The sequence below is a fragment of the Giraffa tippelskirchi genome, chromosome 5, assembly GCF_054371585.1.
Source record: "Giraffa tippelskirchi isolate mGirTip1 chromosome 5, T2T-mGirTip1v1.2.pri, whole genome shotgun sequence".
Taxonomy (NCBI): domain Eukaryota; kingdom Metazoa; phylum Chordata; class Mammalia; order Artiodactyla; family Giraffidae; genus Giraffa; species Giraffa tippelskirchi.
The window spans coordinates 42732366-42804454 of record NC_137279.1 but is presented as its reverse complement, the minus strand read 5'-3'; the positions used below and the strand labels follow the sequence as shown (position 1 = coordinate 42804454).

General features: G+C 41.6%; 1 protein-coding gene across 1 annotated transcript; it reads right to left on the bottom strand.

Moving 5' to 3' along the window:
* Positions 1-23397: 23397 nt before the first annotated feature.
* Positions 23398-56528, bottom strand: DPT (dermatopontin). Its single transcript, XM_081485754.1, has 4 exons — positions 56199-56528; positions 40117-40242; positions 28920-29027; positions 23398-24507 (listed from the first exon to the last, which is right to left on the bottom strand). The coding sequence occupies exons 1-4, from the start codon at positions 56498-56500 to the stop codon at positions 24441-24443; spliced, it is 603 nt and encodes a 200-aa protein (XP_081341880.1). The 5' UTR covers positions 56501-56528; the 3' UTR covers positions 23398-24440.
* Between the last annotated feature and the right edge of the window lie 15561 nt (positions 56529-72089).

Genomic DNA, 72089 nt, shown 5'->3' with positions numbered 1-72089 from the left:
CTGGTTTGATCCCTGGTCTGGAAAGATTCCACATGCCATGGTACAGCTAAGCCCGTGAGCCGCAGCTATTGAGCCTATGCTCTGGAGCCAATGAATCACAGCTACTGAAGCTGGCATGCCCTAGAGTCTATGCTCTGCAACAAGAGAAGCCACCATAAAGAGAGGCTGCACACCAGAGCTAGAGAGTATCCTCCGCTCACAGGAACTAGAGAAGTCCATGAGCAGCAAAAACATCCCAGTGTAGCCAAAATAACTAAATACATATTTTTAAAAAATAGCTCTGGAGGAGCTCAAGACTCCACTTAAACAACTTTAGCAACATAGTAGGGGAAAAGAAAACTGAAAATAACTGCACTAAAAGAGAAGAAACACAGCTTCATTTTGCCTATCACCCCATCCTCCAAGCCAGCATTGCTCAGTGTCACAAGGGAACCTCAGCTAGAAAGAGGTCCGCTCACTAGGAAAGGAAGAATGGGGTGAGCGGCCACTTCCCTGACCTTTCTGGATGCCGCACAGGGGTCCTGCTTTGGTTTCACCCCGCCCAGACCAGCAGAGCTGTAGGAAGGCTGGGAACAAGGAGAAAAGCAAGTACTGCCAAAAGCAGTTACTGCAGCTCCCAGTGACCTGTTCAGTAGACAAAGCCAGCAGATTTCATGCCAAAGAAACCAATGGCAAGCAGAGCCTCTGCAGAACCCTACAGATTTTCACCATCTTTGCCCCACAGGCTTTCATGTTCGCTGACACCAGGTGCTTATGTCCTTTCCTGCTCTTTCCCTCCTGCCCCCAACATAACATGGGGTGAACGCTGGCTGCCAGCCCAGGCTCTGTAGCAGTACATGAGCTAAGAAGCCTATGGCTGGCCTGCACCACTGTGCACACACTTGGGGTGAGACCCTCCAACTATGTACCTGCATGTTCCTAAACTGATGCCCTTCTCCGGCCTCCATGGCAGTGTGCATTCCTGGGTGGAGACTATGTAACCACGAGAAAGCATGCTGAAAGAGTTTTTTGCATTCTCAACACCTGAAGAGTTTAAGGGCCTGGATCAAGCCTTGTCTTTGGTCACTGGCCTGCTCTACTGCCCTCATCTCTAGCTGGCCTCTCTAGCTATGCACCTGCATGACCCCCAGCATGACTCTTGTCAATGGCCTCCACTACCATGTACCCTTGACAAGACCCAGCAGCCATGGTAGTTGACATCCAAGGCCCCTGCAGCTACTAGTGTGTCTGCAAGTGGCTTTGGTCCACTTTGGGCCCCACCACTAAGTGTTTCTGAAACTGGCCTCTGCCACTGCACAGGCTCCCACAGCTGAGTGTGGACATGGCACCAGCTCTAGCTGGCGTCATTGCCTGTCATGATCCCTAGCCACTGGGCCTGGTTGAGGGCACCACTGAGGACCCCAACAGCCCCTGAAGCCACTGCGGACCCTCTGCTGTTTGCCAAGGAGTGCACAGTTGTCAGTGCTGCAGATCCCAAGAACCTGAGCTGAAATAACATCACATCTCTCTGAACCTGGTGCCCTGAGGGGCTCCCATACCCGGGAGGACCACTAGACCCAGGGTCACAGCACTCTCCAGTGCGCCCTATTTGTAGGTGCAAAGCTTCCCATAATAAAGTCAGTCCATAAGGTGTAGAAGAGGTGACTGCTTCTTCAAAAGTGCAGACACCTACACTGGCTACAGGCATCAGGAAAAATCAGGGAAATTTCACTCCACCAAAGTCATACAGTAAATTTCCAAGAGGTTCTCTAAAGAAATAGGGAACCAGGAATTGCCTCACAAGGAACTCAAAATAATTGTTGTAAAGATGCTTGGGGAGCTACAAAAGAATGCAAATAAACAATTTACTGATATCAGGAAAAGAAGAGAATAATATAAGAACAAAATGAGAAGTTAAAGGGTAGAAAATATAAAAAAAGAATCAAACAAAAATTCTGGAACTGAGGGACACATAACTGAACTGAAGAATTTTATAGAATGTTTCAAGAGCAGGCTAGAGAAGGCAGAAGAAAGAGCAGGTTAACTCAAAGACGGATGAATTTAAATTATCCAGTTAGAGAAGTAAAAAAAAAAAAAAGCACAAAAATGGAAAATGGAGAACAAAGCCTACATAATCAAAATAGGATACCATCAAAAGAAGATAATTTGAAAATTATCACACTTCCAGAAGGAGAAGACAGAAAGAAAAGGACAGAAATCTTGCTTAAAGAAATACTGAAAAAAATTAATCTAAAAACAAAGAGAAAGAATGGCTGAGAATGTCCCAAATCTGGGGAGAGATTTGAATATTCAAGTTCATGAATCACATAGGTCACAAACAAAATAAACTTTAAAGAGATCCTCTCCAAAGCATATTATAATAAATTTAAAAAAATTAAAGACAATCAAAGAAAGAATCTTAAAGGCAGAAAGAGAGAAAAGCAAAGACATATAATTCACAAGGGAACTCCCATAAAGCTATCAGTGGACTTCTCAGCAGAAATCTTACAAGCTGTGAGAGAGTGGGATGATGTATTCAAAGCGCTAAAAGAAAAAAAATTGCCATTAAAAATACTTTAACTTGCAAAATTGTCCTTCAGAAATGAAGGAGAGATAAGAACTCTTCCAAACAAACAAAAGTTGAGGGTTTTCATTACTAGAACTTTCTTGCAAGAAATGTTGAATGGAGTTCTTCAAGCTGGAATGAAAAGATACTACTTAGTAACATAAATCATATGAAAATATATAACACACTGGTAAAGGTAAACATATAGTTACATTCAGAATACTCTAATACTGTAATATTATGGAGTACTAATCATGCAACTCTAGTATAAAGGTTAAAGAACAAGACTATTAAAAATAACTATAGCTATGAAAGTTTGCTAATAGACATGAAAAATAAAAGAGATAAACTGTGACATCAAAAACATAAAAGCTCAGGGAGTAAAGGGGAGAGTACTTGCATGTGATCAATTTTTTAAAATCAGAATAAGATAAACTGTTATGAGATGTTTTATGTTTGTCAGGATGGAAGAAATAGGGAGTTGTTGGCCCAAGAGTTAAACTTGCAGTTATAATATAGATAAATTCTGGGAACCTAATGTACAGAATGATGATTATAGCTAATAACACTGTATTATACACTTAAATGGAGAAGGCAGGCACTCCACTCCAGTACTCTTGCCTGGAAAATCCCATGGATGGAGAAGCCTGGTAGGCTGCAGTCCATGGGGTTGCGAAGAGTCAGACACGACTGAGTGACTTCACTTTCACTTTTCACTTTCATGCATTGGAGAAGGAAATGGCAACCCACTCCAGTGTTCTTGCCTGGAGAATCCCAGGAATGGGGGAGCCTGGTGGGCTTCCGTCTATGGGGTCGCGCAGAGTCGGACACGACTGAAGCAACTTAGCAGCAGTAGCAACATACATTTAAAAGTCTCCCCTGGTAGCTCAGTGGATAAAGAATCCACCTGCCAATGCAAGAAAGACAAGTTTGATTCCTGGATTGGGAAGATCCCCTGGAGAAGGAAATGACAACCCATTCCACTATTCTTGCCTGGAAAATCCCATGGACATAGGTGCTTGGCACACTACAGTCCATGGGGTTGCAAAGAGACAGACATGACTTAGCTACTAAACCATCACTTATACTTAAAAGTAGCTAAGGATCTTAAATGTTTACACCACATGAAAGAAATGGTAATTATGTGATATGATTGATGGGTTATTCAGTGCCACTTGCTAATTGTTTTACATAATATGAATATATTCAATTAATGCCTTGTATACCTTAAATTTATACAATGTTATATGTTACCTGTATCTCAGTAAAGCTGAGAGGAAAATGGTTAATATACAAACAGGTACAAAGAGGGGACTAGTTAAATGAATTAAGGTTATTCATGTGATGCACCATTAAAAAAAAAAAAAAAGGTTTAACCCATGGAGGATTCACTTCCAAATTACTCATATGGTTGCTGTCTACCCTCAATGTCTCATTGCTTGGTCCTCTCTATATTTACCTTCAAATTCTTCTGACACAGCTTATGTCTTCCCTCTGAATGAATGATTAAAGTGAGAGAGGAAAACAGAATATTCAAGCTGAAAGCTACAATCTTTTCATAACCTACTTTTCAGAATTAACACACACTACTGCTACAATGTGTTATTCATTAGAAGTGAGTCCAGTGCACAATCAAGGGGAAGGTAATCAATCTCCACTTCTTGAAAGGAAGGGTATCAACAATTTTCTGCACTTGTTTTACTAATCTACCACAGTCACATAATCGACAGAAAGGAGATCAAACAAAGACATTAAAATATTGGACTGCCATAAAATATTTTTCTATGGCCCACAACAATAATAGCCATCTTTTAGAGACATGTCTAAGAAGGCTATCTTCTTTTATTTTCCATACAGAAAAATATCTTTAAGTGCTCTGTATACTTAGAGGAAAGAGTAAATTGACCAAAAACTTTCATTATGAAAGCCACAGTTTCACAGGTAGGAAATCATATCTGCTTTTAGCAGTGTTGTGTACAAGGTATATACATATAGTAGGAAGACCTTTCCATTTTCTTTGGTATAGACTGAATGGATTTTAGTAAAATTTCCATTTTCACTGTCTGCAAAACATGCAGGTACATGAACAAAGTCTAGTTTGTGTTTGAATAAGATATCAAGAATCTTTTTAAAAAAATGTTTTCTGTGGTTTAAAAGCGTCTTCATAAAATTCAAGAAAACACTTGGCAAATCCATTTTTTAAACTGAAGTACTGAAAACACAGAGGGATTTTTTTTTTCTTTTGTCATTGTTGCCTTGATTCAACTCATCATCTGATAAACTGTAGAAAGTATGGTTTTCAGTAAAATTTGACAGAATCAAGTCTATACTACTTCCTGTTATCCAAACTTTATATTATGCGACAACAGACATTTCAGTTGTAATCAGTGAATCAGAACAGGTAGTTTTTCTCGGTTTCATAGCAAAATCAAGGCAAAGATATGATAATGTATGGTCATTGGTGTGGTGTGCCTATGCTAATTTTCTACTGCGAATTGGTGTCTTTTTAGTAGACAAAACAAAAACAAAAAGTCCTTTAATTGAAAGAAATACTTTTCTGTCTCTTTCTGGACTAGATTCAGTCTCCAAGTTAGTGCTTTTACCAATAATGCCCCTTTGCCATGGCAGCTCCAGATTATTTTCTCAGATTGTGCATCATGTTCTATTTTGGTTACTTACACCCTCCCCCGCCCCCAATCCAGTTGTTCTCGTCCTTCCAACTATCATTAAACACAGCACAGTTAGTTAGACTTCTCTTTTGGCAATGCTTGGGTCATATTGCTATAAGTACTATCATCACTCTCATTTTCATTACCTGTTCTCTTAGGAAACATGGTCACAACAGTCACAATGTGAAAGAATTTAGCTTTGTATTGATACCACGGCTTCCCTGATGGCTCAGCGGTAAAGAATCTGCCGGCTGGGCAGGAGACAGAGGAGACGCAGATTCAATCATGGATTGGGAAGACGCCCTGGAGGTGGGTATGGCAACCCACTCCAGTATTCTTGCCAGGGAAATACCATGGACAGAGGAGCTTGACTGGCTACAGTCCAAGGGGTTGTGAAGAGTTGGACATGACTGATATGACTGAGCACACAAGCGTATATTGACACAAAGTACAAATGATCTATGAGTGTGAAGTCACATCAGTCGTATCCGACACTTTGGACACTATGGACTGTAGCTCTCAAAGCTCTTTTATCCGTGGGATTCTCCAGGCAACAGAAGAGCTTACCCTGGACTTACCCTGAGCTTACCCAGAAATGAACTTACCCTGATTTCATTACTGATGAGGTCCCAATTCCATCTCTCTATGCAGGGGCCTGAGTCAGGATGGAGTGTGCTATGTGACACTTGCTTGGCTATTTGAATTTGAGGTATGGTTTGCTTATATGACCATTATACACATCTTAATGCCTCTGCTCATCTTTTCACTCCTCTATTTCTGCTTATTTTTACTCATGGTGATTACTCACCCTTCTTCACTGCTCATCTCCTACCCAGGTGCACAATCCAAAGAGGCATTCGGAGCTCTAAAATCTTCAGAGTCATTTGAGTGAGAGGCTAAATTTTGCCCAATAGGCCCATTTTTCTACAGCTGCCTGTGACTGAGAGGCATTGCTTACATTTCAGAAAAAAAACAAACAAAAAGCCTAAATGAGGACTTCTAAGAATGCTAATTTTTTTTCGGGATTTAAAGAAAATTAGTATCTTCTCTGATTTTGTCCTGGGGGAAAAAGACTTCCCCTTAATGCCTTGCTGTCTGAATTCCCCCTATTTTTCTATGTTGTCCCTTTATAAAAGTATGTGTATGTGTGCTCAGTTGCTTAGTCATGTCTGACTCTTTGCAACCCCATGTACTGTAGCCCAGCTACATGGAATTTTCCAGGTAAGAATACTGGAGTGGGTTGCCATTTCCTCCTCCAGGGGATCTTCCCAACACAGGGATTGAACCCACGTCTCCCTTGGCTCCTGCATTGCAGGAGGATTCCTTACCACTGAGCCACCTGGGGTAGCCCCTTTATAAAGGTACTTATTTGCACAATCAAAAGGTTTATGCAAAACTTCGAACACTTTTATGAAAACCAAACAAAGTGATCTAAAACAGCAGCAAAAAAAGCACATCTAGTTCTTGAATAATATTTCAGCCACAGTCAATTATACCATGACTTATGAGCATGTTTCTGAAACACAGTAATACCTCCAGGATGACAAATGGCATCTGGGTCAAATGGAAAGAGAAGATGTTGTCTAGCAGGCCTCGAAGGCTGTGACTTCCATCATCCCCGTGACATGAGACAGCTCGACCTAACGCAGCCTGCATGCAGCTTTCACATAGAGGAAGAGCTGCTGTGGCTAGGTGGAAAGGTTTTCCTTTGTTATTGGAAGAGTTTCAGTTTAGTGGTGGGGACAGAGGTGGAAATACCCAGACTTGCCAGCTAGAACTCAGGACAATATTGAGAAAAGATGTTTGGGTTGTTAAAACTGTATTTTACCCACATGTCGTTAATAGAGACTAGATCTCACAAAACTAGCAGGGCTTTTCCTACTGCTGCCAGGTATTTTAGCCCTTGGCATTGCAAAAATGCTAAAGAAGGCCTCTTAATTGGCTTCCAGGAATGTTCATGGTGCCAGGCAAGGATCCTTGCTTCTGCCTTTCTCAGAGTTTTTAATTTGCTTACCAGTGATTTTCAAACCAAGGAACATTCCATGTCTGAAATGTTTAGTGCCCAAGTGTTCTGTCACTAAAATAGAATAATGAAGGTTACATCCCAGTTCATAGAGAAAACAAAATTACCAAGTAGCTATCCAATTTTATATGTTTCTCTCCTAAATGTTTCATGATCTTTGAACATCTGAATGAACCAGTAGCTCATGAAAAAATAAAAGAAAAAGATACATTTTTTTAAGATGATTGAAAACATGTCTCTTGAAATCCTCACTCTGCCACGAATGCAGGCAAGTTAATCCACTGCTTTAAAGCTCCAGCTGGTTTTATCATCAGTAAAAAGGGGATATAAAATTTATCTCACTGGGTGATTATATTAAGTTAGATAATATATGCTTGATAATATCTGTAAAGGTCTTAATACAGTTATCTTGCACATGTTACAGACCAGACTCAAAAAGTGTTCATCATTTTAAACCAGACAGAGAAATATCAAATGAGATCCTTTATAAGTGGAATCGCAGACTTACAGGCTTAGAGAACAAACTTATGGCTGCCAGGGGGAAGGATGGGGGGAAGGGATGGTTAGGGGGTTTGGGATGGCCATGTACACATTGCTATATTTAAAATGGATAACTAACAAGGACCTACTGTATAGCACATGGAACTCTGCTCAATGTTATTTGGCAGCTGGGTGGGAGGCCTCAGTTTGTTGTTTAGCCCTGATCTCAGCGCAGGAGTGGATCAACTAGAAGGTGAGCTTTCCCATGGTTTAATCTGTCCAGATGTCCACATATTCCTCTTTCACAAACCTTTGCCTCATCACCGTCCACCCTCCGCTTCTGCAATGTATTTATCCATCCGTGAGGTCTCACCTAATTGGCTTCAAATCTAGATTAGACTGATTTGTTCAGTATGTGTTTCTTTTGTATCCATATCTTCTTCATGACTATATCATGAGGTTCTTAAGGTTAGGATTACCATATATTTCTTCCTTCATTTATTGTTAATCCTCATAGTTCCTAGAAGAGGGGGGGACTCAAACTTGGTACTCAATGGATAATTGCTTACAAATTCTTTCCTATTCAAAGGTGAAAGCATTTAAGGGGTCTGAAAAGAAGAGTTTCCTCTGGAAATGCCGAAAGGCAGGGCAGAATGTAAAATTAATACTAATAATGAAATCAGTATGTTTTATTATATCTAAGTTGACTCTCACAACAACTCAGTGAGGCAGGGAGAGATTAATACAGTTATCTTCATTTTACAGACAAAGACTTTGACTCCTGAGGACTGAGTTACTTTCCCGAAGTTGTGCAGGCATAACATTGAGGCAGAATGAGACCCAGGTATCTTGACTCCATATCCCACACTCTCCCAATAGTGCTGAGCTGCTCCCTTCCCAACCCAGCTGATAAATTATTTCCCTACAAAACCTCCTCTATAATGTTTATATGATCCAAGGCATGAGGAGCCAAGACCTCTCATTGTAAAGAAATTATTTTCCTGCTTTTCTTTTCTTAACTAAATTTGTGTAAGACTTGTGGTCCTGGTTAAGGATGGATTGTTTTCACTTTTGGTTAAAATGATGTCCTTCAGAGAATATGTTTGTCTCAGAATGTAGCAACTACACCAAGTGTAAAAGCTTGGAAGTCAGGGAAAGATGTTTAGAATGCAGCTGACAGATACCCAGGGGGCATCTTAGTAGCTGCAATCCGATACAAAGTTGTTGAAGGCAAAGAGGCTGATACCTGAGAGGTACACTTAGGAGGTCTCTCTTATTGTGGTATTTGAAAATCATTCTAGCTGATGTTCATTATTTGAGGAAGCAGAGACACACCCTAGGGGAAAAGAAAGCTGAAACTTTGCCTTGAACATTTGACACTGTCTTCCCAAATAGAGTGGAAATAGAAGCCCCAGAAGGTTCTCTTCATGGCAATTTAGATTAATAGTTTAAGACATACTTAGAATGTCATAGAAAAGTGGAACATTCTTGTGATTATTTAGTAGTTACATAATGTTCAAGGCATAGTGATATTAATATATTCAACAATGTATCAAAAATTAAAGAAATAAATAATAGGATATTGTGTAAGAGTACAGAGATATGAAAGAAACCAGAAAAGACTATCTGAATGTTTTTGAGTAGCCAAAGTACTTTTTTTAGAACCTCTAATAGCCAAAATGCAGTTTTAATGAGGGCATGGTGCTCAAAAGGAATTCAGCATATTATTTGTCATAACACTGAAGGAATGAAGTCATATTAAGTTTGGCCAAGACTATGGTTTAGTTTCACTCTTAAATGGTGTAACCGTTGTGGTTAAAACACCCAGTTAAGAAAGTCAGATATATTGTTTATTTCTTCATTGCCCTGATTGGTTGTTTGATGGAGCAATTCAGTCATAACGGCTGCTTTATGGCAGAATTGGTGCCCATAAATACAGTCTAGAGAGGACAAGAGATTAGAAGGCATAGTATATACTTCCTTGTCCACTATCTGTAATCAACTGTGCTTTTACAGATCACGTCTATAAAATCTCATGCTGGAAGGGATTTGGAAGGACTAACGATACTTTTTGGCAAAATTTGACCTTTACTTCTTTCATGATGCTTGAAAAGAGCTTGGGCTTTGGAGTCAGAAGACAGTTCAAAGTCTTGGTCCTGTCTCAATAACTATGTAAACTCAGTCAAGTCACAATCTTTGGGTGTCTACTTCCTCATGTGTAAAATAGGGGCAATAATACCTACCACACAGGTCTATTGAACAGCTATACGGGTATGTCTCTTTTTGTTTGCATTATTTTTAGATTCCACATATAAAAATTATCATTTAGTATTTGTCTTTTTCTGTCTGATCTACTTCACTAAGTATAATATTCCTGAATATTCCATGCTGCTGAAAAAGGCAATATTTTATTCTTTTATGGCTGAATAATACACACACACACACACACACACACACACACACATCTTCTTAACCCAATTGTTTGTTGATGGACGCTTGGGTTGCTTCCATGTCTTAAATATTGTAAACAGTGCTGCTATGAACATTGGGATGCATGTACCTTTTCAAATTAGAAGTTTTGTTTTTTTTTTCTGAGTATATACATAGGAGTGGAATTGCTGGATCAAATGATAAGTCTATTTTTAGTTTTTAAATGAACCTCCATACTGTTTCCCATAGTGACTGCACCAATTTACATTCCTACTAACAGTGTAGGGGGGTTCACTTTTCTCCCCACCCTTCCCAGCATTTACTATTTGTAGACTTTTTCATAATGGCATTATGACCCATGTGAAGTAATAACTCATTGTAATTTAGATTTGGGTTTCTCTAACAATTAGTGATGTTGAGCATCTTTGTTGGTCATCTATCTTGTTTGGGAAAGTATCTATTTAGGTCTTCTGCCCCTTTTATGATTGAGTTCTTCACTTTTCTGATGCTGAGTTATATGACCTGGTTGTATATTTTGGAGATTAATCTCTTGAATCTCTTGTTGGTTGCATCATTTGCAAATATTTTCTCCCATTCCATAAGTTGTCTGTTCATTTTGTTGATGGTTTCCTTTACCGTGCAAATAAAATTTTTAAATTTTATTAGGTCCCATTTGTTTCTCTTGCTTTTGTTTCTTTTGCCTTGGGAGACTGATCTAAATAAATATTGCTACAACTTATGTCAGAGCATATTTGCCTGTGGTCTCTTCTAGGAGTTCTATGGTGTTGTGTCTTATATTCAAGTCTTTAAATAATCTTCAGTTTATTTTTGTATATGGTGTGAGAGGGTGTTATGATTTCATTGATTTACATGTAGCTTATCAGGTTGTTATGTCTGTGTTCATTAGTAATAATCATGAATAGAACACATATGACTGTGACCAAACTAGCCCTTGGAGGTGGAGATGAATTTGCACTGGACTCTTAGTTTCAATGTCTATGTGATAAATGAATAAAGAGACAAACAGATGAAGCATATATTGACTCTCAAATCCTATGAAATCTTTTTGTTTTTTCTATTTCCAACTATCCAAATCACTTCCACTTTCTCCATTCAGCTTTTAGTGACTGCCTCCTCTCATCAGATCTGCAGTGGTTAGCTTCTGAGTTTTATATTTATATATTATCTTTCATTGCACTTGGGTACCTCCTTCCACCCAAACAGATTATGAGCTGCTTGAGTGCTGTTATTTCATTATTCCCCCACTGTGACCATGTGGTGCTGTCCCCACAAGACCCTTTTAATAAATGCTTGTTGACCAATTGGCTGGAACCTTGCCTGATGATAGGGTGGCAAATAGGGAGGCAGAGCATGTAATGGAATGCAGTCAGCTGCTGTTTATAGTAACCAATAAATGCAGTGATGCTAATGTTGTGTGTTATTAGTTTTGAAACTAACAAACTAACATTTTTCTTTTCTACTTCTCTTTTATGGTATAATCAAATTTCAATTTGTACCAAAGCATAATGTCTTCAGTAGAAAACCTTTTGGTGAGAAGTACAAGTCCCCTATCATTCTGAGATACATTAAATTTAAAGACTCCTGGAAGGCTTGATCTTTGTCCAAAAGTTTGCTTTCCTTTGAAACACTTTTCTGGCCATCTAACTACTGTGTCTATTGTCAGATACTATTAATTCAGTACCCATTGATGAGTACATGCTCGAACAGAAGCTGTAGTAGCTACTAGGGATTCAGAGATAAATGTGACACAGTCCCTGTCCTAAAGAAATTTGTTCTGGGGATGGGAATATCATTTTAAGTAGTTACCATAAAGTATTAGGAGACTCAGGTTCAACCCCTAGGTTGGGAAGATCCCCTGAAGGAGGAAAATGGCAACCCACTCCAATATCCTTGCCTGAAAAATCTCATGGACAGAGGAATCTTGCAGGCTACAGTCCAAAATATCACAAAGACTCAGACATGACTGAACAACTAAGCACAACACATTGTGGCAAAGGCAGGGAGGGTGTTCTGCACAGAGTATTGTGAGATCCCCCATGGAGACCTCCTAACCAGCCTGGGAGAGAGATCAAGGAAGGCAAGGAAGACAGTGGTGCTTTATTAGGAAATGGAACTTAACCCCATGCACTCTAGGGAGCATATAAAGTAAGAGTTAAAGATCACTATGTTAGATCACTCTCCTAGCTGTGTGTAAGTGGGATTTGAAGGAGGCGAGTCAGAATAGGGATAAGGAGACCTGATAGAAAAATGTTGCAATAGTTTGGAAAATAGAGGATGAGTTCTAGTTGTAGTTATTTTCATGAAACTATAGAAACTCTGCGGTGTTGGAAAGCACTTCTTTCATTGTTTAAATATTTGTATAGCTAATAGTTAACAAATACCTACTGTAGGTGCAGCAGGAGATACAAAAAGACAGAGAACATTTAGTTTTGTCAAAACAGGAAAATGCAAAAGTATGACAAGTGATATAAAGTAGGAATTATAGCAGCACCCCAGAGGGACTTATTAACACACCTGGAGAATCAGGGCATATAGCACTGAGAGTCAGCCAGGGAAAGAAGGCCCAGGTACAGAGGCTTCCAAGTATGGAAAATAGTATATAAAGTGTGCAAAGGCAGAGAGGAACATGACAATGTCTCTTCAGGGAAATGTGAATTATTCTGCATCACTAGCACAGAATTCAGAGAAGGCAATGGCACCCCACTCCAGTACTCTTGCCTGGAAAATCCGGTGGACAGAGGAGCATGGTGGGCTGCCATCTATGGGGCCGCACAGAGTCGGACATGACTGAAGTGACTTAGCAGCAGCAGCAGCAGCAGCAGCAGCAGCACAGAATTATACCTGGTGGGCAGTGTGTGAAGGAATATATGTCACTGGAAGGAATGTGTTTAAGAATCACGTGAAGATTTTAAGCAAGGACACAACATATTAGATTTATGTTAGGAAAAATCTTCTTCCAGCTGATGGATGGGTTTCCAAAGTAAAGAATGTAGCTAAGGAGAACAGGAGGCAATGATAAGTGTTTAAAAAAGTAATATTTTGAGATTAAATAAAATAGACCAAATCCAAGAATTGCTCAGGAAGTGAAAATTATAACTACTCTGATGAGTCCATAGTACTGGGAGTATATCAGAATGTCTGGTCCCCACTGAAGAGAAATGCAGGGAAGACTAGGATTTACTTAAAGCAAGGAGGTAGGGCACGAATCCATGAAAACAATGGAAGATGTGTGGTTCTTTACTTTCTTTTTCTTTTTTTAAGCTATGGGATAGAAGTTCCAAGAGCCTAGGAAGTATGAATATGTGGGGATGTAAGAATGAAAGGAATAGCGAGAGAATATGATTGGAAGATATGAATAGAGTATGGGAGAGAAAATATAAAGGGGCTGCTACTTAGTCTTCAGCAAAGAATAATCAACAGTCATTCAATCATTCAACAAATGTATTTTCATCTCCAACAACGTACTAGGTACTCCACCAGGTGTTGGGAATACAGTAAAGGACCATGTGTACCAGGCAGAGACTGACTGCTTTTATAGTTTCACTTGTTGAGTTGATTTGGTGCTCATACTGGCTGAGGCCTCAGATGAGGTGAGAAGGATGAGATTAGCCATCCATGGCATTGCCTACAGAAGGCAGCATAGCTCAGTCTATATTGGAACACACAAGCACTGGCCTCAGCCAGATCTGAGGAACAGAGTGCGCGGTCTTGAAAAACTAACTCAATATCTATGAGTCATTTCTCTCATTTGTAAAATGAGATTAATGAGAGCCACCATGTAAGTTGACTTACTAAGAGTTTTCAAATGAAGTTCATTTAAGGGCCAAGTAAGGTACCTGGCTCAGAGAATGTATAAAAATAATTGTTATCATAATTATGATTTGATACCTATATTTAGAGACACAGATAAATCAAAGACTTGGTTACTTCAGCACATGAGTGAATTCATGGAGGCCTGTGTGGATCGAAGCTTCACATAAAGTCAAAGGCAGCAGCGTCCTTAATGATGATTGACTTCATGTGGAAGGACCTCAAAATTGCCACTACCTGTAAATTTGCTTATTTTCTATTTTTCTTTTAGAAGTGAGATCTTTATCATGTCTGAGGGAACTGGGACACACTATTTTACTTCCTTAGATTAGGTGTCCAAATTCCTTCATTGGGAATTAAAGATAATAAAGAATAATTTATATGTCTGTTGAATTGGTTGTGACTGCCAAATACCAGTGATAAATTTGGTTTATGACACAGGTAACCTTCATCCTTCAAGACAGTGTTGGAGAAGAGCCCCAGGAGATGAAGTGAGCTGGAGCTTTGATATCAGCCCAACACATTTCTGCTAACCGACTGGGTGTCCTGGGATTTAATCAACTGAAGAGAACAGTAGTGCTTATTAAGCACGATGATTCTCTAGGCAGAAATCTTCCCGGGGCATGTGCAGCAAAGAGAAAATGAGTCTGAGACTCTGTGTGGAACTGAAACAATTGTGGAAGCTGGGAACAAAGAAGAGATGAGTATGTCTCAGTTGTCAGAGTAATAATTCTGCTTACCTAGGTTAGATTGAATTTATGAAATCGAGAGTTTGTGATGTAAGAGTCATTATAGAAGGCGGAGAACAAAGAGGCGTTGTAATTCCAGGAGATGTTGAATCTGTTCCTGATTTTACTGGGATGGGTAAGGTCTATAGTAACATGAAAAAATAGAGTAGTAAGGTGATGATTTTCAGGCCACCCATCTGACTTTTTAGACCTCCAACAATGTTCTCTCACTTACCTTACAATGTACCTCTCTCTCTAAAGGTAATATGTAAAATATTGGAATAAAGCTGTAAGTCTTTTCTCTTGTACAACATTTAGCTATGGAGCAATAAGAAGCAGTTTAAAAACTTTCTCTCTTCTTATTCTCAGTGGAAACCCTGGGCTCCAGGTTGATATAGCAGAGAGAAGCTGGGCTTCACAAACAGCCAGACTTGGATTCAAAGTCCACGCTCACTAGCTGTGTGACCTTGGGCAAGTGTTCTATTTCAGAAACTTTTGAACTGAGCCATAAAATGGCAATAAGGAAGCCTATGTAGAGTAGCTGCAAGTGTTAAAGGGGAAAGCCTGTTAGAGCACAGAGTTCAAGGGCCAGAATCTCCCTTTCATGTTACCTCACTAAACCACTATGCAGGGAGCTGGGAGTGTACCTCACTGAGCTAACAGCCCAGAGCCTTGAATTCTAGATCTGACTGTGCCACTTACTCATGGGGTGTCCTTGAGCAAGTCATTGACTTCAGTGGGCTCCAGTCTTCCATTAGTAAGACGTAAGAATTGGATGCATGGTTTCCCTCAGCTCCTTGAGAAGCACCTCACTTCCATAGGTTTGCCCAGGCAGTCTCCACTACTGGCATGCCTCTTACCCTTCTTTCACTTGTCCCGATGTGTTCTGTTTCATCAGTCTGAAACTGTTTACCTCAGATAGGGACTTGAATCCACATGCCAGGACTCAAACCTGGCCAAAACTTGAGCTGGGACTTAAACCCACATCTTTTCATTAGAATGGCTCATCTGGTATCTAGATTTACTGAGGCTCAGGTTCTTCGTGTTTCAGCACAGAAGAAACTCAGCCAGAGGCAAAGTGATAGTCAAGAAGTAGATTTTTTTAATATAGGATGCTTGTAAGGGATGCAAGTGAGCAGGCGAGGGAGCTCTGCCTCAAGGATTAAGTGGGCTATGATTTTATAATCAAAGGAAAGTGGGGGAGGGAGAAAGACCCCCTTGTTCAAATGTCAGGCTTCCATCACTAGCTCCTCATCTATATCAGGCAGGAGAGTGTCTGACCCTGTGTGGTCAGCTAGGATTATCATGGTGCTTACTCAAATCAGTAGAAGGGTGGTGACATTTTTCTAGCCCCTCCTGGCCTGGGGCATATCACATGCTTTTATTTATGGCTTTATAGTTAAGTAAGACTTGTTCCTTCCATGACATTCCAAAAGATTTCCTGAGTGCTCGTTAACTCACAGGAGTCTCTCAAAGTTTCCTAGGTTTCCCTCTCTGTCTGTAGTCCCCTACCAGGACTTCTCTAACTACCTGTATAGCTAGCCTGTTGTATGTGTATCAGGCACATAGTGATCCTCCTTCACACTGTGTCACGCACTGTGCCCTTGATTGTCACTCACTGGGCCCTCGATCGTAAACGGCTTTCTTTTGATTTCTAACCTTTCTGGATTTTAGGCCTTGGCTCCCCAACTAGAACAAAATTCGTCCTGAGGAAAGAAGTATGTTTTAGGCTTTGTGACTTCCTTCAGTGTGTTCCAGGAACAAAGTGATTAATGATACCTTGTTGAAGTAACAGTTGACATTGAATGTAAAAAAGCACAGATGTGTGAGATTATGGATTTGGAACAAGCAATGGTGCCATTCTGGGAAGGGCTGAGTCTGATGCCCGCACCACCAATAATCCGCTCATCCACATATTTCCATTTTTCCTGTCCCTCTGCAAAGGTTTTTATCAAGGCTTACCTATGCATGTAGAGAATTAAGCTTGCCTTGGCTCTGAATTTCTGTGAAGTCCTTCTCCAGTTTGAGCTGTGCTGTTTTACCCTGTGAGAGGTTTTTGGCGCCTTTCTCCTGGAAGCCATGGGCAGAACTAATTTGCATGACATTGTACTGTCAGTGACATTATACTGTCTCGGTAGGGGATAGGCAGGTATGACTCAGAGCATGTTTGATTTCCAAAGACATCTTTCCAAGGGGTAATGGCTAATGAGCTCACCTTTGAGTCTGCCAACAAAAGAGACCTGGGAGACATTCAGGTCAGCTGAAATCCACCAGTCCCAGAGAGGGAAGATGAGGCACACAGGCATGGTCTATGGACGCCTGCCAGGCAACCTCATGAACGGGAAACCCTGACTCTCAGAAACTAGCTTTGCTGCTTCAGTCCAGCTAATCATGAGCTAGTCTCACAAGTCAACTCTTTGTGGGAATAACAAGGAAAAACAAGGGTCATAAAGTCTATATTTCTGAAATTTTAATCTGTGTTATTGTTTGTCTTAGGGCTCTACTTGTATTTACTTATCAAATGTTTGTTGTATAGGGGATACATCAAACAAAAATCACTGCCCTCCTATCCCCTGGAACTCATATGCTATTATAAGATTCAAAATGCATCCAAATTCATACAGAGCTACACCAGTTTACCAACCTGTGCCCCTTTGCCCTCAGCCCCTCAGCCTCTTCAAGGGTTAGTTACTTAGGCTCCACCTTATGTTTTACAAATGCCTAGTCCTGTACTTCCCTGGTGGTTCAGTGGTAAAGAACCCACCTGCCAATGCAGGAGACTTGGGTTCTATCTCTGGGTTGGAAAGATCCCCAAGAGAAGGAAATGGCAACCAACTCCCTTATTCTTGCCTGGAGAATCCCATGAACAGAGGAGCCTGGTGGGCTATAGCTCTTGGGGTCACATAGAGTTGGACATGACTTAGCAACTGAACAACAGCAGCAAGTCCTGTAATTGTTGCTCAGATGTTGATTTCAATATAGTTGAAAAGATCATAAAAACACTAAAATTCACATTCTGGTTTTTAGTATGGTGACACACTTTCTGAACATGTAAGTAACAATTGTGACTGACTGGTATGTTTTCCAACTCATTCATCATTAGTGAGTAGCTCTTAGAAGGATGAAATTAATGATTACCTAATGATACTGAGGAGAAAGCGGGAAATGGTGTTGCGTGTGTGAATACTGAGTTGATTCAGTCGTGTCTGACTCTTTACAACCCCTTGGACTGTAACCTGCCAGGTTCCTCTGTCCATGGGATCTCCCAGGCAAGAATACTGGAGTGCATTGCCACGCCCTCCTCCAGGGGGAGAGGGCATTAACTCCCTTCTAAACCACACGTTATCATAATACCATGCTTTTCAATACAACTATGCAATTTTCAAAGTGCCTTTACACATTTCCAATTATTGATTCCTTAAAGCTTTGATTTTGTTGTTGTTGTTTTAGTCACTAAGTGGCGTCTGACTCTTTTGTGACCCCCAAAGACTGTAGCCTTCCAGGCTCCTCTGTCCATGGGATTTCCCAACAAGAATACTGGAGTGGGTTGCTATTCCTTTCTCTTGGGGACCTTCCTGACTCAGGGATGAAACCCACGTCTCCTGTATTGGCAGGGGGGTTCTTTATCACTGAGCCACCAGGGAAGCCCCAGAGCTATGATAGGTCTTCCCAATAAAAACTGAAAACCAGCTGGAAATCCAGATTAATTTTAAAGCATAAGTCTTGGATGCCCACTATATATAAAAACATCCTGTCACACGCTAGAAACCTACAAACAAATAAGACAAGACCTCTTCCCTTCGGGGAATGCAAACAAAGACTGGAGTACTGAGGAGACAGGAAGGGACCCTGAACCAGTCTTAGCAACCACTGCAAATTTTCTGGGGAAGTTGAGTCCCGTGCTTGGTCCTGAAGGGCAAGCAAGAGCAAGGGCACTTCAATGAGTGGAGGAGTTTTAAATATTCGTTTCTCAATGGCCATATGACAGAATGAACATCTGTTCCATTGTCTCTGGGGATAGTGAGAGATGTTGGAAAGAGCAGGTAATTCTGCCTATTAAATTATAATCCACTAGGCGGCCTGTCAGAGGAAGGAGTCTGGTTTTATAATCTCTCTCTTTCCATGAAGTCACCATATGCTCACCTTTCAGCTGGAACAGAGTCCTAGGGCTGAACTGTTTAGCAGCTGGTGACTGTTCTTGTCCCATAAGATTAAAATTACTTTTTTAAAAATTATAAACACAAACAATGGTAATTGTTTTTTAAAGTCAGGAAAGGCAGAGAAGTATTAAAAAATATAAAGAAATAAACAGTAACGCTACCATTTAGAGAATTCAGAGGATATAATAATTTGCATTTTTTAAAAGATGTTTCTATTCAGCAATTTGCACTGATACAGATATTCATTCACGTGGATAATTGAGTTCCTTCAGGGGGCATTGGGAAGAGGAGAAGAAGGTTACAAATGATACATTTCCAGTGCTTAAGAAGGTGCAGAAGAACCTAACAAATAGGTTTTTAAATACACAGGTAGGGACCTCCCTAAGGTCCAGTGGTTAAGAATCTATCTCACAATATAGGGGAGGCAGATTTGATACCTGGTTGGAGAACAAAGATCTCACAAGCTGCAGGGCAACCAAGCCCGAGTGCATTGGTAGTGGATAAACACCCCAGTTAGATCCAGACCCCATTTTGCAAAAGATTTCACTTACCTTCATGACTCTGGCTCCCAGAATAGTAACCAGGCTCTGTCAGTACTTTTTAACACAGTGGTTTAATTTCACAAAACTAAAGAGAATGTTTAGTTAAAGTGGACTAGAGCTTTGTAAGATCTTTTTTTTTTTTTTTCTTTTCTTTGATTTTCTTTGTAAGAGTAGATGCTATTGACTCTGTGGCCTTTGCTTGTGTTGGCCACCTGATGTGCATACCTGTTTGGATGCAGCCTATACTGAGTGACAATTTCCTTCACTAATACGGGGAGAAGAACCTGGAAGGGTAAGAAGAGAACCAAATAGGTTGGACACTAGACAGGGGACTGGCTAGGAAGAGGGAAAACCCCTGACTACATGACGAACAATAAATCAACACGGAAGAAGGAAATTATTGAGTCTTGCCCCAAGGCCACAGAAGCGGAGCCCAGAACCAAGGACACTTCTGAAGCTAATTGAACCCCTTTACAACCATCGCCAAAAGCCCCCTGATCATCACTAACAAGCCTCCTGACTCCACATTAGGCAAAGATGTCCACTCCAGTAAATTCCCTATAATGCTCCAACCAATCACCTAATGCCAATCTTACAGCAGTTATTTTCTTTGTCTTGAGGCTATAAAAATTGGCTACTAATCCACGAAAACTGTCTGCTTTCCCTGGTCTGTCAGGAGGTCAGCCTACTGCATTCACAGTGTCCACATTATTTCTGCTCTTTGTTCTTAATAAATTTACTTCCTTCTGAAATGCCCTGTGTATTTGGAAATTCTTTTCCAACCTGTGTTCAGACTGCCTCAACCAAAATGTATAAATTTTTGTTTTTTGATTTTTTAGTTTGAATTTGTGCATTCATTAATGCTTTTATGAGAATACATTCCTCTGTAGGAACTAAAAAAATGCTGAGTTTCTAGTCTGGGTCAAAGCAGTTGACCCATAAAGATAATACATATGGATGAACACCCAGGATGGACAGAAAACTCCCCAGGCCATGGCATTGTGCATATGGGTACGTGGAGCAGAGAGAAGATTTGATAAATTCCCTCTCCCTAGATTTCTACAAGGCCTCAGCTGCAATCTGAGCTCCAGATAGATAGCATAATTGTAATTTTAATATGCACAAATAATGGAATGCCTTATGGTGCTGACGTGAGCCACCTGCGTATCCTTAGGGTATTTGTGACTGTGTATTGTGCCTCCCAGACACTTTGGTGGCATCAATATTTTCTGGGGAAACATTCCTAAGCCTTTACATCCTTTAATGCCTTCCATGATGCTGTTTCCATTGCCTGAAATGCCACTTTCCCTTTTCCACCCTAACCTCTCATCACTCTCTGTTGCAGTGCTACCTATTCTTGACTCACCAACCTGGACTGTAATGATTTGCTTGCTTGTTTGACTCCCTTATTTTATAATCCTCTGGAATGCAGGAGCTCCGCCTAGTGAAGTGGCTGATATATAATAAGCCTTTAATAATTTATTGGTTGAGTGACCGAATGTGAATAAATAAGTGAATGATAGCAAAACTGATCTCACCTCTTCTATGAATTTTCCTATTCTTTATCTATACTAATATCCAGTTTACACAAGGGACATTATTTCTAAAGTATGCTAATAATATTCTATTTCTCTTACTACATTTATTGGGTCCTTATTAGTGCAAGACACTATGAGATCTTATTTAATCCTCACAGCAACCCCACAATGTGGGTACTACTATTGTCTTTGTTGTTGTTTAGTTGCTAAGCCATGTCCAACTCCTTGTGACCCCATGGACTGTAGCCCTCCAGGCTGTTCTCTTCATGGGATTTTCTAGGCAAGAATACTGGAGTGGGTTGCCATTTCATTCTCCAGGGGGTCTTCTGGCCCAGGGACTGAACTCACATCTTCTGCTTGGAGGTGGATTTTAGTGACTTTAATTATAGAGTTAGGATTCCAAAGAAAAGAAGGTTTTGTTGTGTTGTTGAGATGCTAAGTAGTGTCCAACTCTTTTGTGATCCCATGGGCTGTACCCCACCAGGCTTCTCTATCCATGGGATTTTCCAGGACACTGGAGTGGGTTGCCATTTCCTTCTCCAATTATTGTCTTTACTGGTAAGGAAATAGAGTGTTAGGGAAAGCAGGTGACTGAGCCTTGGTCATGCAACTGATAAGTGATGGAACAAGGATTTGTGCTTTGGCTATTGGAATCCAGAGCCCTCTTTTGCACTCACTTCACAAGTTCTGCGGGTCCTTCAGGGCCAGCCATGGGCTTGGCTTCCTCAGGAAACTTTCCTGCACTTGTGTCTTCATTGTCTGTTTTCTCATCTCTTCCTGTCAGACTGTAGGCCCTGTGAGGCAGGAATCAGATCTCTTTTCTTCCCGTTTTTTTGTGACCACCGTCTTGTGAAGTTACTGGAAAAGGGACTCCTGCTCATACCAGGCAGATGAGAAAAGAGCGGGCTTGGGGATCTGTCTAATATTACACAGCCACTTGTTGTCAGAGCCAGGGGCAGGACCTAGGTTTTCAAATCCCATCCCAGGCTTCTTCTCTGAAAGAAAATGCCTTAGGAATCGGTAAACAATCTGGGATAGGTTGTTCAGCATTCACAGAATTTCTGGGGCTGCAAGAAACCACAATATCACCTAGATAAATTCCTCATAGAGTGGGGAGGTGGTCTGTCCAGGGTTGGGTGCAGGTTACTAGAAAGATTGGGGTAATGAGAGCACAGAGAAAGAACTCACAGTCAGAAGATCTGGGATGAACCCTCAGTCTGGCACTTAGTTCCTTCTGATTGATGTTGACACCCCCCCCCCCAAAAAAAAGTATAAATTCAGATTTGAACCAAGTTGATGATGACTTTCCTGTTATTGTCCTTGGCCTATATGCAAAAATAGCTTTTCTCTTAGTTCTTCTCTCCAGTTATTCTATTTGGCACAGACACAGACTGGATTGCTGTCTTATTTTTTTTTCCTTGACTCGTGCTGTCTGGCAGTCTCCTGGACTGCTCCTCCCAGTTGTACCTCTCCAACCCAAGCCTCTAGCTCCCGGGTGCCCTACTCCCCCACCTCCTCCCCAGCCTTTGGTTTCCATCATGGCTGCTAAGTCAGCCAGTCTGTGTTGTTTGTCTCTCTTCCAGCTACGTTCCACACACCCAGCTAAATCCACTTCCTGGCTGCCATCCTGACCCAAAGCTGCGATTGCTAAAATATTAATGGCGCCCTTTGTGAGAAAAAACACAGGGAAGGTTGGTGTAAATGAAAATTGCCAGAGAGGTGGAAACAGTGAAATGGAAGAAATAAAGCACAGACATAATGTGAAAAAGGGCCTCAGCGTTAAGTCACAGGCAGACATGCTTAGCTCTGCCTTTCTCTTCCTAATACCGAGGTCTTACTGGGAAATGCCAGCTTCACTGGCTGAGATTCACTGTCTTGGCCACCTGGATGGGTTGCCTAACAAGGCAGATGATCCCTGTGGATTTGCCTGCCTGCCTGGGTCTCCTGAGAGAAGGGAAGCACAGCACAGATCTGAAAAGAAAAGGCAAACTGTGTGGATAAAGAAAGTAGAGGCTCCCTGTGGTCAAAAATCATGTGACACATTGGCATGAGGAGGTCCGTAGGATGCTGAGGATAAATCAGGCTAGATTCAAAGGCAAAAAAATGTGATTCCATCCTTTATCCAATCCTTAATGAAAGTACTTAGCACTTTATGCTTTATTTATTGGATTTCTCACACTCTGTCATTATCACTATTGGATTCCTGGTGCCCTGCATAGTGCTTGGCACAAATCACAATGAGAAGCTATATTTTCTGAATAATCAGAAAGGGGAGGAGTACAGAACAAAATGGAGAAGGAAATGGCAATCCACTCCAGTATTCTTGCCTGGAGAATCCCATGCATGGACAGAGGAGCCTGGAGGGCTACAATCCATAGGATCGCAAAGAGTCGGACGTGATTGAAGTGGCTTAGCACAGAGAGTGAAAAATGACCCTTAACATTTGCAACATAGTGAAGAATATTTTTATTCTTTTATGATGAAGAGAGTACAAAGGGCTGGGAATGGGGACATCACAGGAGGAGGAAAGATAGTGCCACCTCTGCAAAAGACACCCCTAAACTACATGTACAAGAGAAGTAGATCCTCCAGGGCAGCCTTTCCCATCCAGAAAATGGAAACCAATTGACATGAGTTTGCCAGTAACTTGCACAGCTACAGGGCACATGCCAGTTTTTTCCAGGTGCTAGCGAGTCAAACTCCTTTTTCAGTTTTTCTCCAGGTTCCTGATTTGAGTCCCATCCTCTGACCTCTCTCATCCTCCTTGTTTTTGTCTTACTTGAGGCTGATTCTCACAGTCTCTGATTTCTCTGCTTCCTGTGTTCATTTTCATTACTGGGCATGCTAACAATCTTCTTCCAGTTTAAGAAATTCTTCCAAACAATTCCACCTCCCCATTTCACCTCCCAGTCTCCTCCCTCCTGGAGCACAGAGCTCTGCACTTGAACTTCTAGGCAAGCATGGCTTACGTGGAGCGGGAGAGTGGAAGCAGGTCGCCCTAAGGCAGAAGGTCTGTTCTCTGTGAAGATCCTAGGTTTCCTTCAAACAGACAGAGCTGCAGAGAGCATTCCTGGCCCCCTTCTTCAATTTCTGCCGCTTCATTCCACTACTGAACCTCCTCACAGGTACTGCTCAGCACCCGGCAGCTCACTGAGTAGTAAAAGCAAAAGCAAGGCTGAGATAGGTGCGCAAGCAACTAGGCTTGTTTTCAGGCTGTGCATCTGCACACAGATTATATGGTGTGCAACAGAGCCATTGTCACTCATACAAAAGGGTTTCTATGGAACATGTTGAAAGTGAGAAATTATGGATTTTATTAAAAGTGTGATACTAGTCAGAAAGCCCAGAAAACTGGCATTACAGCTACCAACCAGCTCGAGGAGAAGAAAAGAGAGCAAAAGAAGCCACTTAGGAGTCCCTGCTGATGTTAACATCTGTGGAGTCCTCAGGTCTCCCGGACCTCTTCCCTTCACCCAGAACCGTAGATTGCAGATCTAAACATTTGCAAATTCACAGTCATATTCAGTCATCCGGCACATTATGAATTTCCACTGGCGATCCCTGTAGGGAGAGAGTCAGAGAGCTAAGATCAGTGAGAAAAGACACCTTAGGAAAAATAAAGCAACGTGCAACCTTTGGAGAATTTAGGAACTTAAGGGACACCTAATTTCACTTTCCTCTCAGAAAACATCTCTATGAAGTCTCTAGAAAACCTATTGGTAATTGTCTATGAGGTCAGAACTCCTGGACATCTCCTCACCCAGTTCAAGATGCATCTTGGAGGGGACTAACTAGGTTGCCAGTGTGTTTAGGTCCTGTTTATCACGAGTGATCAGCTCATCACTGCTCAGTCTCAAAAGCACCTTCTTGGACATACAGGCTAACAGCTTGGGATAAAAGCATTTATTTAACATTTTCTCCATTTCATTGTAAAGAATCATCTCTTACATAGGCCATCCATCTGCTTATTCTTTCTTTTTCTGAAAATGTACAATGTGCTGGGCTCTGTGTTGTACCCTCCTCAGAAAACACTATTACAGGGAAATGGATGGAGAGAAAACAACTCTAAAAGCCTTAATATGAAAAGGAAAGTGCCTGTTATTTTTGCATAACAGAAATTGAATTGCATATTTGTTTAGATGGTCAGGCATAGGTATGAGAAAAGATAGGATTGTTTAGTTTAGAAAAATATAGTGTGGATGCATTTCAAGGAACATTCTTTGCTAAGGACTAGCCCAAGTTCTTTGTTCACCTATTTAACAAAAATATATTGAAAGCCTACTCTGCATAGCACTCTTCTGGCTGATATTGTTTAACAATGCTAAGAGCTATGGTAATGACAATTGTAACTACTATTTGCTGAGTCCTCCAATATGTCCAGCATTGCACTAGAAGCTTTATATATTTTCTCATTTAATCCTCACAATATGTCATTGTTTAGGTGGAGAAGTGGACTCAGAGAATCAGGAACTTTTTAAAACATAATTAGGTGACAGTTTCAAGTTCCAAGTTTGTTGAACTCAAATCTTGCTCTTTATCTGATACCACAATGACTCCGTAACTTGACACCCATAACCCCATTGAGAACACAGCTGTCACATCTTTTGCAAAGTCTTGATGAAGGGCAAAAAAGTCATTCCATACATAGCCACGCAAATGCTTCCCAAGCACAGTGGGGTCATTTAACCTTAGAATATTCTTCTTCCTCTTCAGTCTGAAAGGCCTCTTCCCAGATCAATTTTTCTTAGACACCAAAACTGATAAGATCTCCATCAAGCTGCAAATCTGGAAGGTGGGACTGACCACTCTCAAGTTCTGGGGGGTAACTCTTGCCAACAGCTATGGAACAGACTGCTCACACAGTAAGGCAGGCTTTGTAATTTGAGTCTGCTGCTCCAAGTTGTTTAGAGTAATGGGCATAGGATCCCCCAGTATAAAAAGTTTTCAAGAGCCTGGGTAACCAACTATTTATTAGTATTTATTCCTGCAGTTGTTAACAGAGGACATGGCTTGTTCTAGATGGAGGTTAGGAAATTGGTGGCATGCGAGTTTATGAAATAAATTTCATTACTGTAGACAAGTCTGATTTATCCCTATGCCAAGAGACATAGCTAAATAAGATCTTGAGCCAGGCATTCACACTACTCTTTCAAAGGGCTTTAATTGATGCTATGCAAAATGTAGACTTGGTTGTAAAAGATCCAAGTTATTCAAAACAGGCTTAGTGATTGATTTCCCTCCTGGATGGTGGTTCTCAAGAAGGGGCAGTTTTGCTCCTCAGGGATTTTTATTGTTGTTGTTGTCACAACTCTGGGGGAGGGGAGGTTGCTGTTGTTATCTAGTGTGGAGGGGTCCAGATGCTGCTGAACATCTGGAATGCACAGGAAAGGCTCCTGCAACAAAGAGCTATCTGGCCCCAGAGATCACTGTGCCCCAGCTGGGCAACTCTGTTCCAGGAGGAAACCACTATGATCTGCCTGTGGAGGAAAAGCTCCTGCCCAGTGAGTCCTACACTGAAAATATTTCTTGAAGGCGAAGACCTCAGCATCTTTCAGCAGAGCAGGAGAAATCTAAGTTATGGATCTTGACATCACTGATTGTTAGTGACTGTGGCAAAAATACATGGGTATATTAATTGTTAACAAATGCATGATATAATAGCTCAGTTTTCCAAGACTCTAGGTTAAACTACGTAACTGAAAATATTCAAGTCAATAGCCACTGGACATTTTGACTGTCAAAATATATTTATTTTGAGGAAATTTTGGATGGTGTGCTCTCTTTACTGTATTCCTTCCTGCCTCCTTAAACAGAAAATGCCGAACTAATTTCCTCGTTGACTTGGAAACATCATTAGGAACATTGAGCACCCTGCTATACTGTTGTCCAGTGTTGCCCTTCAGGGCTGCACACCCCTGATAAATGTCCACAGTCTTTGAGTTCTTAGGTCTTTCCTTTTCTTTTTCTTAAATATAGTTTGGTGTGTGTCACATCATTCAGCTGTTTTATTCTGACAGGTGAGAAGTAATATCTTCCTTATTCATTAAAAAAATTTTTTTTTAATTGAAGGATAATTGCTTTACATAATTTTGTTGTTTTCTGTCAAATATCAACATGAATCAGCCATAGGTATACATATGTCCCTTCCCTCTTCAACCTCCCTCCCATCTTCCTCCCCATCCCACCCTTCTAGATTGTTACAGAGTCCCTGTTTGAGTTTCCTGCTTCATACAGCAAATTCCCATTGGCTATCTATTTTACGTATGGTAATGTAAGTTTCCATGTTACTCACTCCACACATCTCACCCTCTCCCTCCTCTTCCTGCCCCTGTGTCCATAAGTCTATTCTCTATGTCTGTTTCTCCATTGCTACCCTGCAAATAAATTCATCAGTACCACTTTTCTAGATTCCATATACATACATTAGTATACGATATTTATCTTTCTCTTTCTTACTTCACTCTCTATAATAGGCTCTAGGTTCATCCACCTCATTAGAACTGACTCAAATGTGTTCCTTTTTATGGCTGAGTAATATTCCTTTGTATATATGTACCACAGCTTCTTTATCCATTCATCTGTCGATGGACATCTAGGTCACTTCCATGTTCTAGCTATTGTAAATAGTGCTGCTATGAACAGTGGGATACATGTGTGTTTTTCAATTTTGGTTTCCTCAGGGTATATGCCTAGGAGTGGGATTGCTGGGTCATATGATGATTTTATTCCTAGCTTTTTAAAGAATCTCCAGACCATCTTCCATAGCAGCTGTATCAATTTACATTCCCACCAACAGTGTAAGAGGGTTCCCTTTTCTCTACACCCTCTCCAGAATTTATTGTTTGTAGACTTTTTGATGATGGCCATTCTGACTGGTATGAGGTTATATCTCACTGTAGTTTATTTTTTAATTTACCCCTTCTAGAAAATAATAACTAGGCTAGATAAAAACGTACGTAAAATGCAAACAATTAATGTGTGAAAATTGAAGGGGTTTCCTACGAACAGATGTAAGGGTTTTTGTTCATGGAGCCTGAAACCTGTATTGCATCTTTTCAGATTTCCTTCATGTTTGTTTTTTTGTATAATTTTGGTTTTTTTAAATTAAAGGTCATATTAAATAAGTTAACTCCAATTAAGTATGATACCATTGCACTTAAAAACATAAATATTCACAAAAATGTCACACCCAAATTTGTCATTCTATTATTTAATGAATTAATGAGTTAGGTTTTGTTCTATTTGCTAAACAGTTATTGGTAACTTTTCAGGAATTCATTTGCTGTGTAAAGTGATGATCATATAACTATAAGTAGGTCAAATCAACATTTTAACACCTGAATTTATTCATATCTCTTTCTTTATTAGCAGGGAGACGAATTTTTATTTTCCTCTTATTGTTTTGTTTTGATGTATTTGCGATAAAATTGGGAACTGATTGTGAGAGAAAGAGGATTAAAAATATCAGTACTGTTTTGCTGTTAAGTTCTCCTTTTTTGTTTCTAAATATAGTTGGTAAGTTTTGTGTGTTTCTCCTCTCCAGTCCCCTCTCCTTCTCTTTTCTCTCCCTTCCCACAACCCAAAGTGAGGACCATATAGAGAAGTGGTATTAGAGAGGGTTCATTTTGACAGTGGGCACTCTTTTAATCGTTTTTGCCCTCTCTAACATGTTTGGTAGGAAAAAAATGCTTTTTGAAACTGAGTAAAGGGAAAAGCATAAACCATCATGGGATACCAACTTGAGCATTTCCTGCTCTGAGCAATCTAGAACCCATCCTCATCTCCAAGGGCGAGCTGCTCCATGAAGTAGGTTCAATTCCCCTTGTTTTCCATTGCCCTGTCAAACTTTTAGTTAACCTAGACCAAGTAGGAAACTAAAATAGGGAAAACCCCAGATCAAAAATCCTGCAGATATGACCCTTGCAGGGAGCTGGTCCCTGACCACTCTAACCTTGCCCATGGGGAAGGCTCACCTTTCCACTGCAGAGAAAGTGGTTGTTGCCCCTCGCATGTAATAATCGTAATTGTAGGAAATCATGTCCATCTCCTCACCATAGTGGCCCGGATATTCTGTTGTCAGCCTATGTGGGAAGAACAAAAGGTTAGAGGGAAAATATAAAACTACTACTGCTGGGGGGCCAATAGGAGACATGTTATAAAGAAGAAATACAGTTTCAACATTATGGGAGACCCAGATCAGAGCTGGATGACCTCTGCTAAACCATTCCAGGCTGCAAAAAGAAGGACAGTTTTCTCTCACGTCTCATGTTCCTTCTTGCCACTAAACTAGACACTAAAAAAGACACAGAGAACTCCTCAGGCCTTGAGGAAATATTGACTAAGATCAGTATTAGTTCATTCCAATCAAGTCAACCAGAACCATGCTTTCAAAATGTGGGTTGTGACTTACTAGCAGATCATGCAATCAATTTAATTGGTTAGGACCAGCTGAGCTTTAAAAAAGAAGAAGAGATTGAATAGAAAATATCAGAGACTGCATTGTATATACTAAAGATAAGTTCTTGTATACATACTAAAGATAAGTTATTGTGTATGTAGATAAAAACTTTGTTTCAAATATATATGTGTGCATGTATTTATATGATATTTGTATTGTCTGATAATTTAATATGCATTTTTACTGTATTTGAAAAATATTAAAATAAAATATAAGCTGTATAAAAGTAGTTTCTACCTAGTCTGCCATTGTTTCTTTGACACCTAAAACAGTTCCTGGTACATAGTAACTATTTGTTGAATAAATAAATAACCTTGAGAGAGTCATTTAATCTCAGTTTCCTGGTCTATAGAAGAATGAAAGTTACCTTATAGGTTTGTCATTTGGGCTAACACAAATAAGTGTGACACGTGTTAGGAGTTGAATTGTTAGGAGAAATTTTGTGTCTTCTTTCTCCTTCACATTTCCTTCTTTCTCCTCCAAGATTAAGTCAAGCCCTGGCCGTTCCCTGGGTAGGCTCGTTGTGGTCCAGTCTGGAATAAATCTAGAATTTCCTGGCTCTTATAATGCTTTACCATTGGGGATCTTCAGGATCAAAATAGTCCTTTTGGTATGATATGGGTTCCCCAAAGTCTTTATCTGCACCCCCAAACTGCTTGGGAAACAAATAGTGTCAGTAATTTAATATGATTCGGGGTCACAGGTCATTGTATGTTGATGATAGAAAGATCTCCCTCTATGTAGACTTAATACTGCAAGGATTGTCATGAAATCTTAAAAAGCCTGATTCATAAACTGGAAGATCTCTTAGAAGATTCTCAAGCTTCGATGCAACAAGTTAGCACAAGATAACCTGAGTTAACCAGAACCTAAAACTTCACTCTCTTTGTTCATAACCATTTGTTTTCCTACATTATGCACTTGTTCTTGTTCTCTGATTCTTCTCTTCTCAAGACATAATTATGCTCTGTCAGAATGCCAAGCCCTATCTAGACTGGGTTACATGTGTTTCTGCTTAATATTTATGGAAGGAAACAGGCTAACGCAGAACCTTATTTTGTGCTTCCAAGAAGACACAGAACAAGAACTTTCTCTTCCTAATGAAAACATTAAATGGCTCATAAATGGCCCTAATAGGTTCTCATTTGGATTCCATTGGTTTGTGGTCCCTGAGGATTCTAACAAGTGATAATTCAAGTTTATCCAAAGAAGGAGGGATTTGTTGATAATGCAAATTAGGATTAAAAGAGATGGAGTAGGAGGCATTTTTTCTTACATCAGGGAGCACAAAATATTTTCCAGAATTTTTAGAGCACTCTTTAGATACAATATATAAAAGTTAATTGCCAAATATTTTGAGATGTGCTGAGACAGAAATCTACTTCAGGCAATAGTGTATGGTAGTCGCTCAGTCGTGTCTGACTCTTTGTGACCCCGTGGACTGCAGCCCACCAGGATCCTCTGTCCATGGAATTCTCCAGGCAAGGATACTGGAGTGGGTTGCCATTCCCATCTCCAGGGGATCTTTCTGACCCAGGAATTGAAACTGAGTCTCCTGCTTTTAGGCAAATTCTTTACCATTTGAGCCACCAGGGAAGCCCCAAGGCAACACTGCATTAAGCTAAATCCAGTTCCCAAAACTATTGGAAATCATTAGGCTAGACTGTTATTTTTTTAAGCTTTTACTGATCTACTTTCAGATTATTTGGATAGTTAAATACATTTGGAATGAAATGGGAAAGAGAGGCTTGCATTAAAAAAAAAAAATAACATTTTAAGTTTCAAAGGGGGACAAAAGTTATCCATTGCTTTTTTCAACTAGCAGTTCCTATGGCTTCATTTTTGGTAGTGACCAGAACAGAAGTCTCCTGTTCAACTAACAGTTTGTCTGTGAGGTTTCTCTGTGGGGATCTGCTGTTTAGTAAATTTCTAGAATACCCTCAAGAAGGTGTCATACATGCATATTTGTGTATTTCCATCCTGGTCCCAGCCAGTTTTTTGTTTTTACTTGATATTGGGGATTTTCTTGTTGTTTTGTTTTTGTTATAAAATCATGAGGTCAAGTGTAGATTATTTTACAGAATCTTCAATTAAGAGGGTAAGGCAAGAGTTTGGGTACTGGTAAAAATTACGTCTACTTTATGAAAGTAAAAATACAGAGGAAGAAAGAACTCCAATCAATAAACCTCCCAAACACCATTCATAGAGGGAACTGCTGTTTCAATACAGTCAGGATTCTGAATTTTAGAAAAAGATAAATGTGCCTCCATTTAGTTTCTGAGGATGTCATGCACACACAAAATATTCCAATAAGTGAAAGCCCTAGTAATAACTCCTCAGAAGGAAAAAATAGAATTTAAACGTTCAGAACAAGACACTGGAACAAGGGCATAGGGGCTTGTCAGGAAATTAAAAGAGACTACAAGGAAGCACAAGATCAGGGTTTCATAAACTATGGTGATGGGCTTCCTGAGGGCAGAAGCGGAGGAGTTCAGTGTGGTTTCAGATTCCTTGTGAATTATCAGGTCACTGCAGGCAGTTTTATGGCAAAGTACACTTCATACTGAGCACTGCCATACATTTCCAGACCAATTAAAACAATCAAACAGGCCTTCCTTTGTAAGAAGAAGAGAAAGTTCTGTCAGTAACATTGCTGTTGTTCAGTCGCTAAGTTGTGTCTGACTCTTTGTGACCCATGGACTCCAGCACGCCCAGCTTCCCTGTCCTCCACTCTCTCCCCGAGTTTGCTCAAACTCATGTCCATTGAGCCGGTGATGCTATCTAACCATCTCATCCTCTGCTGCCTCCTCTTCCTTTTGCCTTCAATCTTTCCCAGCATCAGGGTCTTTTCCAAAGACTTAGCTCTTCGCATTAGGTGGCCAAAGTATTGGGGCTTCATCTTCAGCATAAGTCCTTCCAATGAATATTCAGAGTTGATTTCCTTTCAGATTGATCGGTTGATCTCCTTGCAGCCCAAGGGACTCTCAAGAGTCTTATCCAGGACCACAATTCAAAAGTATCAATCGTTCGGTGCTCAGTTTTCTTTGTGGACCAACTCTGACAATCCATACATGACTACTGGGAAAACCATAGCTTTGATTATATGGATGTTTTTATGCAGTTCACTGAAATGAGTCTACTACTGAAGCTCTTCTATCAGGATCCTTATATATCCCTTTACAAAGAGCTAATTGTCCCTCTGTGTGTGTGTTTCCCCTATCACTTTTGGATGAGTGGCTACTGGAGCATAATTTCTCACTTTAAACTACTTTTGATGCCATCTGTAGGCAAGAATATGGCATCACCGACTCGATGGACATGAGTTTGAGCAAGTTCTGGGAGTTGGTGATGGACAAGGAAGCCTGGCGTGTTGCAGTCCACGGGGTCACCAAGAGTTGGACACGACTGAGTGATGGAACTGAACTGTAGGCAAGGGGACAAGATCAGAAGGTTGTTTCAAAACTAAGTGAGAACTTGATAAGATAGAACCACTTGTACAATTTCTTGTATTAGATAAGTTTGAAGAAGGTGGAAAGAAATTAAATGTCTTGGTTATGAATTGAAGAAGGCCTCTGCAAATGGAGGGGATTTTTAAACCAGATATAAGATTTTTTCATCTAAGATTATTAAAGCTCTGAGATTATCAATGGATTCAGCTAGAATCAATAAATGATTGCTGTCCAGTGTGTTACTAAAAATTGAGCCACAGCTGACAGATGGCATTCTCCTTTTCTATGAGAATAGGACATGTCACAGAGCTTACTCAGATATATGTCATCACGTTCATTTTAAAAAAGGAGAGTAGAGATAGAATTTAAAGAGAACAATTTACTTATTGTTGGAGGTTTGTTTGAGAACTTATGTAATTTTTAATAGTTAAAGGAAAGGGTTTTGACTCTTTCTCAACAGAAAGTGACTCAGTATAAATTTTATCAAACTTCACCTTTATTATTGATTTGTTTTGTTTAGTTGCTAAGTCGTGTCTGACTCTTTTGCAACCCCATAGACTGTAGCCCACCAGGTTCTGTCCATGGGATTTCCCAGACAAGAATATTGGAGTGAGTTGCCGTTTCCTTCTCCAGAGTATATTCCCAACCCAGGGATTCACCCTCATGTCCTGCATTGCAGGCAGATTCCTTACCACTGAGCCATTCAGGAAGCCATTTATTATTGATTACTGAGACTTGAGCACAAGGTCAGAACTTGTAGCACCAGCATCTATTTGTTACATGTCTGACCTGTCAGCAAGTAGGACAACTGGATTCTTTGGGGGTCATCCTAGAGGCTCCACTTTTAGGCTATGTACCTCACTGGTGGGGACAAGAACAAATGGGGTCATGCCCTATGACCTAGCATCAGTTAGCATCACATCCTTAACTTTATCCCACTTTGTGGGATACCAGAGAAGCACACACTGCAGATGTCCTACCCTAAAAACTGGAAGAAAACCCAGCATCTACAGGTTAACAAACCAGAGGGTGGTACCTGAGGAAGCCATATCTGGCTTTTTTCAAAACCAGAGTAAACAGTGTTTCCCATCCCATTCTTTAGCGCTCACCCCATCCTCAAACAACATTTTAGAGAAGCTTCTTCTGGTCAATCCAACCTCTAATTCTGTCTTACTTCTATTCTCTATGCTTCCCAGAATTCCCTGGTGGCTCAGATGGTAAAGAGTCTGCCTGCAATGCAGAAGACCCCAGGTTCGATCCCAGGGTCAAGAAGATCCCCTGGAGAAGGAAATGGAAACCTACTCCAATATTCTTGCCTGGAGAATTCCATGGACAGAGAAGCTTGGTGGGCTATAGTCCATGGGGTCGCAAAGAGTTGGACATGACTGAGCAACTAGCATGTCATTTTTCTGCTTCCCAATTAACACCTTGTTTAAAATATCCTATTCTAATGTTCTGGGCCTTCCAGGTGGCTCAGTGGTAAAGAATCTGCCTGCAATGCAGGAGATATGGGTTCAACCCCTTGGTCAGGAGGATCCCCTGGAGAAGGAAATGGCAACCCACTCCAGTATTCTTACCTGGGAAATCCCATGGACAGAGGAGCCTCCCAGACTCTAGTTCATAGGTTCGCAAAAGAGTCTAACACAACTTAGCGACTAAACAACAACATTCTAAAGTCCTATTACTTGTCAATGCCACATATTTAGCTTTTGATTATAAAACAGAATACTGTATAGCATCTTGTTTCACAATGGTGATCAGTACAGTGAGCTCCTTGAGGGGTCATTAGTATATGACAAGCATATACACTTTTATAATCTAGTTCAGCTGTGGACTTGGAGAAATTCAACATTTATAGACTTGGGATATGTTGAGATTGGCTTACATTCTACATCTAGTCAAAAAGAGGACACCCCTTTCTGACAGGCAAATCACTGAAAAGTGTCTGAACTAAACAGAATCTGCTTGTGATCAATCCTCTTGCTTAATAAATGCTTTGCCAGGTAAGCTACAAAGAATGAGAAAATTTTAGGTGAGACTAACTTGCCAGTGGCCTGGCATCCCCAGTAGGTGCTATATCAGAACCTATTTAAATTATTTTTGGAAAAATGAGAAAAGTAAAACCCAATTGCAGTTATGCGTAAAGGAAAGCAACCTCAGAGTCAACTGGCTTCTGCAAAGAGCTGGGTGAAGGGTTCAAGTGGGACTAAATGACTCTGCAGTCACTAAAGTGCCCTTCTCTGCAGAGAGGCCCTGAACTCTGCGGACAGGAGAAAGAATGCAATATGGTCCTGTCTGTCCTCTTGTGGCATTTTGGAGCACTATATATCAAAGTGTTCAAATACGTATCACAACAAGGGGAACACAGTTCTAGAGATATCTGTGGTTTTAATTTAGAACAGGAAAGTCCCTAAGTATTTTCCAAATTGCTCTCTTGGAAATGAATTTCCAGCTCACCATTCCAAGCCCAGGGCTGGTCAGCAAGCACATTTGTTTTGACTCATGTTAGTTTTCACTGGCCACACTGTGTCATGGTTGCCCTGATCCTGCAGTTGGTGGGGACAACTCCACCTGCAGTGTCTCCCCTCCAGCTAAAATAACCACTTTCTTCTCTGTTTTCACTATGAGATGCCCACTGTATTGTTACCTAATACTCCATCTGTCCAGGTCTTATTTTCTCATCGAGATTCAGAGGACTCAGTACTGTGCAAAGCATGGGGATCTGGAGGCAGATAGACCTGTTGGAATTGAGTTCAGAACTTTGAACAAGTCACAACTTCTGCACCCTGATTCTCTCATCTGGGTCATAAATCATGATTTCTGTGCATCAGAAGTAAATGAGCTAACAGGGTAGATTAATAAATAAAATAAATAAAAATTATCATCATCATTAGGAATTGAGTCAAAGTCTATGAACTGTATTTATATCCATTTATATTCAGTCTGATTAAGTGAATTAATGAATAGAGGAATGAATGATTATTTCTAGAATACAATAAAGGAGGGCAGACAAGAAAGTATAGAGCCACAAATTTGGTCTGGAATTGAAAGTTTTATTTTGTTCTAAGCAGCAAGTAGGACCTGGTCTTATGTTACCCAATACTTACTAGACAACCAGCCACATCTCTGAAATGTCTACTCCTGAAGCTTGAGCATAGGAAGGGCAGAAGCACTGACATGCAGGCAGCAAATACATTTCTAAATTAGAAATATGACACAATGATTACGACAGCCACTCCACCCCAACTGATGACAGATATGATTGATTTTGCTGAAGCTCAAAGGGGCCATCGACCCCTAAAATGAGTGCTTTGTGCTTCATGCAGTACCAGGCGATGGTTGATCTAAGGCCCAGAAGCATCTAAACTCAATGCAAGCTGCTTAAAAATGTAACATCCAGTCTTATTTTCTCAAAACGTGGGTGTCTCCATCTCTATAATAACAGCTTCCAACCTGCTCAGAGGAAGCATCGTAGAAGCTTCCCTTCCCACCAGGCTTCTGGGAGCAGCGCTGTAGTGGGCATCTGAGCAGGGGTAAGGGGGGGACAGATGCCACATGGAGATGCCTATAAGGTCATCCTTGTCCCTGTCATGGTTTCACAGGGAAGAGGAATGCAAACATTATCTATCTTGTATTAAAATCTGGAAAATGAGAGTAGTAGTTAAAGATAAGCCTTGATGGAGTGCTTTGGCGTAGAAAGAGGAGAATATTAAGATGAGCTGATTTTGTTGTAGTTGTTAGCCAGAACTATCTAGGAATTAATAAAAAAAAATTCTCTGGCTTATGACTTGAGCATATGGAGAGGGAGACCAGATAGTGGAGAATAGAATGCAGTATCTGAGATTCATATAGAAATTCATTATAGAAACTCAAGGCTGAAGGAAAACTAATGGGTTATCTATTCTGATTCTGAGGAAGTGCTTTTTTTTTCTTTTTTTTCTGTCAAAACATATTATGCAGTGAACCTGATGAAAGGCCATGAATCTGGAAAAGAACCATTTAGGAAAGAAAACACATGCTCAATTCAAAACTGTCGGTCCCTGGGACACGGTCTACGCCTGGACAGCCTCAGCGTGCTGAAGGGGGACAGCCTGGTGCATGGCAAGCAGCCACTGGAGCTGTGTGGAGAGTGGGGAATTATTCAGTCTCTGAAAGGTTGTGGCTTCCTCAGTGACATGTGTTTGTGGTTGACAGATGAATGGACTAAGAATGCATATTCTCACACATAAACAAGTATGTGTAACAACATTTACATCTGTATCCAGTCCCAGTGGGGACTCGTGAGTGATGCCATGTCCGCTTCTATCAGGAATTTGCTTTCTTACTAGACTTCAGTGATGCTATAATATCTCATGAGAAACTGCAGAGACTAAAATGGGAGCGGCGCCTCGGTCCCCATCAAACAAATAAATCCCGCACTTACGTGGAAGTTGCTTGGATGATTTACTTTTTTTTCCTGTGCACAGGGTGCTATTCCTGAATCCCTGAAAGCTTGCAAGCTCAGAGAGGATAGATGCTCACTTCTCAGTGTCAGGCTCAGTGCTATAGAACAGCCTTCCAAGTGGGAAGAGAAAAATGTTTCCACCCACATATGCCCAGTTCCCTGGGAGGTGATTCAAGTTAGTTAAAGTGATGTGAGGGAAGGTTTCGAGGAAGAGGGTTATCAGGAGCTTTCACTGTGGGAAGGTGTGGGAAAACAATTCTCACTCCTAAGGGCTGTTAAAAGGATTGGATAAAATAATGCACTTGAAGGAAGACTTTTTTCCACTATAAAACCTCCTCATATCAATGTCAGGTTTCTCCATTGTTACTGTTCCAAGGGGCCTGTGACGTTCAACTATTCATTTGAGAAATTTATTGCCTACTTTGTGCCAGGAGATATGCTGAGATGCCAGAGAAATAAGACCTAATTCATGCCCTAGAGGTTTCATGTAATTTAGAAAAACATAGAACGTCATGACTCAGGAAACTTAAAGATGCCACTAAAATGTCTAGACGTGCTGGCGGGACAGTGAGTCATGCCCTGCATACCACAGTGCCTCCTGCAATCTCATCATGCTGTTCCAAGTGTCCTTTTGGAAAAGTACCATTTTCTTGACAACCACAGTAGTTCTCAGCTCTAACACCACACAACCAGAAAGAGGTCCAGCCAAGTGAAGCCTTCCTCAGAGGGACCACTTCAAAGTGGACTTGCTGTGTCTTTCTGAGGAATTCTCTCCTCTCTCCATTCTTCTCCTCTCTCTCTCCACAGTTTGATTCTACCAAAGATCAGTGTCACATCTGGGTGACAGAGTGGGATGAGGAATGGGGAAGGTGGGGCGATGAGGGAGGATGGGCAGACCATTGCAGACCATGGCCAAGGATAAATTTTGTTACCAGAGATTTTAATGTGCTGGGCAACTTAAGAAAAGTTGCTCATCTCTGTCAGCCTTTGATCTCAAGACTTTGTTCCCACATACACGGCTCCATGCTCATTAAATTCTTAGCCTCTTAGTAACTGGTGGGCTCCTGCTACTCTACCCCGAATGTAAGACCCTTTAGGTCTTGGATTCAGGAACTTTCACAGTTATAACCTACACCCTAGCTGTGCCTGTTCACCAACCATGGTGGAGTAAGACCAGTTTTATGGAGGCATCTGGTCCCATCACTTCATGGCAAATAGATGGGGAAAAACTGGAAGCAATGACAGATTTTACTTTCTTGGGCTCCAAAATCATGTGGGTGGTGACTGTAGCCACAAAATTTAAAAACAAACAAACAAACAAACAAAAAACACTTGTTCCTTGGAAGGAAAACTATGACAAACTTGGACAGCATATTAAAAAACAGAGACATCAGTTTGCTGACAAAGTTCTGTAAAGTCAAAGCTAAGGATTTCCCAGCAGTCATGCATGGATGTGACAGTTGGACCATAAAGAAAGTTGAATGCTGAAGAATTGATGCTTTCAAACTGAGGTGCTGGAAAAGACTCTTGAGAGTTCCTTGGACGGTAAGGAGATCAAATAAATCAGTCCTAAAGGAAATCAACACTGAATATTAATTGGGAGGACTGATGCTGAAGCTGAAGCTCCAATACTTTCACTGCCTGCTGCTAAGAACCGACTCATTGGAAAAGACCCTGGTGATGAGAAAGATTGAAGGCAGAAGGAGAAGGGGACAACAGAGAATGAGATGGTTAGATAACATCACTGACTCAACGCACATGAATTTGAGCAAACTCCGGGAGACAGTGGAGGACGGAGGAGCCTGGCGTGTTGCAGTCCATGGGGTCATAAAGAGTCAGACACAACTGAGCAACTGAGCAACAACAAAAACATGGAGGCATTTGACAGCTGGATGGAGTCCCTGCCCCGTCAGAGAGCTACTGATATCATGTGACTTTGAGCTCTGAATTAACCATTTATCACTGCTTCAAACAGAAAAAATGCTAAGGTTTTGGAGCTGCCTATCCCTGGAGACACTGTCCCCTACTTGAGCATCTGTGGAGTCGTTTGGTTACAGAGAATAAGTGTGATCCACAAGGCTGTTTTGCCAAGCATCACATCACACTGTGGAGAGATATGTCACTTGAGTGAGTCAACCTTCAAATGTTGACACTTATTCTTTTGTTCTAAGTAGAAATGTCTGACTTGTTTCCAGACTGAAGAACTTGGGACAAGTTGTGTTGTCAACATCCAGTGCAACTTATCAGAATATATATATATATTTATTTATTTATTTATATATATTCTCCTAGTCAACTCAAAGGCTAGGTCCTTTTTAAGTCTATGATTATATACTATGTTTGGCACTCTGACCTGGAAAAAGGCTGGATCGTCAAAAGAAGTCCTGCAAGAAAACACAGGGTCCCAAATATGTCTAGTGTCTTTGGATGTGATGAGAAGTTATCATGATAGAGACAGAAAAGAGCACTGAAACAGGAGTCTGTAAACTTCACCTTAGAGGTGAACCACCATGAAATAAGCTGGCTGGTCTGGGACAAGTCACGTTTTTGCTCTATTGCTCTGGTTGTCTGCTTTTCTACCAAAAGAGGGATGTAGCAGCACTGGGTTGATGACCTGTAAGGTCCCTCCCAGTGTGAATATTACTCTGGCTTTTTCTTTCATCTATCCATCCCCTTCTATAGGCTAGCTGCTATATTTAAAACTTGTTTGTGATGGCTGATGCTTATCTGAAACTAGAAACGTGGACCAAAGCACAACCCCCCAAGCTCCCGTCCAGTTCCAGTAGCCATGAGGAATTGCGTTTGGCTGCCAGGCTCACCAGCAGGAATATGGGCATCTCTTGCTGTAGCGACAGCAGTAAAATTGCCACTCCCGATCCAGCACTGACTCGAAGTAGCGACTCTGGAACCCTGCCACCAATCCATTGTTGGAACATGTCTGGTACCTGAAGAGGAAAGAAAACTCCAAATAAACTAACCCAATGGTGCACAAATCCACCCCCTCCCCAAGATCTTAGCACCCAGTTACTAAGCCAAGCCACTCTTTCAATGACCTAGATTCCTTACAATTTATTCTATTTTATGCAAATAATAAGGACTTTGTTTTATTGGTAGGAATGACATATACTCACCATTAAAATTCAAATGATTCAAAATCTTTCAACTGGAGGAAAATTGGGAAACTCTGCTCTTGTTAGACCTCTGAGAATATGTTGTTAGATGGAAGAATGCATAAATGGATGGATACAGAGGCATCTAGAATTCTTACAAATGCAAGATTGTATTATTCATGCCGTTTAAAATAAAAGATAATATAATAATTCACTTTGTCTGAATTGAAATAAAATGAAGACAAGGAAAAACACAACGGATTGATGAACTTCAAATAAACATTTCTTCTGCTTAAGATCGGGTGGATTCTCTACCCCTGAGCCACCAGGGAAGCCCTGAAATCTTTCAAAAGCTCTTCCAAAGTGGGTCTTAGCTACCTCTGTTTTTCTGCATTTTTACCCACCTGGACATTGATCCTGTTCCCTCTTGTAAGGAAGCAGAGCAGGAATTTGTCTCCGTGTTACTACCTGGCAGTTGTTGGAATACATCCCTGCTTTCCAAGTAGCGATAAGTTTCCAGAAAATATAATAGATAAAGTAAGAATAAGTACCCAGTGCTGATAGGTGAAAGAGAAATTGTTGACACACAAACTATAAAGCCATTAGTGATGGAACTTCATTTTGTTCTTTTTAATTATTGGAAATGATCTTCTGGATCATATATAGATATACATTTGAATATATATATATATATATATAAGCATGAATGAATAAATGAATAACAAATGAATGGAAAAAAAGATGCTTTCTCACCAGACATGAAATATATTTAGTATCTAGTTTGATCAGATTCAAATAGGGACTTTCCAGGTGGCTCAGAAGGTAAAGGATCCGCTTACAATGCAGGAGACTCGGGTTCGATCCCTGGGTCAGGAAGATCCCCTGGAGAAGGAAATGGCAACCCACTCTAGTATTTTTGCCTAGAGAATCCCAAGGACAGAGGAGCTTGTGGGCTATACTCCATAGGGTCTCAAAAGAGTTGGACACGACTTAACAACTGAGCACATATTCAAACATGTGTTTATTTATCCATTCATCCAACAAACTTGTACCTCCTCACTATTCTGTATCAATCACTGTGCTTCTGTGTTGAAACAAAACTCAAGAAATGGTCTTGGTACTCAGTCAACATGCAAACTGGCTCAAATTCCCTGTTCCCAGGACTTGCAAGAAGTTCTGACAAACCTTAGAAAGCTCAGCTATAAGAAATAAATATTGCAAGTTAAGATGTACATTGAGACCTGTGCCCGTTGATGACCTAGCCTTCTTTGCTCTACCATTGCTCACATCTCAGCTTTGGAAAGCACCTGGTACATTTCAGGAAGCCATACAGTTGGAATGGATGACTAAGATCTGAAGGGTAGCCTTGGAGGCTGATTTTCCACAGTGGTTTATCCTATCCTAATTCTAGCCATGCTAGTGAGATGCAACTTCAATAGAAAGCTCTAAGAGTTGTAAACAAAGCTCATATGTGTCCAAAGAGTGATGGTGCAGCAAACTGGTACTCTCTGTGATCTTTCTCCATCACTAAAAGTTTGCCTCCCTCTAGATCAGCCCTGTCAGAACTGAACCAGGCTTTCCTGGAACTGTTGTTCCACTGTCTTGGTTTGTCCTGGGCACTCAGACTGTCACAGGGACAGCATTCCCATGATGGTAAGTTCCCATAAGCAAAAATAAATGTAACAAGATAAGCTGAACGGTTTCGGTACCAGTTCTGAAGCCCATCCAAGTTCCATGAATTCTCTGCCGGCTGCCAGCCAGGCAGCTGACCCCACAGTCCTGTATGGGAAGTGTGTGTGTGTCACTCTCTCAAATGCCACCTAAAATATCACTGCCTTGTGAAGCTTATTTGGACACTACACACCCAGGGCCCAAGGACATATGATGAAAGCTAGTTAACCAAACAGAGCTCACCTCCCCCAGTTTCTGTCCCACTGCTTCCACATTTTGGCAGAGTGAGCCTATACCGGAGCTTGGCAGTGTGTGTGGCTAAGGTGATGAAATTATTCCTTCTAGAACTGGATTTTTGTAAGGGGACATTTTCACACTCATGTAGAAGCAGTGTAGCAGGGTAGTTAAGAGCATAGGCTATGTTGCTGGACTGCTACTTCAACCATTCTTGACTGTATCACCTTTGACAGGCTTCATACCCTCTAAAGGTCTCAGTTTTCTCAACTGTAAAATGGGCATAACAACAGTATGTACTTATTAAAGTTATTGTGAAGACCAAATGAAGCAATGCATACACAACTCTGGGGCTTCCCTGGTGGCTCAGATAGCAAAGAATCTACCTACGAAAGAGGAGATGTGAGTTTAATCACTCCTGCGGGTCAGGAAGATCCCCTGGAGAAGGGAATGGTTACCCACACCAGTATGATTGCCTGGAGAATACCCCATGGACAGGGGAGCCTGGAGGGCTACAGTCCATGGGGTTGCAAAGAGTCAGACATGACTGAGTGAGACTAACACATTCACTTTCATATACAACTCTGGGAATATTATATTTTAATGTTTAATAAACTACTTATTATTGCCATCATACTTTCACTGGATCCACACAGCACTTGTGGGTACATTCTGAGAAATCTTCTCTTGGCTTTCCGGTCTCCATCAGTGGAAAGCTGGTAGACTCATATGCATTCCTTGAGCTGCTGTTTCCCTAAAGCAAAGCTCATAGAGGTTGGCTGTCCTAATTGCTAATACATCCACCTTGCAGCACAGCTACCTGAGTACAACTTATTGCCCCCAGTAGATGGCAAAGTCCTTAAAGGAGAAAGATAACTTAATCTTCAGTTTTAATTCCCTACAGGGCCTGACACTGGAGTCCAGCAAATGTGTCATGGAAGAATGAATGAACAAATGAATGACTGGGGGAACTTCCACTACTAGAGGCGGAATGCACTTCTTTTGTCTTAATTTTTGGTTGTGTCAGGTCTTAGTTGTGGCACTCAGGATCCTTGTTTCAGCATGCAGGTTTCTCTCCAGTTGAGATGTACTAGTTCCGTTGTCCTACAGCATGTGGGATGCCAGGTCCCCGATCAGAGATTGAACCTTCATTGCCTGCACTGCAAGGTGGACTCTTAACACTGGACCATCAGGGAAGCCCCCCAGAATGCACTTGTAAAAGTCCATCATTCAAATCCAGGAGGGACCCTGAAACTCTGTCCAAGCAGTTCTCAGAAACTCAGGTGAGCGATACATCTTCCCACTTCTACCTTCTCCTTCAGGAACAGAGCCTGCTCCAGGATGAGGGTGCAAAATGAATCTAGTTTTGGGTATTACTCTCCTCCACTCCTCTCCCTTTCATCACCTTTTCAAATAGTATTTAATAAGATCCACCTAAAGATTTGGCCACAAACTGCAGGATTCCAAACACAGGAGCCAGGCAAGTGAGAAGGGGAATGAAGGGAGCTTATCAACAGGAGGGGAGGGAGGGGGAGTTGGAGAAAGCTTGCATTACTAAAGTGATTCAAATTCAATTTTCTTTAAAATGTTGTGGAAAAGACGTCCCTGAGACTCTGCTTCACTGCCCAGTGGATGGCTGTTGTTCTTGAATGGTCTGCAGAAAGGAGGATGGGCCCAAGACGGCAGCTTTCCTGGTAAAGGATGATAGGACCCAGCTGAGCCCTAGGCACAGATCCTCTGAGAACATTTCCTCAGAGTCTGAGGACCCTGGGGTTCCTTGCTTCTGGACTATCTCCTCTCCCTTTGAAAAGACATTCTATCTCATCAACACTTTGAAGGCTGGAGGCTCAGATTCACAAACTCGAGCACTGTGAGCCCTGCTCCACCTGACGCTGGAAACTTTCTAGAAGGAAAATCACCAGGCAGTTGTTCCTCCTCTGACAACAATGGTCATGGACATTTTCTGAGGAAATGGCCTTTCTGAAAGTGATTTCTCTTTTCTCAGGGCCATCACCCTGGGAAAACTTTCTTCTATATCCACAATAGCAAAATGTGGAAGCAACAGGATTCAGGGGAAAGAGTCCTTGTTGAGGGATCAGCAGGCATGAGTTCTGGTCCTAGTCCTGACCTTGACATCCCGTGTGGAGCCTCACCTAGGTCACTGTGAGAATCAAGTGAAATAACACCTGCAAAGCTCTTGGCCAAGATAGAAACAGGAAGAGCAAGGATCCAAACTCAGATTTTTCTGAGGCCAAAGCTCCTGTTCAGGAACTCTCAGGGAGCCCAAAAAGTTGCTCCATGATTGTCCTGCTGCTTTCTGGTCCATTCTTCAGTCAGGCTTTCTCCCTGCTGTTTGTGCCCTTCCCTGGGTCCAGGGCCATTGGTCAGGCTCAGTGACGATGGCCAGGACGGGAAGCTGTGCACATGTCTGGTTTTGCCAGTGAACACCTCTGTGAAGTTTTAGTCTCTCTTTCCAGTCTCTGCTGGTCTCAGTCCAGACCCACAGAAAATCCAGACTCTTAGCAAGTTGGAGGTGGCATTGGGTTGAGAGGAGAACAGCATAAGGAAAGCAGCAGCATCTTGGTGAAGAGCTTTCAGAATCCCATCAAATGGATGGGCTGGTTGTGCTCATCTCTTCTTCCAGCTCCACAAACTGTGTTTCCAGGTCTGCTAGCCAGTCTTCAACTCCATGACAAAGATGGAATAAAAGCAACTTTTCCCAGTGTCCAGGCTAGCGGCCACTCCCTGTGACTAGGAGACCACGTGGCTCAGCCTCTTACTCCCCAACATTGCTCTCCCAATCCAGCTTGATAAGGGTTTAAATTTCACCAAGGGAGACTCATTCTTTTAGAGTAAAGCTTTGACTCCTGATAATTCTCTTTTCCCTAGAATATTCTTTGAGTTGCTATCAGACATGTTTAACATGCTCCACAGATTTTCAGAATGTTTGTTGTCTTTCAACAAATATTCATTATTACCTACTCTATGTCAAGTGCTGTACTTGGTCCGGAATGCTTTCCAGACAACTGTACTGGTAAGGGACATCACGATGATACAGATGTTGGACAGAAGAAATAGATTGGTACTAAAGACAAAGATGAGAAACAAGAAACTGGCTGGGGATGGGGTTGGGGGGCAATGAAATGACAAGGGACAAAGACAAACAAGTTTTGGGGCAAGTCTACCTATTCAAAGGAGCTTTACAAGTTTTGGATTTTTCTCTCAAGCCCCAAAAGAATGACTCCATGTCCCATCTTGTTCTTTCTGCTGATGTTTATGCCTACGCCCACAAAAATGGGGGCTTCCCTGGTGGCTCAGACAGTAAAGAATTCACCTGCAATGCAGGAGACCTGGATTTGATCCCTGAGTTGGGAAGATTCCCTGGAGGAAGGCATGACAACACTTCAGTGTTCTTGCCTGGAGAACCCCCATGAACAGAGGAGCCTGGTGAGCTGGAGTCCATGGAGTCGCAAAGAGTCAGACATGACTGTGCAACTAAGCATAGCACAGCACAGCCACAAAATGGGGATGACAACTTCAAGCCTGATAGTATTGCATGAAGATTAAAGAGATGGTATATGTCAAGTGTCTACCCCAGCGCCTGGTACAAAGTATGTCATGAAAAGACAGAAAAGGTAGTGGTTGTTGCTATTACTGTTATCATAAATATTTGCAATTAAATGGAAGGAGAAGCTACATCTGGGCCAAGAATTGTTCCAGGTGCCTTCTACAGTCTTCCAGGGAATTGAAAATTCTTCCATTAGGAGAATTTTGTAAAGACTGAAGTAAATAGAAATCTGAAGGTACAATATCTGGTGGATATGGGAATGAATCAGAACTTTCCAGCCAGGCTGTAATAGCTTTTGCCTGATCATCAGAGAAACACGCAGTCTTTCAGTATCCTGATAGAAGATTATGGGTTTTCTGTTGACTAAGTCCAGACACTTTCTGTCAAGTGGTGCTTTCAGTTGGTCTAATTGGTAGTAGTACTTGTTGAAATTAGTCATTTGTTTTTCCAGAAGGAGCTCATAGTAGAGGACTCCCTTCTAACCTCACCATATACACATCATCAACTTCTTTGGATGAAGGCTGGGCTTTGGTGCGGTTGGTGGTTTTTCATTTTAATTGCTCATTATCTCTTCTGTTCTGCATTATTGGACAGTACCCACTTTTAATCTTCCATAACAATTTGTTTTAAAAATGGAATGGTTTAGTTATGTTTAAGTAGAGAATCGTATGAGGAAATACTTTCAAGAAGGTTTTTTTTTTCCCCCATTTAACTTCCATGGAACATCAAAGTGATTAATATAACCAAGCTCGTGCAAATGATTCTCAACACTTGATTTGGATATTTTGAGTATGCAGATTATTTCCCACGTGGTATAGCGTTGATTGTCCTCAACTAATGTCTCAATCTGATCGCTATCAAATTCAACTGGTCCACTTGACCATGGAGCAATGTCCTATGAGAAATCTTCAGCACAAATCTTCACAAATCACTTTTGATGATCACTGATCATGTTTGATTAGTCACAGCAACTTCTCCATACACTGCACAATTTTTTTCATTTCAGCTGCTTTTTTTGCCTTTCATGAAATCATAAAGCATAATATGCCGAAAATGTTGCCTTACTTCTTCCATCATCAATATTAAAATGGCTGAACAAAAATTTACCAATTTTGATACGTTTTTTAAAATCCATGCTGATATGACAGCTGTTACAATACAGTCTAACAAAAATGTTTCAAGTGAAGTTAAAAACAACTAAGCACTACTAGAGACATCTTATGGAAAAAACTGAATGAACTTTTTGACCAACCCAATAGTAATTTTGCTTGCAGTATTATTGTGAAGCTCAAATAAGATTAGACCATGAATAACTCAGGGGCATAGACTGTATGTTATTCATCTTCATATTCCTGGAGTCTGGCAAAGTTTGTGATAATAAGCATTTGGTAGTGAATAAATAGGCAAATGAATGAGGAATATTTTATAAATTATACAGCACCACATCAATTAGAATTATGGTAATAGCACTTATATTTCATATCTATTTCATTGCTTTGTCAATTGCTTCACTCTCACCTTTGTTCTTGAAGTCTGTGAGTTTGTTTCTGTTTTGTAAATAAGTTCATTTTTATCAATTTTTTTTTAGATTACACATATCAGTGATATATATGTTATTTGTCTTTCTCTGTCTGACTTACTTTCCTTAGTATGATAATCTCTAGGTTCTTCCATGTTCCAGCAAATGGCATAAATTCATTCTTTTTCATGGCTGAGTAGTATTCCATTGTACATATGTAGTGGGGAGAGGGGATAAATTAGGGGTCTGTGGTTAACATATATACACTACTATAATAAAATAGATAATCAACAAGGATCTACTGTATAGCACAGGGAGCTCTACTCAGTAACCTGTAATCACCTATATGGAAAAAAATTTGAGAAAGAATGTATCTATCTATCTATCTATCTATATATCTGTAATTGAATCACTTTGCTGTACACCTGAGTCTAACACATTGTAAATCAGCTTTACTACAATATAAAATAAAATAAAATAATTGAAAAATGTAACCACAGTGGTTCCCTGTGCAAGAAGATCTACAGGCTTCTTTGTCAAGGGCACTGAGGACATTGGCTGGGATTTGGGCTGCTCAGTGAACTAAATAGTCTTTTTTTAAGTTGTTTTTTTTTTTTTAATGTGAACCATTTTAAAGTCTTTATTGAATTTGTTACAGTATTGCTCTTACTGTTTATGTTCTGGTTTTTGACCATGAGGCATGTGAGATCTTAGCTCCCAATTAGGGATTGAACCCACACCCCCAGCATTGAAAGGTAGATTCTTAACCACTGACTGTCAAGGAAGTCCCTAACTAGTCTTATTTGATCTTTCACTACATAGTTAGTGGGTCCCACAATGTGCCAGTATTATTCTAGTGCTGAAAAATATTCTATACAGTGGTGAATGAGACCAAATCCTTACATTCATGAAGCTTATATTTTGAAGGGAACAAAGTATAAAATACAAACCTGGTAAGGACAAGTGCACCACAAGAAACATAAGGCAGATTGGGGAGCAGAGGGCGAAAGATATTAGTGTAGAGGAGCTGATCTGGGAAAACCAGGTGAGCACAGTGTGTACGTAATGACCAGAATAATGAATCAGGATGGACCGCTCTGTACTAGACAGGACCTTGGTCTCGATTAGAATTACACTGTGGAAAACTGAGTTCCTACTGTTAAAAAGTTAAATAGAAATCTCAATTAAATAGAGTCAGGAGATGGACCAGAAGGGGGAGCTCTCATACACTTGATGCTGCTCAGCCAATGAGAGTTTGTCACAAGGCAACCAATGAAAAACCATGGACTTTATGTTTACTGTAGCCCTCCCAACTCCCTTTCCCCCCACAAAAGAGTTCTCTCCATTTTGTAGGGACTTGCACATGCCTCACCATGGTTGTAGACCCCAAATTGTAATCATTTGCTCATCCCAACCAAACCCGTTGTTTTCTGGAGATGTAACTAGCCGTCTATTTGTTTTAGGTCAACATTTTGGTGTTCCATTGGCAGATCCAGTGAAGATCTTTGATTACTTTGAGGCTTGTGAGCAAACAGATGTGGTACCCACATTGAACTTGTTGATGCTCACTGCTTTTCTAACTGGCCCTGAGATTTTTAAGCAAATCTTTCTCCTGGATCTGAGCTTCACCCTCGTTACATTTTGAAGCTTTCCAGGTTTTATTCAGGATCTGTTTTAAGGTTTTATCTTTTCTGATTAAGACCTTGTTCCTGTATGAGAATATTCATTTGGCACTTTGACTCAATTTTTGAAATCAGACTGATACAGCTGGAACTGGCTGGCCATCAGCCCATTCCTTGGGGAAGGGGGGGCTGTCTTATTGGAAGTATGCTGAGTAGCTTCCTGTCTCTCTCAGGACCAGACGGCTGCCTTAGAATTGGCTGATACTAGACCTGCATGCAATGCGGGTTATTTGAGCTAAGTTGTTTGAAAATAATTCTCTTACTCTAGAGAAAACAGCTATGAGAAAATGGGATCCCAGTTATTTAAATATTTTGAGGGTATCCCTTCCCTACAGCGATCCTGGTCCAATTTATGTTTGAAAACCAAGGTTATTCTTCATGTTCATGTCTAATTAAATTGGATTAACCTAACCAAAGGCAATTTAGAATACCAATGACCATCGTGGGGGAACTTTTGAAATCCCTAAGCATACTTTTCTCAAAACCAAATTGGACAACCATCACTCTAAATTTTCCAAAGCTAAGTGAAAAGCCTATTCTGATGGGTATTTTGAGGTTTCCAAATATTATCAGGAGACTAAAATTGCATCTCTGCAAAGTAAAATGTTAAGATTAACCGAGGAAAATGTTTAAAGAAAGATAACATGGCTCCCAAAGCCTCGGGTTCTTCTTCTTTGGCTTCTCTGTCTCTCACTCCACCTCTATACCACCTTGCCTCTCTCCTTCAGCACACCTCGCTCAGGGCCCACCCTCAGTGCCATCTTTCTCCTTCTCTATTTTGCCATCTACACTTCCTGTATGTGTTTGCATGCTAAATTGCTTCAAGCATGTCTGACTCTTTGTGACCGCATGGACTGTAGCACATGAGGCTCCTCTGTCCATCGGATTCTCCAAGCAAGAATAATGGAGTGGATTGCCATGCCCTCTTCCAAGGATCTTCCTGACCAAGGGATCAATCCAGCTTCTTCTGTGACTCCTGCATTGCAGGTGGATTCTTTACTGCTGAGGCCCTGGGGAAGCCCCTATATCTCCTATAGACCCCCAACCCCCAATACTGATTCTCTTGCCAGACTTCCTCTTTTCTCTGAAGGTCTTCCCATTCCCTTTTCCTCTGAACTGATCAGAAACTGTCCCTTTCAAATTAAGCCTTTTGGGGACCCAGAGGCTCAACCCTTAATCTCTAATATTTCCTGGACTAAAGCTGAACTGCAAGCCAGTCAAACTTTTCCCCAAAGTAACTGAAGATCCTCATAGATTTGCTGAGTAATTTAGTCATTCAAACTTATCAACCTGGTTTCTTCAACATACATCAGCCAGTTCATATGCTTGTCAGTGAAGACAACGCCCAAATTTGAATGAAAATAGCTAATACAGAAAATCCTGAAACGTCTCTAGAATTACAACTGTGAGACCAGCACACTAACTTACTATGTGTTCAGGCTCAGGCAATCACTAGGCATATTCATTGAGTTATTACAAGGGCTTTTCTAAAGCCTGTTGATTGGAACAAAATTCAGGCTGGCACACAAAAATTTGATGAATGTGTTCATGACTATTACAACTGACTTCAGATTATTTTTAAAGCGAATTCTGATCTTTCTCCAGACGTTGATTCCATTCGGGTAGCTCTAAACTCTATGTTTAGTAACAGGCTCATCCGGGACCTCTCCCTTCTAGTAAAAAGAACTAGCATGGAATAGGAAACTGTGTCCACTCCAGACTCAGTTAACCTAATAAACCAGCACTCTCCTACTTTAGATGAGTCACCTAAAAGGAAGACTGCCAACATTCTTAATCTTCAACTTCAGCAAATGAAGGCCCCTAAGTGAACCCCCTCCCCTAAGTTTCTTCTATTTGTACAACAAGTCAGGACATTGGAAAATAATTTGCTACAAATTTAAGGGCTTTAGTTGCCTTCAGCCCTTTAATCAACCTTTCCAACCTCCTCCCAGTCCTCAATGACTGGACTCCTGGGAACAAAAGGAGCTCGTCCCAATCATCCCTCTTAAATGACTTGAAGAAAGTTTGTCCAGGTTTGGGGTGAATCTCTTCCAGTTCTAACTGACATTGGTGCCACCTTCCAAGTACTCAACCGCACTACTTAAATTAGCCCTTGCCTTGTAGTACTAAAACAATTCAAATAGCGGGAAATCTCTAATAAACCTCATGAGGTTCCTGTCTCTGAAGATATTCCCTTTTGCTTAGGCCTTTTAAGAGGCACATACGTGTTTCCCTTAGTTTCTTTTCCCTTCCATTTATTAGGTGAAGAATTCTTAGAGAAATATACAGGCGCGAGTGCATGCTCAGTCACTAAGTCATGTCCAACTCTCTGCGACTTGTTGGACTGTAGCCCACCAGGCATCTCTGTCTATGGGATTTTCCAGGCAAGAATACTGGAGTGGGTTGCCATTTCCTTCTCCAGGGGATCTTCCTGACCCAGGGATTGAACCTGTGTCTCCCTCATTGGCAAGTAGTTTCTTTGCCACTGAGCCACCAGGAAAGTCAGAGAAATATACTGGACTTTTTCCTAAAAGGAGAAAATAATTCTAGAATTTGACAGTAGTCATCAAAGCAGCCAACCAGGTGAATTAAGTGACTCTTTGACATTTATTTGTTTTGCTTTTGATGGTACTAGAGCTGATTCTGGAAACAACTGGTTATCTGCTTCTACTGAATCAATTACCACCCTCTTTGTGGCAAAATCTCCAACTGATATCAGCAAAATTCACAGCCCACTGCACATCAAGGTTCAAACAGATCCCTTAAAACCTCTTCCCAGAGTTAATCAATATCTTATATGTAAAGAAGCCCTTCAAAGCATAAAAATCTTATTAGATTATAAGGCTTAACACCTCATTGTTGCTTATACTAGTCCCTATATGTTATGTTAGTTGCTCAGTTATGTCCAACTCTTTGCAACCCTATGGACTGTAGCCCACCAGGCTCCTCTGTCCATGGGGTTCTCCAGGCAAGAATATTGGAGTGGGTAGCCATTCACTTCTCCAGGGGATCTTCCTGACCTGGGATCAAACCCAGGTGTCCCACTTACAGGCAGACTGTTTACCATCTGAGCCACAGGGGATCCCAATGCTCCTATTTTACTGATAAGAAGACTCAAGGACTGAGAGTGGAGGTTTGTCCAGAATCATTTAACCCTCTTTGTACCTCAGTAGAAGCTCTTCTGAATTCTCATCACACTCAACATTTCTCAGTCAGCTGCCTCACCTCATAAGAAGTCCTTTTGCTAACTGTTCCTCACACCACTCATTTATGTTGTAATAATCTTAATTCTGCTACTCTTCCCCCCTCTGGCACTGATGAAGTTCATCAGGACTGCTTAACACTGGTGGGATGACCTACTGACTCCTTGCAATGATCTTTAGGAAGTTCTCTGGGTAACTGTGATTATTCTTGCTTCACTGACAGTTCTCATTTAAAAGATGACAATGGCAAATACTGTGCTGGGTATGCTATTGCAACTTCTTATATTTTTGAGGAGGTACCTTTATGTATGGCTACTTCAGCTTAGCAGGCTGAATGATATGCTCTTATGTGGGCCTGTACTTTTCAGCCAAGGATAAAACTGCCAAAATTTATACTAATAGTATATATGCTTTTGGAGTAGCTCATGATTTTACAATGTGATGGAAGTAATGTGGTTTCCTCTTGTGCATCACGTGGCTTATCTTTGGTGGATTCATAAATTCAAACAGTCAGCTCCAAAACAAGCTGCCATTTTGAAATATCTTCTTGGGAATTTTTTGAGGACCTGGGAAAAAAGCAAATGCCAGGAGACTGAATGTTCTTCTGAATTCAGACTCCATGTAAAACTGACTTGCCTCATTAATCAGCCTGATCAAATTACAGATTCACAAAATCTTTGTTGACTGCCCATGATGTGCCAGGAATTTGTTTTAGATTTGTGTTAGAGTTCTCCTACACTTTGGCTTGTGAGCATCACAGTACCTCTCCCTAACAGCTTGTGATATGAGTATTACACTTTTTTTCTTTTTTTTCCGTAATGAGAAACTGAATGCCCAAGACCACAGAGCTCAGAGATGATAGGAAAAGGAGCTATGAATCAAAGTTTCCTGATTCTAAAACCAGAGCTCCTTCCACCACACTCCAGCTCAGCCTCACTGACAAATTTTAGCTTCACCTTGTTCCATATGGGACCCACATGTCCTACGGCCTGGGTCAACCCAAGTTTGAGAAGATTCCCTGGGAACAACTGGGGCATGGTCTGAGATGGCAAAATGCCACTCATGGGATCAAGGTAAAGCCTCCAAGCCATTGTAAGTGGGGGCCAGCATGCACACTTCAGAATCTGGCGTCTGCAGAAGTGATTTTTCAACAGAGAAGCCCTAGGAAACAGCCGTGTTACAAGTCAACTCAGCCATGACGGAAACACTTTTTAAAGACTGTGCTCCAATTAACAAGGGTCTTTAGCAGATTCTATGTATTTTTGTCATATCTGTGTTTGAGACTCCCCCACCCCCTTTAAAACTAAGCTTGCAAACAAATGTAGTTATACAAGGCAGCCATATTACACAAAACTATCAACTCTGCCCCCAGAACAGATTAAGAACCTGCAGTCAATGGGAAGATATAATTGCTCCTCAGTTTATGAAAAATTTCTCTCCTTCTGATTTTTTCACTGAGACTGGAGCCTAAACTAAAAGCAATAATCATCTAACAAAAATGCCTCTGGGGTAATCGGGATCAGTCCTGGGGCAGCTGAGTCCTACTGTTTTTCGTTTGTACTTTTTTTTTTTAACTCTGTGATTAATGGAGGAGGAGACAGAGACAACAGAGGGTAGAAAGTGGGAAAGAAAGAAAAAATCATTTGACTCTGCACAATCAAAAACGTGGAGGAAGTGAAGGTGGAAGAGAGATTGTGTCTGTCAGCTTCTCATTTGATTCCCACTGGCCAAACAAAATCATATAATTTGCATATAATTTCCCTCTCGTGCTTTTCTTCAAATAGTTTCAGAGTAATGACAAACCAGTCACACGTTGGCAAGTTTGAAACTAAACACAGTTTGCCTCCTCTCCCTAGCAGGGATAAACACAAAGATCAACAGAATGAAAGAACAATCCAGCTGTATTTTCAGAGCCAAGCAGAGATTAGGAGCCTTGAGCCCTATGAGATTAGACAGTCTAACTGCTCATTTTCCAAATGAAGTGGGAGCCCAGAGAGCTGAACCCGTGGTCCAAGGTCACCAGGCAAGTTGTCTTCAGAAGCAGGATCTAAGTCCAGGCCTCCTGATTCAGAGTCCAGGGCTCTTCCTTTAGGATTTAAGAAATCATCTGAGTGCTGTTTTGTGTGGCTCTATAAGGGGGCATTAGAAGGGAGCCCCACCCATCTACTGGTCCCCTAAATTGGAGGACTAGACTGACAGTTGTAATTAGGTCATCCCCAGGCTCTGTGCCTGGCAATGGCCTGCCTACGGGAAGCCACTGGAGACTGTCATTGAGGTGAGGCTGGACTCTGAGTCAGCCATCTGTCTGGAAGGGTTTTAGATAATTAAATATGCTCACTGGAGGCAGTGGGGATGGATGAATAAGGCCTGACAAAGGGGCCCTCACCAGCAGCTGTGAACCTTACCCCGTCCCTTCCACAGGCTGGCTGAGCCCCTCCCCAGTCATGGCAGTAATCAAGCTGACCCCATCCCTCCAAGACTAGCTTCTGCTGTCATCTTACAGTGCCCTCCCTCCCCAGGATGAAGAACTGCCCTGAGTCCAGTCCCTACCGCCCTGACCCGTGCTGACCTAGCCCACGCAGTGGGGCAGCAGACTCTCAAGGAGCCCATCACCATGGCTAAGCACTTATTCTCTGGAGCTGAGACTCGCTGGATTCAAATCCTGGATCAACCGCTTTCCAGTTGAGCAAACCCCTGATCTCTAACAGCAGTTTATCTACCTATAAAGTGACTTATAGATTTGTTTTGAGCATTAAATGAGATAATTCGTATAAAGCACTCAGCATGGTGCTTGGTTGGGTTAAGCAATCAATGACAGCTGTTTTTATTGCTTAGAAGTCCTCTTTATTGCCTGGCTCCTCCACCCATCGGTCTTTCCCTCTTGATCTCTCATCTCTGTGCTGGTGGAGTGACACTTAGGAATTTTGTGCTTGACCACCTCTAAGCCCTAATCCACCACACGCCCATGGAGACCCCTCAGTAGAATCTCCTCTGCACAGTTACCATAGCAGCAGCCAGCCAGCTGGGCTTCCTCCTCCCCAGGCCAACCTCCCGCTGAGTCTGCCTTTACCCTCCCCCAACCCACTCAGTGGCCTTGCCTCCGTGCAGGCTGCTGTGACTAACTGGCTTCACAGCGCATAGCTCCTGGGATGGGCTCTGACCAAGTACTAGTGTGAGAGAGTCACATGCCACAGGAGACATGGGCTCAGGCCATTTCTGTGTCATTAACCATGGCAGAACCTAGTTGAATGAGAAGGCTTCTCCCAAAAGATTTTAATAAACTATTTCCCAGCAATGAAATCCATTTTAAATGCAGACAGAGAAGGACCTTGGTACTCAAAACTGAGAGGGCACATTTAATTGGGAGGGCAAAAAGCTATTTCATTTCACTTCTCTTGGCTTAAATTTCTTTGACCCCTCTCCCCAACTCATTAGCTTTAAATCAATACTTCTCAAACTGTGATGAAGGTTCTGTTGTTTATTTTCCCCAATCTATTGTGCACCAATACTTTTTTTTGTAAGACAGTCCAAATACATTACTACCATACTAAAATGCCATTTGGATGTCACAGCAAAATTGAATTGCTATAAAGTTTCATAAAGACTTTCAGTTTCTGTATTTATCTTTTGGCAAACCAGTAAATGTTTCACAAAGCCATACTAGTCCCTGGACCAAACTGAGAGCCACAGAGAAGTCCATCTGCCATGGACACCCCTCTGCCCCATCGTGGGTTTTTGTCCTGTAATGTGGTCTGCTCAGCATCGACCCTGCCACACCCGGAGCATGCAATGGAAAGGATCCTGGTAGAATTTGCCCAGTCTCCACTGAGATCTATTCCCTGAGGGTCAAGCCTCCCCCAGCGAGAGGGGTATGTTGCTGCATCACCAGCTGTGTGCAGCGCGCTGGCTCTTACCATTCCATTCCAGCCCTGTTGATCTCCTCCCACCAGCACTCCGTAGGCTCCCCCAGGCTCTGGGGTGTGGGCATGCAGGCGTAGTTCCACTGTCTGTCAGAACCTTCCTTCTTGTTGAAGATGCTCCTCACGGCCACCACCACCTGCCCATGGGGACACTGATAGCTGAAGCCCTGCCGGTTCAGATTCACCCACCCATCATCACTGTAGTCATGGTACTGATGATAGTACCCATAGTCACCATACTGTCCCCAGGCCACGGTGACCAGTGGCAGAAGCACCCACAGAAGAGTGAGGTCCATGCCGTCTGGGCTTCTGGCAAAAAATGTCACCCTATGTCTGCTGGGCTGCTGGTTTTATACAGCTGCTGCTGACATGTGGCTTCCAGATGTGGGTGAGCAGGCTCCAACTGCAGTGTGTCATCGTTTAAGCAAAACTTTTCGGCGCGGAAATATTGGCCTTAAGTACATTCAGTTTGTTTTAAGGTGGAATTCTAAGAAAATGTAAGGAACACGCAAATGGAAGAAACTCCCAGAGAAGGAAAAAATTAGCAGTTAGATTATAAAAGCAAATGGCTTCACACTCCTTAGGAACAGTCACAGGAATAAAAGCAGTATGTTTGTCCCTCCTCTCTTAGCACCTCACCTCTCTCTGCCCCCTACTCCACCCACCACTAGCAAACCCCTGTATTTATTCTTCAAACCACCAACCACCCTTCCAGGACCACACAAATATGCAGAATAAGATTTCAAAACACCAAAATCATAGGATGAAGGAGCAGAATCATTTAGATTTCTGTAAGTCTGGATGCCTGCTTTTTTTTTTAATGTTCTTCTGTGTGTGTGTGTGTGTGTGTGTGTGTGTGTGTGTGTGTGTGTGTGTATGTAGTAAGTTACATAATATAAAACATACTATTTTAACCATATTTAACTGTACAGCTCAGTGGCACCAAGTACATTCACACTGATGTGTAAATCTCACCAACAACCATCTCCCAAATTTTTCACTTTCCTAAACTGAAACTCTGTTCCCATTAAACACTAATTCCCCATTCCCCCTCCCCATATCGGTCCCCACCCCCTGGTCTCTGGCAACTAACAAGGTACTTTCTGATTCTATGAATTTGACTGCTCTAGGTATAAGTGGAATTAAACAGTTTTTGTCTGTTCCTATTGTATATTGGAATGCACTTTAAGGTTAATTTAATAAATGTCCTACAAACAGATTATACCTTCTTTTTAGCCCTGTGCTACACTGTAGGTTCTTGTTAGTTATCTGTTTTATATACGTCAATCCCAATCTCCCATCCTAACCCTGCTTTCAAGTTCCTAGCCCAGTCTCTTTTAACCCTGAGTATAAGCATGAAATGGGCTTCCCAGATAGTGCTAGTGGTAAAGAACCTGCCTAATGCAGGAGACATAAGAAACACGGGTTCGATCCCTGCGTCAGGAAGATTCCCTGGAGGAGGGCATGGTAATCCACTCTAGTATTCTTGCCTAGAGAAGTTCATGGACAGAGGAGACTGTAGGGCTACAGCCCATAGAACTGCAAAGAGTTGGATGGGACTGAATGACTGAGCATGCACATAAGTAGGGAATACCAGTTTGCAAGCTACTCTGAGAATTTTAAAGTCACGTATGGATTTACTATGGGCCTCTGGAAAGATAAATTGGGCAATATCTCTACACTTAAGCATCCTTCCAAGCTGCTGAAACTGGACCCAACTACACCTAGAAACTGTGCTTGGCTGTTCAATACATAATGAGTTTAATCTGAATTAAGTCACATTTTATCCTTTGGTGGTTTTCCCTTCCATGTTTTCTTTTTAATGAGGTATAATTTACATATAATAAAATTCATCTCTTCTGTGTTCAGCATACAGTCATTCATTCAGCACCGTAATCAAAACATAGAATAGTTCCATCAACCCTCAAGTTCCCTTATACCCCTTGGTAGTCAAATCCTTCCCAATATCCAGCCACTGGTAACCACTGAACTACCTTCTGTTACTGGAGTTTTGCCTTTTCTAAGATATTCCATAGATGGAATCATACAACATGCTATCTTTTGCCTGATTCCTTTCACTAGAAATGTTTTCAAGATCCATCCATGTCATTAAATATCAGTAGTTCATTTCTATATACTGTTGGTGTGACTGTACTACAGACTGCTTATATACTACCAGTTGAAAGAATGTAAGCTTATACATAGTATCAATAGTGTATATACATCAATCCTAATTTCCCAATTCATCCCATCCCCCTCTACCCCACCTTGGTATCCATACATTTGTTCTCCATGTCTGTATCTCTATTTCTGCTTTTTAAATAAGGTCGTGCTGTACAGGAAAAACTAATATAACATTGTAAAGAAGCTATATTCCAATAAAAATTTTTTAGAAAGAATGTAAATTTGGAGGTTTGGATTGACATATATACATTACTATGTATAAAATAGATATCTAACAAGAACCTACTGCATAGCACAGGAAATTCTACTCTCTGGTGATATAAATGGGAAGGAACTCTATAACTGATTCATTTTGCTATACAGCAGAAACTAATACAACATGTTAAGCAACTATACTCCAATAAACTTAATTTTTTAAAAAGCAAAAAAAGAATATAAGTTTAATGCATGTACAGCTCACCATGTATTTTCAACTAAGTTATTATATTATCTTTCTCACAGCCTTATATAGTAGTGAGGCATTATTGTGATTTTTTTTCCCCCCACAGGTAAGAAAACTGTGGTCAGGAAGTTTTTTGGTTCAAATTCCTATAGCTGGAAGTTCATGACCCCCAGATCTTCTGAGTCTTAGTCTGTCATTCCTTTCATCATTTTATCAAAACTGCAGTCTACCAATTACACTAGTACATTAACATTTAGAAATAATTTCCAAATAAATTATTTATAAGGTTGTTACTATTAAAACACACTGAGCCTTCCCTGGTGGTCCAGTGGCTAAGACTCCATGCTCTCAGTGCAGGGGACCTGGGTTCTATGCCTGGGCAGAGAACAAGATCCCACATACCACAACTAAAGATTCCGTACGCTACAAGGAAGGTCGAAGATACCACCAGCTGCAACTAAGGCCTGGTGCAGCCAAATAAATAAATATTAAACACACACACACTAATTCACATTATGAATTTCTGCTGTTGTTGGCAAAGTATGCTCAGTAGGCCCTGGGGAACTCTGAGAACTAAGTTTTAGATTAATAGTTTTCAAAGCATGGTTCTAGGACCCACAACATCAGCATCACTTGGAAAATTGTCGGTAGCTCAAATCCTCTGGCCCTGTGAAGTGAAAGTCATTCAGTCGTGTCTGACTCTTTGTGACCCCATGAACTATACAGTCCATGGAATTCTCCAGGCCAGAATACTGGAGTGGGTAGCCTTTCCCTTCTCCAGGGGATCTTCCCAACCCAGGTCTCCTGCATTGCAGGTGAATTCTTTACCAGATGAGCCATAAGAGAAGCCCAGGAATACTGGAGTGGGTAGCCTATCCCTTCTCCAGCGGATCTTCCCGACCCAGGAATTGAGCTGGGGTCTCCTGCATGGCAGGCTGATTCTCTGGCCCTACTCCAGACCTACTGAATCAGACACGCTGGGTGGGGTCCAACAGTATTCAATTTTACAAGCCCTCTAGATGACCTGATGCATGCTGGAGAACCACTGCACACAAGTCATCTCAGAAAACTCTAGCCAAATTTCAGGAGTCACTTAGTAAGGAGTAATGTAGTGACGCTAATGCATATCTGACCAACACCATCCATATTTATTCCAGAGCCCACAATGTAACCACTGGGATCTCTAACTTCCTAGTAGCAACAGACTTGAGATGTTTAGGAGAGATTCTGCCCATGGGCATTCCAATGATTGGATGATTCTTCCTTTTTTTTATTCTCCTTTCTTTTCCTCCTCCTACTTCTTCTGATATCTTTATTGACATACACTTCATACATCATAAATTTCACCATTTAAGGCACATAATTCAATGACTTTGAGTATATTCACAGAGCTATACCACCATCACCACAATAAATTTTGGAACATGTGTATCATCCAACAAGAAATTCTATAAGCTATACAATTAGCAATCACTCTCTACTTTTCCTCAACCCTTTAGCCCTTGGTAGCCACCAGTTTACATTCTGTCTATGGATTGGTCTAATCTGGACATTTCACGTAAGTGGAATCATTCAATATGTGTTCTTTCATGGATGGTCTTTTACGTAACATGTTTTCCCCAAGCTTCTTCCATGCTATAGCATGTGTCAGTACTTCATTTATTTTTATTGCCAAACAATATTCCACTGTATAGACATACCACATAATATTTACCCATCATAAGTTGATGGACATTTGGGTTGTTTTCAGCTTTTGGCCATGAGCATTGATGCTATGAACATTTACATACAAGTTTTCATGTGGCCATATGTTTTTATTTCCCTTGGATGAGTACTTAAGAGTGGAGTTTGGGGGTTATATGGTAACTATTGTTAACTTTTTGAGGAACCACCAGGCTGCTTTCCAATGCAGTAACTGCACCATTTTACATTTCTACCAGCTGTGTATGAGTGTTTCATTTCTCTGCATCCTCACCAATACTTGCTATTAGACCCGAGTTCTTCTGAAAGCTGTGGAAAGCCATAGCCACTCTGGTGAGACTAAGCCTGGACCTGTTCCTTCCTGACAGCTTCCTCAGAGATATAGTTCATTCTTAAGAAATTCTGAATACACTGTTTGCCCTAATCTCAATGGGGAACCCCCACACTAGCCTTTGAATCAACACTTCCCTCCAAGTGAATCACTTTTCAACTTTTAGGACTACAGCAGATCCCATTGTACATTGTCAGTTGAAAGTGAAAGTCACTCAATCAAGTCTGACTCTTTGTGACCCCATGGACTATACAGTCCATGGAATTCTCCAGGCCAGAATACTGGAGTGGGTAGCCTTTCCCTTCTCCAGGGGATCTTCCCAACCCAGGGATTAAATCCAGGTCTCCCGCATTGCAGGCATAATTTTTTACCAGCTGAGCCACAAGAGAAACTAAGAATACTGAGTGGGTAGCCTATCCCTTCTCCAGTGGATCTTCCCGACCCAGAATTCAAACCAGGGTTTCCTGAATTGTAGGTGGATTCTTTACCAACTAAGCTATGAGGGAACATTGTCAGTTAAAACAGTATATATTTACAGTGTCACTCTAGAGTTGATCTAAATCTACTATTAATAGATAAAGCCTGTTGGCTCCATGGACAAGGTATTAAGGGCAGAGGACATGGCTCTTCCTAGCATTTAGAGGAAGGTGATAGCCCCAGATGAACATATATTTAACATAAAATATGGACTGGAAATTATTGGAGAATTCCAATTTTGCATACTTACTTTTTTTCCTTTTAACTTCCCTGAACTATGAGGATTTGGCTATAGTTCTACCAACTGGAGTGACTTTGTACTATGTAGTTCTTTGTGGCTAAATGCATGCTAAGTCACTTCAGTCATGTCTGACTGTTTGCCAACCTATGGACTGTACCTCACAAGGTTTCTCAGTCCATGAGATTCTCTGGGCAAGAATACTGGAATGAGTTGCCATGCCCTCATCCAGGGAATCTTCCCGACCCAGAGATTGAACCCGTATCTCTGATGTCTCCTGCACTGGTAACAGGTTCTTTACCACTAGCAGCACCTGGCTATACACATGATCCTTCTATACATTCTCTCAGGAAAGCTGGTGAGTGTCTGCTGAACCATTCATATTTTCCCTCCAAAAGGAATGTTACCAGTTTCCTAGTTTATCCGAGGAAGTTCTGAATAGCCCCGGCACACCCAGGCTGTCCTCCTCTTCCTCAAGCTTGTCTCTCTTTGTGTGATCCTTTGCTTTCCTGTGATGGAACACAACTTTTTGCCATTTGAAGTTATCTCTGAGAGCTAAAATGTTAAAAAAGCTCCTATTGGAGGCAGCAGAGAAAGAGTAAGAGCTGAAGTTAAGGAGAGAAGATTGGAAGGGATAGAATAAAGTGCACCTACTGTGTGTTGGATTCGCTACCACGTGCTTCACATTGGACAGACCAGTTAATCTTCCAGTGGTTAATCTAGGATAACTATTTTATGGTTGAGGAAAATGAGGTTCAGAGAGCATTAGTCATTTGCCCTAATTTTTCATAGCTAGCTCAAGGCACAAAGGAGACTTCAATGAAATCATCAATCCTTTTCTCATAATCAGGAGATTGTATTAACCAAAGTAGTGATAAAACCTGAAAGCAGTGGCACAAGATCCCAAAAGAGCAGAAGCTCAAGGACTCTAAAAAAGTGGGTTAGAATCCTGGTTCTGCAAGTAAATGAAACTAGACCAGAGTTTCACGACCTCAGATCTATTGATACTTTGAGCCAAATGATACCTTGTTGGGGATACTGTCCTGTATGTTGTGGGATGTTGTGCAGCATCCCTGGCCTCTATTGAGTGGATGTCAATAGATCTTGCCTCTGCAACATGTGACAACCAAAAATGCCTCCACATTGCCACCTGTTCCCTGGGAGATAAACTCACCTCTGGCTGAGAACCACTGAGTTAGACAAACCTGTTTCATTGTCTGTTAAACGAGAGATGATAACCACCATGAGACTGTTGTTAGAATCTCATCAAATTGTGGTCTGCCAAAGCCTTTGTAAATTCTAATGCTTGACACAAATGGAGGTTGTCATTATCATCCCAGAGAAACATCAGACACTGGATAGGAGGCATCATTATGCAAATTAGCGTGATGAGCAGCCGAGTGTCCTTGCACAGACACGTGACTGGTGCAATTCGTTTGGGAATGAGCAAAGCTGGGAGCCTGTTGTTTCCCCACCCTCAGGGGCTGCATTAGTCCACATGATGAGTGTGGATGCCAGAGGTCACTGAGAGTGAGTTTGTGGGAAGAGATGTCAGGAGGACAGGGTTGGGCAATGAAGACTGAGAGTGAGGGACGAGAATTCAGGAGATTCAGAAGCAGCAGGCAGAAGGAGGAGGCCTAATGGTGGAGAAGGAGGGTTTCATGTGCACTGGGACCAAGATTGTGAAGGGGGAGCCAAGCCAGGTTATTTCTGAGATGCTCATGGAAGGAAGGCGGCAGGTCTAAGTGCCTCATCAGTGCTCAGGGACCTGGGAGGATGAAGGAAGCCCAGAGACATGTAGGCTGCTGGAAATATGGCTTTAGTAGATATATTATGTACTTGTAAGTGAAACAACAGAAATCAGAATACATGTCATCAGGAGTTTACAATCTGCTAGAGAACGTAGTAAAGAAATGTCCCATTGGGAACACATGGATACAGATGAGGAAAAAAGATAATAATTCAATCAGAAAAACACTTAAGGGATGTCATCCAAAGTCAAATTTCCTAATTCAAAATCAGCCTCCTCAATGCTTAAAACTCTGTGTATAATCCACATGATCTAGCAGGAAGTGGGCACTCAGTAAATATTTAGTCTTTTCCATTTGCGAGGCTTTTACATGATTCAGTTCATCTGTGCATTGTTGAACTGGCTTTTTTATTTCCATTTTACCAATTTGGAAACGGAGGCTTTGAGAGGTAACGCCCAAAGTTGCAGACATATTGGGTGACAGGGTCTGAATATCAACCCATGTTTCCCAGTTCCAATCCGAGGATCGTGAAGCATACAACATTGCACTGACAGTCCCCAGGGCTTGGCCAGGTTTCTCAGGTGAGACTTGAAGACTGTGTCCCGTACGGAAGCAAGGTGACCGATCCTAGGGAATCTCGAAAGATCCAGCTCACGCACAGTTAGCAAGCCCATTCCTCTGACCATTCTGAAGGAGACAGGGGCAGGGTTTTAGCAAGAGAAGGAGCCTCTCTGAAAGTGACTTTCATCTCCAGGGAGAGAGTATTCCCATCATCTCTGCCAGTCGCTTCTCCAGCACTGTCTTCCTGCTGCTGCTTCTGGTCATGCCTGGCTCCCTTCACTAAGATTCACGCTCTGACTCTCTTTCCTGCAGTGATGCATTTGGACTTCCTTTGGGTTTGAACAATCACTTCACCTCTCTGGGCTTCTGATGCTGGACTTGGTCACCTGGGAAGCCTATTGTCTTTCCCAAGTCTAAAAACACAAGCCCACTCAACATCGGCATTTCTCAGCTTCAGGTCCCCCCAGACCAACTGCATCCAAATGTGCCAAAAGCAGATTCCTGGGGTCCTATCTGCCCTACTGGAGTGCAGTCTCTGGAGAGAGGGCTCTGGAATTTGTCTTTTTAATGAGCTCCTGCACCCCCATTCCTACCACCATGATGTTCATACATAACCAAATCTAGAACCACAGGCCAAGGGGCATATCCATTCCCTAAGAATATGTCTGATTCATATTCTTCCCTGACTGAGTGAGGCAGAATCAGACAAGGTTCCTCTGCTCTGTACCTGGTGTGGCCCTGGCTCCTGGGCCCATGGGATGTGGTCAGGGCTTGGTCCTGTAATTCTGTGTTCACGGAGCCCACTCTGCCCTCCCGCTCCCGCTCTGCCCATGCAAACAGTGACCGAGCAGAAGGAAGAACTGCAGCCCAGCCTTCCTTCCCTCCCCATAGGCAGCCTGGAGCCAAGGACACTGCGCACTAATGACTCCTATTTCCTAGCCCAGCTTTATAAAATGCTGCAGTATTAACATCTACCCAAATCACTCAGCCCTCTTTGCAGGGTTGCATGCGTGTATCTGTGTGCATGCACAAGTGTGTGCACATTCATGCACTCATACATACAGCCCCATACTTTCCTTTTAATCTACATGAAGTTTAATAAGATGGTATGTGGAAAGTGCTTGAGGAGAGGTTGGTATTAAAAAAAAACCTCATGGTTTTGTAAGTAACGTACTGTATATTCTCATTTCACTTTTGAATCACTTTTCTTTCCAGCACTGCGCCCTAGGAAGGTTAATTCACTGAATGAGCATGCCATCCTGCCCTTGGGTCCTGATCAGGCTTGGCCAGTGGGAGGCACCAGGGGAATATGAAAGGGAGAGAAAAAGGGTCAAAATGTTAATTTCCCTGCTAAGTCCTAGTAAGCAGTGGCTGGATTTCTTTCCATGAGGCCTCAGCCTCTGCCAGCTGTCGCCTCTTCCAGGACAGAATTCTAGACATCACTCTTTCCCTGCCCCTTCAGACCTGGGGGTAAGGTGGGGGGGGGCAGTTTTTCAGCTATTTTTAGTGGAGCCTGCCTGAGTGTTCACCCTTAATCCTGCTCACACTTTTGCACATGATTCTTTCATTTATTCTCTCCAGTCATCCCTTTTGAATATGTACCTTTTTCTTGCCAGGACCTGACTGATAAAAGTGATAACTGGCTGAATTCAATACAAGGGCAACTCTGAAACACAATAACTGTCCCCAGCACTGGAAATGTCTCCAGCAGCTTGTGGCTCTTAGCTAGTCAGTGCAAGAAAAATGTTCTCTTCAGTTGTGTGATGTTGAGAAGCGTCAATGTGATTCCTTCTTCAGTCGGAAGCCAGCCCCAATTCTACCCCCAGTCTTCTACCCTCAGTGTTCATGCCACTCCATCCAAAGGCCCAGCTTTGCAACCTGTGCCCTTTGGGAAGTCAATTTAAATATTACCCAGAAAACAGACTGGGAGTCCGTTTGAGTTGTCCTGATGATGTATGTGAGTCAGCCTTCTCTACCAGGCCATGCAGTCTTTGTTCGTGGATATCTTCCCGAGCAAAGAAAAATGACATCTCACAGACCTGTACACTTACATCAGTATGTCTAATCGTGGCATGCACTTTTATACTCATGATATTGAATGTCATCTTTGTACACTTCGAAGGATAACTCTTCCTAGTTTTTCAAAGGAGATGACTGATGCTGAGAGAGAAACTTGCCCAAGGTCACTCAGCTGGTGCAGATAATACACTTTCAAATTTGGTGGAACACAAAGCTCCCCAAATGAAGGATCTCTCAGGATCACATCCAAATCACATGGAAAGCTTGCAAAAGAATTGGAGATTCCTGGGAGATTTCTGGCCCATCTTCAGAGCCTGCTGCAGGTCCAGAGAAGCATCTGGAAAGGGAGTCCACAGTGAACTTGCTGGGTCCCTGCTCCCTGCCCCCTGCAAAATTTCTCTTTTAGATCTCAGTTTAAATCTAATTCCTGAGGAAGCCTTCTGGACCTCCTTGACTCAAATTCCCAATCTCAGCCTCATAATGCTGCCTAAACTTTTTTCATAGCTGTTATCACAATCACAATTTTATATTTATTTGTGTAATTATTTGATAACATCTGACTTCCACCACTAGACTATACATTCTGTCAGGGCAAGTTCTGTGCCTGATTTAAGCCACTGTTGTTTTTTCTGTGCCTGATACATCCTTGACATTCAATAAGTGTTTATCAGATGCTTGTTGACTGAAAACAGGATACTGGACCAAATGGTCCATGGGGTACCTTTCATCCTTTTGACTCTATAAATACTTGTTTGCTTCCTCTTAATTTAGAACAAGAAGTAGCTGAGAAAGTATGGTTTTTCTGACTTATCATCACTTGACATGATCACAGCATATCCAAGCAGCTGCTGTCCGGTGACCGCCAACTGAAATGAGCCATCTGAAAGTAGGGGAGATGCCTGGATACTCACCACTGCATCCTTAGAACCCATCCCAGGAACTGGCACACTGATCCTAGATGCTCAATCATTGTTTTCTTGCACAAATGAGTTCAAATAGGCCAACATCAATGAAGTAAAGGCACTCTCTGCTCCTCCTTTCTCAGTTCATTTTTCTCTCCCTCAGAAATGCTTCCAGGGGTCCTTGAAGCAGGACTTAAACTAACGTGCCCTTCTGGCTAGTGACATGACAGAGAAAATGATCAACAATAAAGAGCATGCCATGTGGCGATATCCAAAATGAGATGACTTCAGGAAAAAAATGTAATCCATGGAGAGACGAGGCAAATTCATGGGGAGAAGAGGTGAATTTGCAAAAAGTGCCATCCTTTGTAAACCGAAGTCACCAACAACATTGACTAAAAGATAATTGTACAAAAATGCAAGGAAGTTCTGGCCTTCCTTTTCAGGTGCTGTGCTTAGTCGCTCAGTTGTGTCTGACTCTTTGCAACCCTGTGGACTGTAGCCCGCCAGACTCCTCTGTCCATGGGATTTCCCAGGCAAGCATACTGGAGTGGGTTGCCACGTCCTCTTCCAGGAGATCTCCGCAGGGATCAAACTCAGGTCTCCTGCATTGCAGGCAGACTCTTTACCTTCTGAACCACAAAATACCATAATTAGTGGCATGTAAAACCTATGTTCTCTCTCTCATTCTCTCTCTGTTTGTATATGTGTGCATGTGTGTACGGATGTATCTATCACTTGCTAAATGGCTTCTACCTCAAAGTATCCATTTCTGTGACAGCAAGGCTATATCAGCTCATTTTAGTTGGGCATCCCAAAGAAAATGCACTTTAGTTCAAAATCCTTAATAGCTGCCAAGTAACTTTACTCTTTAAGTTCAGTGTACCAAATTATCAGTACATTCTGAGGTATTTTGATTTTAATTATTCAGCTCCAAGTCTTACAGAGCACTCAGTGGTCCTGTACTCTCTCAGGCAGGGGCATAATTATTCTGTTTATTTCACTACAACCAATACTGATGGTTTCCTAAGGTCTGCTGGAGTGGGTTAAACTATTTCCCCAGATCTATGTCCACCCAGAATCTCAAAATGTGACTATATTTGGAATAAAAGTCTTCATAGGTATAACTCATTAAGAATCTCAAAATGAAATCATGTTCGATTTTGTGTGGGCCTATGGGCTTCCCTCATGGCTCAGTGGCAAAAAAAAAAAATCCACCTGCCAGTGCAGGAGACCTGAGTTCGATCCCTGTGTCAGGAAGATCCCCTGGAGAAGGCAACGGCAACCTACTCAAGCATTCTCGCCTGGGAAATCCTAAGGACAGAGGAGCCTGGCGGGCTACAATCCATGAGGTTGCAAAGAGTTGAACAAGACTGAATAACTAAACAGCAATGGATCAATGACTGGTGTCCTTATAAGAAGAGGGGGGAATGCAGAGAGACACAGATAAGGGGGTGATGTGAAGAATGGGGAGACTGGAGTGATACATCTACCAGCAAAGAAACCCCAAGTGTTGTAAGAAGCTGCAGAAGCTGGGAAGAGGCAAGGAAGGATTCTCACCTGGAGGCTTCAGAGGGAGCATGGTCCTTCTGATGACTTGATTTCAGACATCTAGCCTCCAGATCTGTGAGAGAGTAAGTTTCTGTTCTAAGCCACCAGATTTGAGGTTATATTTTAGGAAATTAATACATCTGGGTGCTGGGGATTCTACCTACCACTGGAGTGATACAGTCATCCTTCTAGGTACACATGAAGGAAACATAATCCTTGCCAGCCTTCTCAGTTCCCTTCAAACACTCTCCTCTTTCTCTGACTCTGACAGCACCCCACCTGCTCTGTGTGGCCACTCCATGTCACAGCATTGGTTTCCTGAGCAGCTGCTGAGCTGAGGGGCCACACAACAAACGCTAGAGGTGAGAGGCAGGGAGCTGCCAGTGAGGAGGGGAAGGGCGCCTCCATCAAAGGGGTTGAGAACATGGCGGAAAAGGGGTGGATAAATGTCCCTTCCATTTGATTGCTCCAAGAGATACTCTCTCCTTGATTCCAGAGAAATCGAGACTCATCAGAGAACATGCCTGCCCAGGCTTCACCTCTTTCCTCATCACACTTTCACCCAGATATGTGTCTCCTAAGTTGAGACTTGACAGTTTAGTCCTGGTTTCAGGATCTGATTTCAGATGCTGGAAGACGGGATGGTTAACTTGAGCAAATTAATTAACATTTCTGTGCCTCAGTTTCTTCCTCTATAAAATGGGAAAATTGACAGTTTCTACCTCATACAAGTATGGTGAGAATTAAATAAGTCAACATGTATAGAATACTTGAAAAGTGTACAGGTATACAATAAGTGGTAAATAATATTAACTATTACAGAGGATAAGGAGATTTTGGTTTTAACACCATTGCTAATAAGAATTCTCTAGTAAGCCCTTATCCTTCAGGAACAAGCTGATAACTATGTAAATATCTTACTTTAGAGTGATCAGAAAGAAGAAAGGAAAAAGAGAAAAAGAAACAGCATGTGGAGGAAGAGTCACTAGGAAAAAAGGGCCTGAGAGCAAACATTGTTTTTGCCAGATGTCAGTTCATAAATATTTCTTAAAAAGAAAAACCTGATTACCATAACAGAGGAAAAAAATTCCCTACTCTTTTCTACAAAGGCAAAGGGTACTTGGCTTAAGTCTATGAGCAATTTTATCAATAGCAACCACTTCACAGATGTAACAAAAGCTGCCATTCTCATGATGATGTGCTGGGCATCAAGCTAAGCTCTTTATTCTTATCATCATCTTTAATCCTCACAACAGCCTTTGCCATGTGATTATACACATTTCAGAGATGAGAAAACAGTTTCATAGAAAGAAGACAAGTAATCACCCAAGGTCACAAAACCAGAAAGCAGAGTACCTAAGATTTGAATTTAGAATTCTGACTTCATAGTTCATCATCTCATCTTTCCCTATTGTGTTAGGCAGCCTGTGTTTAGCTCTAAAACCAGACAGTTACTACAAGGATGGAAAAGTACTGAAAGAGTATAAAGTACTAGTTTCCCCACAGGAGTAATCTGTGTTCTCAACTACTTGGATACCCTACGAGTGAGATTGCATAAAAGGGAAGTGGTCCATTCCCAAGTGGTGCTGTGATAAAAAGTCTGCCCGCCAATGCAGGAGAAGCAGGAGACTCGGGTTTGGTCCCTGGGTCAGGAAGATCCCTTGGAGAAGGAAATGGCAACCCACTCCAGTATTTTTGCCTGGAAAATCCCATGGACAGAGGAGCCTGGCGGGCTACAGTCCATGGGGTCACAAAGAGTCAGACAAGACTGAGCGACTGAGAACTGAGCACCATGCTTTGCAACTCTTGCCATGTTAATTAGGAACTACACACACACACACAGAGTTTTTAGCATCTGAAACAGACTCACTCACGAGGCATCAAAAAGATGGCTTACAGGAAGTGCATGGTTTGAAACCACAGTACTAAAGCACACTGCAGTGAGCCAAGGACAGCAGCGTGGAGGGTGAGGCTCCCTAAACAATAGAACTCCCACAGCACTGCTCACACGAGGGAGTCAGAGCCCAGTGTAAACACCAACACCCCTCCACAACAGCATCCCACTCCTGACACAAGTCCCTCCTTTCTTTCTGTCTCAGTCTGCCCTTCCGGTGCAGGCACTCTGCTCTCCTGACCTGAGAATGATGAATTAGGCTGTGTAGGGGGTACAGGGAAGAGTAGTCATTTTCCTGAGCAACAAGAACTGACATTTTCCCATGCCTAATCAGAAAGGAACTAAGCACTGTAATGTTAGCCAATCCCTTGGAGCTCCTGGGATAAGAGACATTATATAAGTGTTAATTATTATTGCAGTTGGAAGAACAGCTAACACAGTAAGTGTTTTTGAAGGGTGAAATGGAAGGCTTTGAGTCAGGGACGATTAGGATGGCTTTACTGCTCCTTTCAGTGAAGGCGTCATCATAAGGCTTACCTGAACATAAGCTTGTTGGCTGGCTGGCAGGCTGCAGGACAGTAGTAAGGACCAGAACACTTCCCTTGGAAAGTGTGTTCTTAAAATGTACTCACACTCATTAAAAGTGGGATATGTGTGCCATTTCCTCCTCCAGGGGATCTTCTCGACCCAGGGATCAACCTGGGTCTTTTGCATCACAGGCAGATTCTTTACTGCCTGAGCCACCAGGGAAGCCCCAATAGTGGGATATAATGTATGAAACTACCTTGTGTGTTCGGAGGAAATTGTTCCTATCTTCCATTCTACCTTTCTGTGCAGACTGTACTGTGGAATAGACAATTCCCCTGAATGACTTGAGCACTTAAGTTCACTGATTTCTAGAGTGATTTTGTTGGATGGTTTATAAATAATACTTTTGCCCATTGAAGTAGAGTTATATGAATGCTATACCTGATTTGGAAAAAAAAAAAGTATTCGTTTCGACAATATTTTCATCCCATCCAGGAATATTATTTACTTGTGCATTTATTAAAGCACAACCACGTATTAAAGCTCACTGGGACCTTGGATAAGTCATCACACCTCTCTGAGCCTCAGTTTCCTCATTTGTTAACCAAAGGGATTACAATAAATGAGGAGCCCTTTCCATCTCTAATATGTTAATTCTATATCTGAAATTTATTCTTGAAAAAAGATACTCTTTATGTTGTCAAAGCTTCTGTTTCTGAAACCTCAAAGCCACTATTACATTATTGGTTCTGGACAAGAATAAATTATTGAGAAAGATTAGAAGATGTCTTCTCATAGTCTGTTTTATGTGTGCTCAGTTACTCAGTCTGACTCTTTGTGATCCTGTGGACTGCAGCCCTGCCAGGCTCCTCTGTCCATGGGATTTCCCAGGCAAGAATACTGGAGTGGGTTGCCATTTCCTTCTCCAGGGGATCTTCCTGAACCAGGGATCGAACCTGCGTCTCCTGCACTGACAGGCAGATTCTTTACTGCTGAGCAACCAGGGAAGCCCAAATATCTGAATGCAAAGCATTTTACATCTTGATAATCTCCATAAACATCAACCAATGATACATTCATCCCTTCTGCCTTTCATAATTGCTATCTGATTTTGACTGATGAAATAAATTTATATTTTAAGGCAGGGCAAGAAAAAATTAAACATAAAAGCCTCTGTGTTTTCTTGGGCCTCCTTCTTCTCTCTCTAATGTGTAGTGTGCATCTACACATTAACCAGAGCTCCTCAAACAGAGAGTGCCTGCTCAACCAGAAAGATCTTTTTTTTTTTTTCTTTCTTGTGACCCTA

Excerpts from the sequence above, each read along its gene's own strand:
- DPT (XM_081485754.1), bottom strand. The coding sequence starts at position 56,500 with ATGGACCTCACTCTTCTGTGGGTGCTTCTGCCACTGGTCACCGTGGCC. Across the intron at positions 40,243-56,198 it reads AACAGGGCTGGAATGGAATG|GTACCAGACATGTTCCAACA; the intron begins GTAAGAGCCAGC and ends TTTCCTCTTCAG. Across the intron at positions 24,508-28,919 it reads ACTTTCTCTGCAGTGGAAAG|GGATCGCCAGTGGAAATTCA; the intron begins GTGAGCCTTCCC and ends CTCTCCCTACAG.